This window comes from Heteronotia binoei, chromosome 6 (genome assembly GCF_032191835.1).
Source record: "Heteronotia binoei isolate CCM8104 ecotype False Entrance Well chromosome 6, APGP_CSIRO_Hbin_v1, whole genome shotgun sequence".
Lineage (NCBI taxonomy): Eukaryota > Metazoa > Chordata > Lepidosauria > Squamata > Gekkonidae > Heteronotia > Heteronotia binoei.
This window is the reverse complement of record NC_083228.1, coordinates 92,289,956-92,362,044: the sequence shown is the minus strand read 5'-3', so window position 1 is coordinate 92,362,044 and position 72,089 is coordinate 92,289,956.

Sequence of the window (72,089 nt, the reverse complement as noted above, 5' to 3'; positions counted from 1 at the left end):
AAACAGGAACCCGGGACAGTGGACTCAACTCTTTTAAAAAGCAAATGTCTAGTTTGGGTCCAAGTCTTTGGGAATTTGAAGATGATTATTTCCTTGATGCTTGCAATCCTAACTTGATCAGTGCGTTGCTTTTGTCAGTTTGACTTTAATTTTCATCTTTCAACCACAGGTGAATATTTATTTTTATGCATTTTATGCATATAATCCCCAAATTACTGAGAAAGAAGCATAATTTCTCATTTGTACTTATTCTGTCTCAGGCTAAAGAAGGGAGAGAACCAGACTGAGACTCAGCTTCAGCATTCTTACTATCACCCCCTTGAAATAAGACCTCTAGCCCACAACAAAGGATTGTCTTCTGTAGCTAAACTATACTCTAAAGCAGAATCTCCCAATCTCTTTTATTGACTCCCTGGGCATTTCTGGCATTTTAAGAACAGGAAATGGGTACCAAAGCAAAATGCCTGCCTTGAGATCTGAGACCAATCATAAAACTTTGGAAGGTTACACATAATTTTAGGAAGTCCCTCCCAAGTTCTATCTTCCTAGGATGGGTACAGCTGGTCCCCAACAGCTGCTCCCTGCAAACACAGAGGTAATGTTCCTGGAGTCTTCTGAAGCATCTCCTGCCCAGTGAAATTAAGAAAACCCAGGTTTGATTCTTTGCTTTGGCTAACAGATAATTTGGGAAAGAAGCATATGGGTGCCAGGAAGGAAGACAAAGGCAGACATCAGATTAAGGGACCGCTGTTTTATATAGCATTACCATTAGTCCTCTAGCTCAGTATTATCAACAACTGATGGCAATTCTCCAGAATCCGAGATGCCAGAACATCATACCAACACTTTTACTGGTAATCCTTTAACTGGGTATCTCAGTGATTGAACATGGGACTTCCTACATGTCACATATGTGCTCTGCCACTTGTTGCTTCCACTAATGTTCCCCTCTAGCTACTTGCCTTTTAAACCCTCCCACCCAGCAGTTTTTTTCTTTCTTTCTCTTGTCTGTGTGTGATTCGTTACTCTGCTTAGGAGAATAGCCATGTTCCTCAGTTTATTTTTATTTGAGCTGCTAGAGAGAGAACTTTCTGACATTTCCCTGACAATCACTGGACTCTTGGAGAGCCAGTTTGGTGTAGCGGTTAAGTATGCAGACTCTTATCTGGGAGAACCAGGTTTGATTCCCCACTCCTCCACTTGTACCTTCTAGCATGGCCTTGGGTCAGCCATAGCTCTGGCAGAGGTTGTCCTTGAAAGGGCAGCTGCTGTGAGAGCCCTCTCCAGCCCCACCCACCTCACAGGGTGTCTGTTGTGGGGGAGGAAGGTAAAGGAGATTGTTAGACGCTCTGAGACTCTTTGGAGTGGAGGGCGGGATATAAATCCAATATTTTCTTCTTCTTTTTAATGAGTAACTCACTATATCTATATCTCTATATATCAATATCTTTAGAAAACCAACACACCAATTAGATTTACAACTGTCAAAAATCCCAGATGGCACCTTAAAAGGTTTTGTTTACATTCTGGACTACCAGAGCGTCATACAAGGTGGAGGAGAAAAACAAAGCATCGAGGGGGGGGGGAGTAGAAAGGGGACATGCCAGCCAGTTACAAAGCATTGCTGTCCTCAACCAAAGGCCTGGCAAAACTTTTCCTTACAGACCCTGTGGAATTGCAAAAGATCTCACAGGGCCCTGATGACTTCTGGCAGAGTTCCACCAGGTTGCGTCCAGGACCAAAAAGGCCCTGGCCCTGGTTAAGGACAACCTGATTTCCTTAGGGCCAGGGATCACCAGAGATTTGTTAAAAAGTTGTAAGCCAAAATGCCCTCAAAATGAGGTTGGGGAATTGACAGATGGGCACCTGGCTTAAAAAGGATCTAGAATCTATGTATACAGGATACACATCCAGAAATTATTGCTTAAATTTACCAAGGACACTAATTAAGTAAAAACAATTAAATTTATTGTAGAAAAATATAGAACACACATACAAGGTAATGGATACATACAACACACATACAGTCCTAATAAAAATAGAAAGAAATGCAGAGACAACACAAGGATGAACAAACAGGGTGATAATAGGGTCTTCAAGGAAGGCTCCAATGTCGACGAATGAGGACTAGGGGGAGGTGACCCTCAACTGATCAGGAATCGGGGATATATCTAGACAGCTGAACTGGGGTACTGCTAGATGCACACCTGTGGGGAGCTGGACCACAGGTTATAAGGACTACCTTGAGCCTTAGGGGATGGAAGGTACAGGGGCAGATGACAGTGGTCAGCTGGTACATGACCTCAGAAAAAGGGGAGGCTCCACAATGACCATAAGGGCTGGACTTATGCGGTAGCCAATAGCCAGTTTATTGGAGACACCTGATTGGATGCCCTTACCTGGCCAATGAGCAGGCTTGGCCCTGGTTACCTGATTGGACTGCCAGGTAACAAAGCGCCAAGGGGGAGGCTCCAGGATGACCATTAAGGGAAAGAATGAGAGAAATGATTGGGGTGGGGGTGATTAAAACTATCAAACTTATCTAAAAAGGTGACAATAGATGGCCAAATTGCTACCTAAGGTAACACCCAATCTATACAAAGACACTTGGCTCTAGTTCTTCCTCTTCTTCATCCCTCCACTGGCACCAGTCTTTGGCTTGGGTTCCGTTGGACAAAGGCTTAGGCAGTCTGGCAGGATCCATGCCTAAGATAAGCTTGATGGCTTTATGCATAAGTGACATCTGTTGAGTACGTGAGCCTCCCACTTCGCTGTGATGGAGTCTGGCACTGCAGGAAGATAGCTGCTGGTGGTGTTAACCTCCCAAGATGGATTCTATGGTCAAGGCTGGAAACCGCTTGCCTGGACAGTTCCTGGCGATGCAACTTCTTCCGCTACAACGGCCAAGATGGGGATCGCACGGAGCGACTGGAAACCATCTGTTCTCCTGGTTAGCCCTCCTCAAGAAGCACAGAGTGCTGCTGCAACGTTGTGGCTGTTAGTACTCACAAGTCCCTTCCAGTCTGGTAGACAAAACCCACGTTCTCCTGGCAGATGTGTGTGAGTTGAGTCTCCAAGCACCTGGCAACCAAACGGGTGACTATGATGTTCTGGAATTAGGGGTCTTTTCCTCACAAAGTAGAGCACAATGCTCTTCCAGGGACATATCAAAGGAGACAGTCCTGCAAATTCATTGGTCCCAGACTGTTCAAGGTCTTAAAGGTCAAAATCAAAACCTTGAAGCTGATTCGGTACTGTACTGGGAAACAGTGTAGCTGGTGCAGCACTGCTTGAATATGTGCCATCTGTGATATTTCTGCCATGACTTGCACCACCACACTTTGGACCCGCTGGAGTATCCAGGCCTGCCTCAAGGGTAGGTCTGCGCAGAGCAAATTACAGTTACTTCAGAGATTTATATTTTGGCCAGCTCCACAGTGGGCCCAAAGCAGAGCATGATTTTTATTACTGAGAGTTACAATATCTTTATCCTAGCTTGAAGATTTTCGATAAGACTGATAGAAAACATCTCCCATTTATCTTAGCAGTCAGTAATGTATAACATGGTGTATATCTTACAGGCAAGGAGATATGCTGAGTCTTCTCAACAGAGTGAATTTTACATTTTACAATGAATTTGTATACTTTTCTCCTGTGTACTCCTCTGTAAGGAGTACATAGGAGATAAGCATACTCTTTACTTAAAGACCTACCAGTGTCTGAGCCTGAGCACTCTCCAGAACTTCTGCTGTGATAAAATGTATTTATTTAAACCAGCATAAATTACCTGGGTGAATCCCAGCAAATCTGAATGAATATAAAAAAAACCTAAAAGAAAAAAGATGCTGAAGAAATTGTCATAGGACAGTTCCATAAATTTATCCTTAGTATTAGACTACTTTATGTATTACAGTTTTAACCTATGGCTCAGGGGTTTGAAGTGTACAAATAAAAAGGTAAAGTGCAAATGCACCAAAAATATGTTTTCAAATACTGGGTCACAGATTTTCATTTATAGGAGAAAAATTATGACTCACACACAATGCACACTCTCAGATAGAATTCTCAATTTTAAATTGTTCTAAGATGCTTATGGAAATTTAAGCCTTTCACTATTCCTGTTAGGTGTACATAAAGAGAGTCTGTTTTAGGACTGTGGTTTTGATTTTGAGACAGAAAAAAGAGAAAGCAAGGTTCAAATCTCCACTCAGCCATGAACTTCAGTGAGCAAGTCAGCTCAGAGGTTTTGTTAGCCTAACGTCCCTTGCTGAGTAGTTGAGAAGATGAAAATGAAAACATGATCACACACACACACCAGCTTTGAAGAACAGTGAATACAAATAGATGTATAAGGAAAATTACTTTCTTTTCACTGCATTCTCCAGAGATGTTGTGCATATGCAAAAAGTGACAAGCATGTCCTGAATTATTACAACAAAAGAACAGAAATGATTGTCATTATGCATACCTACGGCTGAAGATGTTGTATCTTCCAATGAACATATCATTTCATTTCATTTATATCCCGCCCTACCCCACCGAGGCAGGCTCAAGGCGGCTCACTACACAGAGATTCTAACAATAGGGTCTAAAAATTAAAATACATAATAACTTACATAATTAAAACAACTAAAATCAATCGATCAATGTCAGCGTGCTATCTTCCAATCTTCCTTCAGAATATTTCAATGCCGGTCAGTTATAAGCCAACCGAAAGAGGACAGTCTTACAGGCCCTGCGGAACTGTCCAAAGTCCCGCAGGGCCCTGACCTCCGGTAACTGGTTCCACCAGCAAGGGGCTGAGATTGAGAAGGCCCTATCCCTAGTTGACTTCAGCCGGGCCTCTTTTGGCCCGGGGATTACAAACAGATTTCAAGAGCCGGATCGCAGCACTCTCTGGGGAGCATATGGAAAGAGACGGTCCCTAAGGACCTGTCTCATGGGCTGTGAACAATTGTTACCATCCTTGTAATTAAATGCTAAATTTGCATTGGAATGCAGATATTTCTTCACGTCTCATTCTGCTGGGTTTGGAAAAGAAGTCCTGGCTTGGTAGCATTGTCAGTGTCAAAAACAAAACATGACATTATGAAGTTCCACTATTTATTCTCCATGGAAGATTGTTTTGTATGATGCTTCTCACACTGTAAAATCCAAAAAGCTTAAAGGTTTTTCTTGACAGTTGAGCTTGTTTTAAATAACAGGGACGTATGGTTTCCAGAATTCCCTTTTCATGAGATTTTTTTAGTTCCTTTCAGAAACTTCTTGGTTTGTATTAATCTGCCTATCTACAGCAAACTCATATGGACCACTGTCATCCAGCAAAGTTGTAAGGAGTTATGAATAAATTCTCTATGGACTTCTCTCCCCCATTACATTTACTAAAACTCTTCTATAATGATTTCTTGTAAATAAGGCACTAATAATACAGTCACATATTAAAGATTTACTCCTGAAACATTTTAGGTGATACATATTTGCAGAACAATTGTATCCTTCCATTAATTATTGGAACCAAACATACAGTTCTCATGTTTGATAAGATCGTTTATAAATGTGATAGGTATTTACCCACTGTAAATTTTTGTCTCCAATGGAATATGGTAATTGTATAGACTATTTTTCTTGCATATTTCATCCTTTTAATATACTTTTGCATATCTTTCTTATATTTGTAAAATAAAATAAAATAAATATTAAAAAGGAAAAAAAATACTCCAGAACAATAACTGACTGGAGGTTTTTCCCCCTCCCAAAATCAAGACTTTCTTTGTAGCAGTAACTCCTTTGCATATTTGGCTACACCCCTATGATGCAGCCAATCCTCCAAGAGCTTACAGGGCTCTTCTTACATATGCAAAGGAGTTCCTACTACAAAAAAGCCCTTCCCAAAGCGCTACCTGTATTTTAGCAGGAACTGTGATCAGTTTTCTCTTCTTACAGCTTTTCCTTCTCTCAACATTTCCTTTTCTCATTTTTCACACGCATGCTTCAGTTGACAGTAGAAGGAGGCAATCATCAGCAGGTCATATCAGAAGTAAATTCCATTTTATTCAGTGAGTCTTACTCTCAGGAAAGTGGTTTTAGCATTGCAGCCTACCTGCCTGTAATTTATTAGGTGAGAGATCCCTACTAATTTATATTTGCTAAATTAGGATGGCCTAATTAATATACATTTATAAATATAATTTATATATATACACACGCAGAGGGGTCATTTCATAGAAAAAGATATGCTTGAGTTCATTAGTATAACTCATTTGCATATGCCACACACCCCTGACATCACCAGAAGGTGTCCTAAATTATATTAGCTCAGTATCTACTTTAAAATGCTTCTGGAATTATAATTGTCATAATAAAACCGTACTCCAATCCTACTTTTTAAAATTTCTTTCTCCTATGTGGTCACATTAGCATGATGAAGATTTTCATCTGTCTACTTTAAATGTTTTGGTTATTTTCCCTTTTTTTGGTGGGGAAAAATACTAGACAGTTTGTCAAAATTCTCACAGGGGTTTTCAACAATGGAGCCCAGAAGCAAGTATTGGGGGGAGGGGGGTAAGGTTCTGGAGCTCCATTCCTGTGAGTTCCTGCCCAAAATGAGCTCTCTCTCTCTCTCTCAACTACTAATTTATATACTACTAATTTATTTATAAAATTAACTACTAATTTATATTTGCTAAATTAGGATGACCATCTTTGTATATTGGGAAAGGATATAGTAAAGTAAATTAAGTAAAGTAAAATTTTATTTATATCCCGCCCTCCCCCGCCAAAGCAGGCTCAGGGCGGCTAACAACAAAGGGATAACAGTACATTAATAAAACATTACATTTAAAACCACTTAATACATTAGTTAAAACAATTACTAATTTAATAACATTACGCTAAGTCTAACAATTGGTATTGACAGCGAATGTTTCTTATTATGCACTTTAGTTCAGCTGTTCATGAATGCCAGTTTAAAGAGGGTGGTCTTGCAGGCCCTGCGGAACTGATCAAGGTTCCGCAGGGCCCGTACCTCCTCTGGGAGCTGATTCCAAAGATACGGGGCCGCGGAAGAAAAGGCCCGTGTGCGGGTATTCTGAAGTTTAATTTCTTTTGGCCCAGGGGTAGTCAATCTGTTTTTTCCTATCGACCTCAGTGCTCTCTGGGGCTCGTACGGGGAGAGACGGTCCCTCAGGTAGGTCGGTCCTCGGCCATATAGGGCTTTAAAGGTAATAACCTTTAAAGCCCTATATAGGCTTGACAATCCCCAGGTCCCAGCGGGGGTTTCTCCCACTTTCCCAGGCTCCTTCCTGCCCTCAGTCAGCTGGCCAGTGGGGGGAAGCCCCACCCCCACAGCCACCATGTGACTTTCCACCTCCGGAGGCTTCAGTCTCCAATTGGAAAGGCTTCCTCTTGGGATGGTGTGTCTGTGTTACTTTAAAGAAGTTGGCAGCAACTCGTGAGTAGAGATGCCAATCCCTCGCCAGAAATGGGGGGTGGAGGGAAATGTCTGCTGGGCACTTCATTATTCCCTATGTGGAAATCAATTCTCATAGGGTAAAAATGGGGAAATGATCTGGAGGTATCGGGGGCTTTGGGGGGGCTGTTTTTTGAGGTCGATGCACCAAATTTTCAATATCTAGTGCCTCTCAACAAAATACCCCCCAAGTTTCAAAACAATTGGACCAGGGGGTCAAATTCTATGAGCCCCAAAAGAAGGTGCCCCTATCCTTCATTATTTCCTATGGAAGGAAGGCATTTTAAAAGGTGTGCTGTCCCTTTAAATGTGATGGCCAGAACTCCCTTGGAGTTCAATTATGCTTGTCACACCCTTGCTCCTGGCTCCGCCCCCAATGTCTCCTGGCTCCACCCCCAAAGTCCCCAGATATTTCTTGAATTGAACTTGGCAACCTTAGAAAGGAACTGTCTTTCTGCTATGGGTAGCTGGACTATATAGTAAAGTCTGTGGCATCTTCTAGGGGAAGCTTCATTACTGCTGGATGTGAGGATGTCCTAGAAGATCCCTGAACCAAGCAGGGCATGTAGATTATTCTTGGGCCTTTGCACAACAATTAGAAACACAACAACACACAGTGATAAGGTATCCACATGTGCAACAGACTATTGCTCTTATTTTACTACTCTGCCACCAAACAAAAAATTCACATTGTATCATATGACAGTGCTGATCACACAGTGAGGGAAAGTGATTGCTTTAAATCATCTCAGAACTGGTAGCTGGCATTGCATTAACACACACACACCTGTTTGATGTGTGTTCATGATGCAAAAGGAGTGCAAATGCATGTTTCATTTCTGAAACTTTCTCCATCCAACACTCTTGTGCATGCAAACTGTGAGTCTCTATTTGCCCTACTAATCACAATTAATGTTCTCTCTGTGGAGTCTTGTGAACAAAAATTCAACTTCGTGAGTTACTGGCATTAAAGCTGTGAGCTAATGCATAAATGAGTTTGCTCTGGGACCATCCTTCCTGAGTTAAGACAAAAATGTGTGAGCCAGAGGCTAAAAAACTGTGAGCTAGCTCATATTAGCTTAGAGGGAACACTGATCACAACCATTCCTACTCCTAAGCAAGTGTGTGGATTGCACACACTGGATCTGATTCAAAGAGATGCCCATGCATCATTGGGCTGTTACGCCTAGCTCTCCAAAAGCTACTGCTTTAAATTATTTCTTTAAATGGATATAGAGATTGAATGCCACCATCACCCCAAAGATGTGGCATGGTACATGGTTCAGAGTTCCGTGGTGGGACCACACATGTTGGTCCATGTGTAAACCCCAAGAATCAAGCAGAACCCCAAGAATCAAGCAATTCATGGGGGAATTCCAAATCTAGTAGGGTGGAAGCATGCATAATTGTGCTTCCACATGTGCACACAAAATGTAACCATAATATTTTAAAGTAGAGTATTCTCCTGATATTGCAAAATCCTACTTCAGAGTTGTATTTTCAAATTGAAATGCCATTATTATTTACATTCTCACAATTGATGAGAGTAGAAGTTATTAATATATATATTTGTTGAGAACAGCAGGCCCTTTTCTTTCTTTTATTGCCTTCCACCAAAAGTCAACAACTTTCCTCGCAATCATTTCATGCTGCAGATTGAGTTTTCATCAGTGCTACATGCTTTCAAAGCAGTCTGTCAACTGTGATCAGACATGCTGTTTGCCAAAAAGCACAAAACTCAACCTGATGCCTTCAAACCTGGGTAGGCAGTAGGCAGGAAGTTCCAGCGGAGGTTCACAGTTCCAAAGTCTGCAACCTCCTAATGTTTTCAAGGTTTTATGTGCCTTGCACAGGTCACACACATGGTCTGTTTCTTTGAAAAGTTCACCATCAGTTTAGTAACATCTACTCCAAGGCAGAGAGATTATTTGGGATGATTATTTACCTTGCAATATCATTTTGTATAGTAGCTACAAATGGTACATTTTCTCCAGAATTAAGACTTTACCAAATAAATGTCCTATTTTCTTATAGCATGCGCTCTCTGTGTTTCAAAATCTGGATATATAGAGGTCAGAAAATTCTTTTTATTTTATATAAAACGTTTCCATCCAGCTTAGGGTCTCCAAAAACATTATAAACACATATAAATATATAAAAACTATTATAGAATCATAGAGTTGGAAGGGACCTCCAGGGTCATCTAGTCTAAGCCCCTGAAAAATGCAGGAAATTCACAAGGACTGCCCCACCCCCCAGTGGTCCCCTGCTCCAAGCTCAGAAGATGACCCAAAAAACCCCCCAACCTCTCCTGGCAAAACTGGCATGGAGAAGAATTGCTTCCTGACTCAAAAGTGGCAAACAGCATTTCTCTGGGTGTGTAAGAAGGTGCCATGAGAACAAAGCATTCCTTCTTTGAGAGCCAGTTTGGTGTAGAGGTTAAGTGTGTGGACTCTTATCTGGGAGAACCGGGTTTGATTCCCCACTCCTCCACTTGCACCTGCTGGAATGGCCTTGGGTCAGCCATAGCTCTGGCAGAGGTTGTCCTTGAAAGGGCAGCTGCTGTGAGAGCCCTCTCCAGCCCCACCCACCTCACAGGGTGTCTGTTGTGGGGGAGGAAGGTAAAGGAGATTGTGAGCCGCTCTGAGACTCTTCGGAGTGGAGGGCGGGATATAAATCCAATATCTTCTTCTTCTTCTTCTTCTCATGATCTGCCCAAGTTCACAGAATCAGCATTGCTTCAGATGGCCATCTAGCCTCTGTTTAAAAACCTCCAAAGAAGGAGAGCCCACCACCTCCTGAGGAAGCCTGTTCCACTGAGGAACTGCTCCAACCATCAGGAAATGCCTTATTAAAAACAAAAGAAACACATAAACATACTGGTTGTGATGAGATGGGCTTTTCTAGGTAAATAATATTAATAGATATGAACAGTATCTTGTACCCATATTTTAAATTTTAAAACCTTAGGAAAGTCCGGAAAATGATAGATATTGACAGTTAAAACACAGCAGAACCTCTATCTACCATTTAACTAACCTCTTAACTACTATTTGCATGCAACTTTTCCCATGCTCTAGCAATGGAAACTATGCTTGCCCCTTCAATTAGACAGCAGAATCCATTCCATATAGCTGATTAAACTCTATATGGTTTGGGAGAAATGATATGAACAAAAATATTTATATGCTGCCTCTCCAGAAAACCTGTTTATAACTTCAAACAGAAGGCACTACAGTAATGTGTCAAGTTCACATATATAAATATCTCTGGAAAAGTTCTAGAGAATCAAAGAGAATGTGACCTTCATTTTGTAACAGTGAAAAAGCTGGCAAATCCAACTTTAATTATTTTATAGTATGATTGTTTTTCAGTAGCAGAAGAAAAGGCAGAAAATGAGGTTGAAAGAGGCACAGTAATGGCGATACGTTGCAGGGGAGTGTGTATGTGCACGTATGTCTGTAAAGCATTCTCAAGTGAAGATTTCTGTTTGCACAACTAGATTGGCGGCTAAGGTAGTAACACATATTGGAATGTTAAACATTCAAAGACTTTAATGCAATGAAGACTACAAACAATAGGCTTGTAGGAAATGTTTATATATTACCATTGGTCTATTTTTTCAAAATTTAGTTTGAAGAGAAAGTTTTTGTTCTTGGTAATCAGTTTATAAAAGTTTTGTGACTAATCAAAATAATCTACCAAAGAGATGAATAATCTACCAAAAGAGCTGAACAATCTGTTAAGCAAATATTGCATATTCTGTTTATGGCAGCATGTTGGGACTATGAATTGGACGAGCAGTTTGTCATTGCTGAAGCTTCCTTCTTTACTTTTGCAGACACCCTACCTTTCCATCTTATCTCACTGATGACATTTATACATTAAAATGTTTTAATTAATCCTAGATGCCAGGAAATAAATATATCAGATCAATAATGTGTTTGAAAGAAATTTTAAAAAACGTAGGTTATAACCACAACTTCTCATACACAGACTACTCAATCCTACGCATGCTTTCTTCAAAGTCTCTCCCATTGTGCATAGTAGAAATTCTCTAATAAAAATGTATTTGACTGTAGTCATTAACCTTTAGCTAAAAGCATATATTTTATGACTGTCAGCAAAATAGATTCATTGCTGAACTGGGTCAAGCTTTCATTGACAATTTATTCAAAATTGTTGGAGCCACCACAGTAAAAGTTCTATCCAACCTCAGGGCCAAACTACACATTATGTTTTGGGGTAAATTGAGCTGGGGTTCTCCAGATTTAACTCACTTTTCCTGGTATGACACAGTAGCTGCAGGGAATACATTTTTAAAGTTCCCAGGAGCCCAGTTCTGCTTGGAACTGTGGAATGAGGGAAGAAGGAAATCCTGCCTTCCCTTCCACCGGATTTTGCCAAGCTGAAACAGCCCCTGAAAGGAACAATAACTATGAAGCTGCATGTAGAGTATTCCAAGCACATGCAGCTCCAAAGTTATACAAATAACTTCTGGGGAACCATATTGGTTCTGGAAAACAGCAAGGAGGGGAAGGCAGTTCCTTCCTGTTACAGTTCTGAACAGAATGATGTAATATGCAGGTAGTAAATTAAAACAAGCTTTTCAATGACTGAAACAGATTGTTCTTCTTTAAGCCCATCTATAGTATATGGGAAACTTCAAACGAAGACTCTTTGTTGGAGAGGCTCCTTTCAGCTGCATTCAGATTGGTCACCCTTGCTGAGCCAGCCAATCAGGTAACATTTGAATGAAGCCCATTGTTTGAGAGGCTCCTTGCAGCTACACTCAGAATGTGATTAGGTAATATCCATTTGAATGAAGCCCATGCAAATGAGGGTTCCAAGTGCCTGTTTTTCTATTGGGTTGTTTATTGCTGGAGGTGTTTTCAGTGGAGTTTCTGTGTATATAGTTGTGGCTAGCCATGTGGGTTTTCGCTAATAAAATTCCTATGCTGGAATCACTATAGTGTCTGACCCACTACTTTTCACCACCTACCTACCAGTTTTTAAAAGTCAGTAAAAACCCATCTAGTGTTATGTATTAACGAAACTTCTAAGTGGAAACCCAGTTTCAGCAAAAGATCTTGGAACAATGATGGCTATGAGATGGCTTAAGCATTCCCTAAACTCCAGCAGTCAGCAGTAGAGCAGATACCATCTTGGAAAATGAAAAATCGTTTCATTCAGTGGTCATTTGTCCCTTTTGATTTTTTGGTGCAGAGTGGTAAAGCAACAGTACTGTAGTACTGTGGTCTGCACTCTGCTCACGACCTGAGTTCGATTCCGGCGGAAGCTGGATTCAGGTAGCCGGCCCAAGGTTGACTCAGCCTTCCATCCTTCTGAAGTCGGTAAAATGAGTACCCAGATTGCTGGGGGGGGGGAGTGTAAAAGACTGGGGAAGGCAAAAATTCTGCCCGTAAAAAGTCTGCTGTGAAAACGTTGTGAAAGCAACGTCACCCCAGAGTCAGAAACGACTGGTGCTTGTACAGGGGACCTTTCCTTTCCTGTGTTGAGCTCCAGTGCACTGAAAGTGAAATGAAATGCTATGAAGACAGAGAGTGGGCAACTATGTATTTTCAAGGACAACACAGTGGCCCATGCTAGCATCTCCATATGGACCAGTATTTGTGCATGAAGGGGCAGGAAGAATTATTGATGAAGACAGAAGTTATGCCAGCCAGTGCCAGAAAATATATAGTTTTCTTGCTTGAACAGTTGAGAATTTTCACTGAATTTTATGAGCTGTGTGTTTGGGACTATTTTTTATGTATTTGGAAGTTAAAGTTTTATTTATTTATTTATTTATTTGATGGACTTATATCCCGCCCTTCTCACCGAAGTGTCTCAGGGCGGTTGAAGTTCCACATGCACTTACACTGGGAGGAATTTCTGGACTTGCATGTTAAGACTGGGCTGTGTATTATAATAAAAATGACATAATAGCAAAACAAAAAAGGTGGGCTGATCTGAAATCAGGCAGATGAGATATGGTCTGTAAGTGACATAAGAAGGAAGTAGCAATTTGCTTTCTATGATCAAATGCTGACACGCATTCCTTTCCCCTCCCCTGCAGTGTACCTTTTCTAAGCACTCAGCTGTCAGCATACAATGGCAACTTTTTTGGGAAGAAAAAAGAGTTACAAGAGCTTTGCAGTGCTCAAGTGCCATTCTTGATCCTTGCTGCTGAATTTTACTTCCCATCTGGCCTGGGTCCTGTTCAGCCTTTGGGGGCTTTGCCTATTGATAAGAGCCAGGTGGTCAGGTTTTGGGAGCTGTCTGTCATTTGCTTAGAAATGGGACATTTCTGTAGCTGAGAGAAAATAGGATCTAAGTGGGGCACAAAAGGTATTGGCAGCTGTGGGTAGACAGCAGAATTCCACTCATTCCAAGGCCATTTTCCTGCTCTAGCTCAGCAACACCTGGCTGTTTGGTTGGTAATGGGTCCTCTAGGGAGGTGTGTTAAGACCATATTGAGAGCAAGCAATAAGCAAATGATTGCAAAGTCTGACCAATAGGCTACACCAGATTTCTGTAGCTGAAGCTGTGTAATGAAGGGTTGCTGAAACTGAAGCACTGAAGGGCTTCCCAAACCAGTTGCTCAGACTCACCCATCACTGATCAGTGTGCATGCAACTGCCATTGAACACGATCAGACATAATGTTTTGCACTTGTGGGATAGTTTTTTTAAGTGTCCACGTGTACGAATTGGGGGTGGCAGTCTCACAGCTCAAAATTTCCTTTACATTTGCTTAATCTGTCTCTTTATCTAGTAGTCCCAGTTATGAATCCTACTGGAATAGTCATTGTGGGTGATATATATCTTAACCACTACACAGCTTCTTCCCAGATACCACCAGGAACCAGAGAGCCTAGCCTCTAAATTTTAACTCTTTCTTTACTGTATCCATTCTTACCTGCACTGGCTTCCTTCTTACTTCCAGGCTAATTCAAGTTTCTGGTTCTTACTTTTAATGTTGGTCATAGAAAGGATCTCATATACCTGAAAGATACCTCTGTTCTTATGAAGTCCATCTCTGCCCAACACAGTAATTTCTTCTCACATTGCCCTCATGGCAGTAAGCGATGATTGCCACCCATTCCAGATATTTTGTGTTATTTCCCCTGCCCTCTGGAATGGGCTCCCAGATAGCCCACAAAGGATTCCAATCCCACTAGTCTTTGGATAAGTGCCTAAACTCATATTATTTATAAAGATTCATGTTATACCAGCACAATTCAGTGTTCACACAATTCACATAACTTATGCTGGCCTTTATTAATACTAATTACTGTATCTGAATTTTTAACTGAAGTTGTTTTAACAGTTAATGTTTTATGGGAGTAATGTTGTAATATATATGGTATAAACTGCCCTGAACACACTCATTTAATTTCCAAATTGTTGGAAGCTAAATGGTAATGAGCTCACCAAACACAGGATAAACGTCTCAATAAGTAAGTAAATCTACTTATTCTGCCATAGGGTTAAGATATCATAGAGTTCACAGAATCATAGAGTTGGAAGGGTCCTCCAGGGTCACCTAGTCCAACCTTCTGCAAAATGCAAGAAATTAACAAGTACCTTCCCCCCCCCACACACACACACACAGTGACCCCTGCTCCAAGCCCAGAAGGTCGCAAAAAAAAAAAAAAACCCTCTCCAGGATCCCTAGCAAGACTGGTCTGGAGAAAAATTGCTGCCTTGATTAGAGGCTGAATTTAATTTGGAGCCTTAGAACATTATCTATCATGGCTATTGTGGTTGGATTCTAGGGTTGCCAAGTCCAATTTAAGAAATATCTGGGGACTTTGGGGGTGGAGCCAGGAGACTTTGGGGGTGGAGCCAGGAGCAAGGAAGTGACATCACTTCCAAGTCAAAGGTCAAGTGATGTCACTTCCTGAACTTCACTCCTCTATATCACTTCCAGCACACTGCATCAAACCCCACCTCTAAAACCCTTCATGGGGGTTTAGGAATCCTAATTTCTACATCACTTAAATTGAATGTGTCCATCTAAAAAATTCAAACCCATGGGCAATGGCTATCCTCCTACACTTCAAAATGGGGTCTCTTCTAATACTAAATGTATATATCCCTCCCCAGCAAAAATGATCAGATATAGCAAGGTGCTGTAATTAATCTGAATTTTTTATTGAAGAACTTTTATTAGATACTCCAGCACACCTGATTCTAAAGGGGGGGGGGAGAGACTTTAGTGCTAGACTCAATTCAAATGATAAGATTCTAATTGACAAATTTGGATGAAAGCTTGCTAAATAATGTCACTTAATTCAAAACAGATATGGGCTTCCCTCTTAAACAGTGGAGGCCATTCCCAACCTAGTAAGACTTAGTTACTGCTGTCTTCTCAGGTCAAACACAATTACAAGCCTAAGTAGCTCTATCATACCTCTGGTAATTCTGTTGTCAGGTATTTCTCAGTTGCATTCTCTTTGCCACAAAAAAGAATTTGTAGCTCTTTATGCTTGGCAATTTGGAAGCTTAAGATAATTCACACCAGAGAAAATTCTTATATGCACACTAGAGCATATTATGTCCTCCTCTATGTCTAGCAATTGGGAGTGGAGGTTTGCATATATCACCCCTACCAAAAATCCTAATAAGCAGCTCTGGTTACCATCATGTAATAGAATAGCTCTAGGGTTGCCAGGACCTGTCACTGACCAGAGGCAGGAGTAGGGTTGCCAGCTCCAGGTTGGGGTATTCCTGGAGACTTGGAGGTGGAGCCTGGGGAGGACACGGAACTCAGTGGATTACAATGCTCCCAAAGTCCACCCTCCAAAGCATCCATTTTCTCCAGCAGAAATTGACTTTGTAATCTGGAGATATGCCATAATTCCAGGAAATACTTTCAAGTATCAGTTATTCATCTTTTCATTTAGTGGGATTAGAAAAGAACACAATATCAAAACAATATCTGCAGTACTGCATTTAGAACACCTGAGACTCAGAAGCAATGTTCCCTCTAAACTGTGGGGTCATGTGAGCAAAAAATCTACTTTGTGAGCTATTGGCATTGAAGTCATGAGCTCCTGCATAAATTAGTTTCATGTGGGGCCATTTTTCCTGAGCTAAGACCAAAATGTGTGAGCTGGAGACTAAAAACTGAACTAGCTCACACTAACTCAGCTTAGAGGAAACATTGCTCAAAAATATGTTTAAAAGTCATCTAGAACCAACATATTCATAATGCAATAAACTATATTGCTTCCTTTTCACAAAAAATACAATTCCTGTCAAACTATCTGATCTTTACCTGGAAAATCCCTCCCCCCAGTCGTTATAGGATTGGTTTGTTTGGTGTGTTTGTTGTGATAAAAAACCTGCTATATCTTAAGGGGGGGGAAGGAGAGCAGGATAATTAACTCAGCAAAACAATGCTAGCAAATAAAAATAGGTTAGTTTTAACACCCATTTTCTCAAGTGAAAATGACTTCTGTAAACTGCAAATCAGTTGAATAAATATGCTTGCATATGAAAAAATATACCTTGAATTAAACTTTGTTGGTCTTAAAGGTGCCACTTGGTTCAAAGTTTTAGCAAGGTTTTAAAAATTAAGACAAATTTCTTCAGAATGTTCCAGACACCCGGGCCAGCATATACCAAAGTTAAGCTGAACATGGGGTAGCCAAAGGCAATAAAAGCAGAGGAGGCAATAAATCAGATAAGACAATGAAAAAATAAACAGTCTCCACAAGAACACAAGGCTGGGACTGCGCTTAGCCCAGCCCGGCTGAGAAGCACATAAAACGAAAACTTAAGCACTCTAAACGGATACCTTAAATCATTTAAAATCAAGCTTTAGAAAGCACCTTAGTCGCAGAGCAAAACAGCATCAGAAGACTACTCCTTGCCTGCACTTCCTGTTCTGGAAGAGAGGCTTTTCTTCTTAAAGGCAAAACAACCCCAAAAGTTCTCAATAAGTATTCTAATGCAAAGTTCTGCAGAAGTTGCTGCTGACAGGTTGAGGGCAAGGCAGTTTATCAGTTCATGCATCATTCAAAATCTCATCAAGAGCACCTCATGCCTTTCTGTTCTGCAGTGAAGGCACAGAGCAGGTTTGTGTGACGAGAAAATGTTTGCTAGATCTCCCTCTCTCTGTGCCTGGAAGGAATGTTTATTTACACACCAACCACCTCTACAAATCTTCTTTACTAACAGGACAGGACACACACACACACACCCTCCCTTCCCTTCTTTTTCGGCTCTTGCTTAGCATGCCTGGGTGAGGACTGGACTCCAGTGCTGAGCCTTCGGTGGGTGCAGGGAATCAGGCAGGCTCTCTCCGGAGAGTGACATGAAGTTCCCCCCCTCCCCCCCCCCCCCCCCGCTTCTGGACTTTTGGAGACCGGGGGAGGAGGCTATAAATTCTGGAGTCCCCCGCCAGGGCGGGGGGGTTGGCAAGCCTATTGGATTCTTTGGAGATCAATATTGTATGCCAGTTTTGTTGGTCTTTGTATGTGTGGTTATTTGCTACACCAATTGGATTTATTGTGTCTGTTTTATTGTTTATTGCTGTTAACCTTTCTGAGCTTTAAAAGTCCCCCGTTCAAAATGGGGGGGGAACCCCAGCTCCCAGTCTGGATTAAATAGATGGTATGGAAATGACTCTAGGTTGTATACCTGTTAAATATCAGAGAAACACTCACTCTTCCTTCAGACAAGGAGTCCAACAAGATAAATATTTTGTAAATATCCTGCATTTCTCATTGCCAGTTTCATTTCTTCCTGATGATGCTATTCATTTATTGAAGCTATTCATTTATTAAACACCTCTCCACTAAAATGTCCAAGAGAGTGCTAAAATAAAAACATCAGTAATAAATATTCTAAACTTGGTTTGCAGTAGCTTGTCTCAGGATAATTGACAGTGCAGGTATTTGTACTCATTTGCTGCTTTCTTCTGTCATATAGTCTAGTTTGTTTTGTCTTCTGCTAGATGGTCTTTAGGTAACCGAGATAATGGTGGAGGGGAAAAACTGTTGGAAGCTAAATGGTAGTGAGCTCACCAAACACTAGGATATTTTAGTTGAGACTGAATACCAAAGAGAGCCAAGTGCTACATGCCCTTGCCAAATAATGACAAAGGGCAATTTAAGCTTTACTAAATAAATTAGACAATCTTACTTTACTAACTTTTGTCTGGATATTATTATACAATTACTGTGGCATCAAGTCTAAATTCATTTTTCATCTGTAGATTGAAAAGGAGGAATTTTCACAAGATGGAGTGTCTGGAAATCAGCATGTTTGCAACTGCACCACAAATCACATGCAGCCTCTGAAATTGATTTTTTCGAAATAATTACAGGGGTAATCTTATTTGTTTTTTAAATAGCGTCTGGCTATTGTTATACAATTATTTTGTAATAAAGTTTAAATTCTGTTTTCCTTTACAGTAAAATGAAATTAAATACATACACAGCATAAAAGGACATGACTGTGCTGTATATTTGGTGTTGCGCTATGAAATGTGAAACATGATGTCAAGTGAAGGTATTGTTATGTTTTGACTTTAAAAAAAAAAAGTGTGCTTCTAACCCGCATGCCTAAAAAGAAATGTTGAAAATTTATGAAAATACATTGCAGCAAATTATAAATACTTACTGAAAATTTCAAAATAATATTTTTCTCCACGTATATGATTTTACAATGAGCTTCCCACCTAAAAAATATGCAAACAAGGTGGCATGATAAAAGATATACAAACTTCTGAGCAGAATAAAAGGTTTCAGGTAGATCCTGTTCATAGATCATTTTTGAAAACTCATGAGAATAAGACATGATGACAAACAGCCAAACCTAGTGAGATAGGGGAATGATGCAATTAAGCTTGTTAAAATGCTAGAAGCAGCCATGGTGAGGGGGATTCAAAATTTCATTCTCTATCAATGCTTTTATGGCCCTTTCTATTACAGACTATCATGCCCTCTTAACCTTCATTTATAGAAAAGAGGGACTTTGTCCAAGCTTCTGCATCAAAGAATATCTTTAATAATATTATGTTCAGCATATTTTGTGTTTCTTGGAATAATGCCAAAATTTAAGAACAGGCTATGAGCTGAAAGGTGGGCTTTTCCATGATCTTAAAGATGATCTTTTTCCCAAATAGAGAAAATTTTAGACTATTACAATAAAAGGATTTGAAACAATGGAGAAAGGAAATTTTTGTTTTGCAAGAGCACAGATAAACATGACATTAATATAAAAATCCTGGGGTTCTCTCTCTCTCTCTCTCTCTCTCTCTTTCTCTCTGCTTGGCTAAAGGATGACCTGCAGTTTTTGGAATTACAGTATGTACAAAGATATGTCACTGGAATAATGTAATGCCACAGACATTAGGCCATAATGACCTTTAAAAGTATGTGTTTAGTAGCTTGCAGCTGTAGTCAGGGAAGGAGAAAAACCACTTGAAGTGAGTCAGACCCACACATTCTGAAAACCATTATTATACTAGGAATGGGGATGAGAGCCAGGAAGGGGGTAAATGGGTTTAGCTAAATCTTTTTACTTTTGGTGCACTTTGACATGTGATTAGTGGTTATTGGGGAAGGATTGATTTATTTGTTGATGTATCAGATAGAATGCTGAGAAAAACCACTTGAAACGGTTTTAAATTGTGTGTTAAAAGAAAAAGAGGTATCCATCCTTCATACAGCAGTTTCAGTTTGGAGATTTGAACCTGGTTCTTCTAGGCCCTAGTCCAACACTCTAATCACTACACTATGTTGGTCCTCTTCCCACCTGCCCCCCTTCCACGCTGGGCACTAGTAGCCAAAAAGTCCAGCAGAAGTGTGAGTAATTTTTCATGTGTGTATGCTTCTATGCTGTGTTCAGGGTCTGTTGCTGGATGGAAAGATGGGATGTAAAAGCTTGGATTAGGGTTTCAAATCTCCAGTGGGGGCAGGAGATCCTCTGGTTTGGAGGCCCTCTCCCTGCTTCAGGGTTACCAGAAAGTGGGGGAGGGGTTGAATGTCTGCTGGGCACTCCACTATACCCTATGGAGACTGGTTCCCATAGGGCAGGGGTGTCGAACTCATTTGTTACGAGGGCCGGATTTGACATAAATGAGATCTTGCTGGGCCAGGCCATGTGTATCATAAAATGTAATGCCAGATAGCAGACATATGAACTTTATAAAGGGCACAGACACACAATTAAATAATTTTTAAACTTAAAATAAAACATGCTTAAAATACTAGCATGCTAGCAATATTTTGTTTTACAGTCTGATAAATGTCACCTCTTGCTATGAATTATTGCATCAAAAACTGCAGACAATGTCTGTACTGTACCAGTCTTGAATATGTGCTGTTCAGGTGTGAACATCTGTAAATCGCAAACCTACTTTTGAGTCATTGAAATTCATTACAGACATCTCATGGTCAATGCTTTGAGCCTAAGACCCAGAGGAACATGAAGCAGCTGGGCATTGTAAGCTTTTGTACACGTTGCTTCATGTGCTGGTCAAGAACATGTGAAGGCACCATGGCACAGACTGAGGGCTATGTGCTTGTCTACAAAACTATAATGACTACAGCTAAAAAAAAAAAAAAACAACTTCCCCCCCCCCCAAAAAAAAAACTACAAGAACAGAGAGACAGCCATGTCAGTGTCAGCCTACTATCTGGGAAGTCTATATCCCAGACCCCCAATCAAAGGAAAATGTGAAAGAAAAAAATGAGAATTTGCTGAGTAAACCTGGGGTGGAACACACTCTCAGCCTAATGCTGATATTTCTTTTCTAAATATTTCACATGCTTTCCTATTGAGAAAGACTGGAGGGCATGAGTACAGTGAAAAAGAGGAGGGGAACCCAGTTACAAGCCCAACAAAACTCTCTCTCTCTGTGTAGCAAGGCAAAAAGCTCATACCTTCACTAAAACATTGCTAGTCTTAAAAACATTCTTTGTTGCTCACCTGATGGTAGGGACTGGGCAAAGGAAGCTCTGGCTCTTTCTTTCCTTCTGCAGGGCAGAAGGAGGGGGAGGAGCCTCAGCCATTCATTAGAAGGAAGAGAGGCTTGTCTTAGTAGCTCTGCAGGGTGATTAATCGAGCCTGGCAAACTTAATCACCCGGCAGACCCATAGAGCCAAGCTCCCTCATTGGCTGAGGCTGCTCCTGCCTCCTCCTCCTTTTGGGAAAAGGGGGTGGGGGGAGAGGGAAAGGCTGCTTTGGTGCTCTGGCTTATCAGGGGAGAAACACAAAATGGCCACTGAAAAAAGCAGGCAAGAGAAAATGAAGCAGATAACAGCCAGTTGCTGCCTGATTGGAGCCCTCTGTGGGCCTGCTATAGGGTATAATGGAGAATTGATCCATGACTATCTGGGGCTTCGGGAAGGGCTGTTTTTTTGAGGTAGAGACACCAAATTTTCAGTGTAACATCCGATGCCTCTTCTTTAAAAAGCCTTCCAAGTTTAAAAAAAATGGACTAGGGGGTCCAATTCTAGGAGCCCCAAATGAGGGTGCCTCCATCCTCCCTTATTTCCAAAGAAGGAAAGGCATTTAAAAGGAGTATGGTCCCTTTAAATGTGATTACCAGAACACCCTCCAGTTCAGTTGTGCTTTTCATAACTTGGCTCCTGGCTCCATCCTCAAAGTCCCCAGATATTTCCTGAGCTGGACGTGACAACCCTAGGTATAATATATAAATAATAGATGTCCCCTGAGAAGTATACTGATTGTGAGTCATTGGATTAACATATAGTATTTTTAAAGCAAGATGTTCTAGGATCTGGCACTGAAAAGAGAGCTCCATTAACCAAGGGTGTTTCCCCAGTTCTATGTTGTCTGTGAATCTTGGAAATTTATATTGTTATTTATGAGCATTCTGTCTTGAAATGTATGAGATGACCTTTCTCATGGTAAATAGAATGCTGCCTAAACTAAGATTCTGCATAGAACAGAATTAGAGTCCAGTGGCACCTTTTAAGACCAACAAAGTTTTATTCAGGGTGTGAGATTCTGTGGCATATGCTAATTATTTAAATTGTCTGCCTTTATGGTTAAAGAGACATAAAGCTCAGGGCCAGACAAGATGTGATGTAGATCTCCTAACATCTTTAGTTCTATTTAAAAACAGACATATTAGAACCTGAATTGAATCACAGCAGCCCCATTCCCTCTAGTTACTTACCCCCTAGGGTAGGGTTGCTTGGTTCTACCTGGCTGCTGGTGGGGAAGAGATCTCATGCATGCTTTTCATGCAGTGCAATGATGTCACCCCGATGTGATGTCATCACACTGGGCACATCACGCATCTAGCATCCCCTGCACAATGTGTCCGGTGTGATGACTTCACTTCCAGGTGACATCATAACACCAGGCACATTGGACACTGATGGATTTTTTTGGGAGTGGGGATCCCCCTGCTGGCCTCCCCCTAGGTATTATCCACTCTGTGGGTGAAATACAGTTACAATAAAAGTATTTATAATTTTTTCTAGTCAGCTTTTGAGGGGCAAGCAATTTAGATCACTGGTAGACCTCCTGATGGCACCTGGGGATTTTGGCCACTGTGTTGGCCACCAGAGTGTTGAACCAGATGGACCATTGGCCTGATCGGCTTCTCTTATGTTCTTAAACAGCATAGAGAAACAGTAAGACTCCCTTTCCTCAGTACCACAACCCTGCTCCAATTTGAGACACTGGGACATCCAGTCATGGGCTTCATCACTTCTGGTTTGGCCCTCACCAAGGTCATGCCCTTTAGTCTGGGCCAGGGCCTATCATTGGGGGGGGGGGGGAGATCCATTTGGCTGAAGTCTCACATTCATGGAGGGCCTCAAAATGGTGGTGGGAGGTTGTAACTATTCTGGCATTTCTTCAATTTTATATATATACCAGGAGCCTCAAAAAATGGAAGTGGCCCAGGCTTCTCTCAACCTCTAAGAGACCCTGGTCTGGGCTTCTTTTACTGGTACTTACACTAACAATATGGGCTCACATGATGATTTTTCCATACCCACCCACCCCAATCCCTGCACATAGGCAACTAAATGTTAAGGGAAAGGGTTCTAGAATATCATAGCACTATACATTCAGAATTCTCTCTTGGGTGGTATGGGGAAATGTTTCACTATATCAACCCACACCTGAGCTCTAAAAAATTGGAGATTTATGACTGGAACTCTTATTTGTTTAAACTTCTGTAAATCAGAAATGCAAAGGGGCATAATGAGAGTAAACCCTTTCCCCATGCATTTAGCCCCATGCAGTGTTATGAAGTGAAATAAGAAAATAATAGACGTTTTCCCTACACAGCTGTTCCAGGGAGCAGGTACACTTTATAGTAACAGTGCACTTCATAGTAAACATAAGAACATAAGAGAAGCCATGTTGGATCAGGCCAACGGCCCATCAATTCCAACACTCTGTGTCACACAGTGGCAAAAAATTTTATATACACACATACACTGTGGCTAATAGCCACTGATGGACCTGTGCTCCATATTTTTATCTAAACCCCTCTTGAAGGTGGCTATACTTGTGGCCGCCACTACCTCCTGTGGCCGCACCCTGAGACTTCTTTTGTGGTCTCAGTTCAATTTGCACTGTAACACACTCAGGTATTATTCAAAGAAACTGAAGATCTATCATAGATCTTCATCTACTTGTGTCTTTAATGATGCAGATAAAAAACAGATCTAGTATCTTAGTGAAGGCCAACACAGATAAAATTGAGATCATGGATCCCCATCAATTTGTTCAAGATAAGTAGAGCAAACAAATCTGTGATCCAGTTTGAGGCTGTATGGAAAGGAACTTTTAACCCTGTAACTTCCACCAATCTCCCTAGTCAAACCTGGGGCCCCTGGTGTATTGCTAGCGGTTTTAAAGAAAAGTTATCTTTTCCTCTTTAAAATGGCTAATAATAATAGTACTTGAAGCCAATTTTTTATTTGTGAAATTGAGAAGGGTTGAATGGCTAATTCCTTTCCCCCCTTCCATATGGTCCTGAGCTCACCTAAATTGTGATTGCATGTAATTTGTAGGGTTATCAGGTCCCTCCTGGCAACTGGCAGGGCATGAGGGGGAAGTTATCAAGAGTTGCAGAAAGCCCCAGGCTATGTCACCAGCAACACACTGTGATACTGTGGCAACGCTTTGGTATTTGGGCAAAAACTCTGTAGTAAAAATGGCTTCAACCATAGAGTTTTTGCCTAAATTCCAGAGCAACTCACTGTTATCTGCTTCCTTCTCTCTCTCTCTCTCTCTTGCTTCCTTCTGCATCACAGCTTGCTTTGCCAAGCTTGCTCAATCACACAGGAGCTACAGAGCATAGCCTCTATTTTCTCCATTGGCTGACCAGCATATGAAGCAACTTACATATAAAAGCTCACAATACCCAGCCATTTCATGTTTTCCTGTGGGTCTTAGTTTCAAAGCATTGGCCATCAGATTTCTGTAATGAATGTTAATAAATCAAACGTAGGTTTACAACTTACAGACACATACCTGAACACCACCTGAACAGCATACTCAAGATTGCTAAACCACAGACATTGTCTCCAGATTTTGATGCAATGATTCAGAGCAAGAGGTGTCAGTTATCAGAAACTGTTAAATAAACAAAACATTGCAAGAGTGCTAATCTTATAAGCATTTCATGTCAGATCTGGCCCTCATAACAAATGAGTTCAAAACCCCTGATCAATATCTTTTCTTCTGAGCTGCAACTTGCATAAATAATACTAAAATAGGAACGGTGATCATTTCACTAGATAAAACAAAAATTCAGTGGGACTTTAAAGACTAACAGTATTTATTTCATAACAAAGTTTGAGCCCAGTGGCACCTTTAAGACCACCTTTAAGATTCACGCACACTTTTTCAGATCCATTGAAACAGAAATTACCATTTGCTGATTTGCTGCTATTCACAGGTCTTATCAACTGCTGTCATCCAGTCTTAGCTATATTTATTGTTCCATTACTTATGTATCTTGGCTCTAATTTGCCCTTCCTGGCAACACTCTCCCTACCTTCTACCTATATGTAATGATTAGTGACCAGATTTGGCAGATTCCAATCCATCACACCAGCCAGCTGGCCAGTGCAGGTAAGCCCCTCCCCTACCACCCAGTGCAATGGCCCCAGTGTGATGATGTCACACAGTAGTGGTATTATCATGCTGGGGATTATTATTTTATTCAAAAGCTCTATGGTAACCATAGAATTTTGTCCAAAATACCAGAGCATCACTGTGTGGCATCACTTCCATGTGACATCATCATGTCAGGGATATAGCACATAGTGACACTGCCCTGCTCCTGAACTCCTGGAGAGCTCCCTCCTACCCCCCACAGGAAGCGAAGAGGACCTGGTTGATGCCAGATGGGCCCCCCTAAGTGGTGGGATAGCCATCAGATGATTGCCTGATGACCATAGTTGATGCACAGGGATATTTGGAAGGAGACAGTCCTTTAAATTGCTGGAACAAAGTTTGAGTCCAATGGCACTTAATTCTGGATATTAAATTGTTAGTATTTTAAGGTGCCACTGAAGTTTTGTTTTATATTGCTTGGACAGACTGATCATTGCTGATCACTTTTATTAAGGTAATTTAGTGGATGAGACAGTACCAGCATCAGTCATCAGCCAACTCTCTCAGTCATTTCAGAGTCTAAGTGTTCCCAGGCTAAGCAGGATGGACAACAGAGAAATGCTATATATATTGCACAGTCAGTGCAGGGTGGATTGGAATTTCTATTAAATTTACTCAGTAAAATGTTAGATTAGTTCTTCCCTGTTTGTGAAGTCATTTATTTTAGTAATAGTGACCTTTAGTGTCTGGAATTTTTTAGCTCTGTATTGACTCACAGAAATACCACTGCACATACACATGACAGTAGGGCGCATCAGTGGTAGGAAATTTCTATAAACACTAGACAACTTATCACCAACACCAGTTTTTTTTTTCCTATTGATTGGGATTTGCTTCTAACTGTGACAATAAGATGATGCTTAAATGAAACTGAAGTTCCAAAAAAAGCACTCCTACTTGGATCATCTAGAGTCCTTGCCATATTGATCTTCTTTCTACTAAAATAAACGTTCCCATTCACTTAAAAAAGGCCCCAACAACTGCATTTGGACTTGTATAAGAAAGTTATCCTTTAAGCGTGGCAATCCTCCTCTCTTGGTTTAGAATATGGTTTAGCATAAAGGTAGACAACATGCTTCTGTTTAAAGGCTTATTATTTAGGATGTGTCCCCCACCTGCTTTTGGGATGAAGGCAATAGGTTTTAGTTTGAATGGCCGGAGAAACAAACAGCTTTATTGAGCAAGCTAACAGGAAGCAACAGTGGGGGAGTTGCAAGGAAGTCTTATTGCTTTTGAGGAATGAATGCTGTACTGAGGCTAACCATGCCTGGATGTGTGCCTACCTGCATTAATCTCCCCCTCACTTAATTAACATTTATAAATACATACACTTAGATTTACATAGAAAATGGATATGTCTTGAAGTGATGTCAAGGCTGATCCTGCCTTGGTGCAGTAACATAACCAAACTTAGGCCTAAGGAGGTTCAGGTCACTCCCCAGTAATTCACACAAAATGAAACAAAATAAAACAAAAAGCTTTACTGGAGAAATTCAAGAAAACTACTTAAAACCAAAGCATATAGTGGAGAAGAAGAAAATTCCAGCTATATTCTCTCAGCTATATTCTCATCTTCTAGTACTCTGACTGTTTTTCAGGTGTCAGCACTGGTAGTGATAGTAGCATCAGCAGCAGAACATATACAGAGTATCTTCAGGCAGCAAAGATGGTAGATGGAGGAAAGAGGAAGGCGTGTTCTTTTTATGATTATATGCTATATAGAGGTCTCTGACCATAACCTCCTGACCTTCCCAGTGCTGTCTCCATGGTACTTTCTGAGGTACAAGCAAGTTCCCCCTCCCATACCATACACAGCTGAACTTTTGGACATGACCTTGATAAGTAACCACCAGGCTGAGGAGATGTTGGCTGACCCCTGAAAAACAGAGTACCAGAAGGTGAAAGTATAGCTGTAAGTTTCCTCTAAGATGGTTTCTTCCTTGACAGGCAGCTCACCAAGAAAAGACTACAATATAATAAAATCATCAAACAAACAACATAAGAATTAGCCATAATAAATAAGTCATAAAATAAGTTGGACATAAGAACATCATAAAACACTGTGCAACATAAATTATTATCCTCGGGCTAGAAACAGACCTTAACAGCAGTTTTTAAAAGATGGAGCCCCTCAGTCAATTATCTTGATGTTTTGGCCTGGCACCAATATTACAGTAAGGTAGGTGCCAGGTGAGTAGGAGGATGTGCCTCCACTGAAAACACCCTCTCTCAATTTGCCACCCACTTCATCTCTACAGGTAAAAGCACAGACAGCATGGCTTGGGAAGAAATTCTAACTGGTGGGCTGACCAGTATGGGAGAAGGCAGTCTTCCAAGTACACTGGCTGTACTCCATTTGGAGCCTTAAAGGTAAGAGCTAGCACTTTGAATTGTGCCAGAAGATAGATGAGGAGCCAGCATCACAAACCTCCAGTACCATCTCCTGGCAAGAACATTGACCTATCACTTGAAACAGTAGGGAGCAAGGAAAAAAATGTACTGATGGTATGATCACTGTTATATTTTGCTTCTTTTTCTGAGACCCCTATAACAGCACCTCTCCATAATGTTCTGATGTGATATGTGTTATGCTGCTTTCTTGCCTTAGACTTCTTGGTTGAACCCAAATAACAGGATGACTTTAATATATTTGTTAGAATGACAAAATAGTTAGTACATGGCTCCGAAGTAAAAGAGGATCCTTTACTCTAAATAAAATAGCTGCTTTTCACTAAAACGTAGAGTTTATTTAGAAGTTCAACACTGTAATAGGTTCAGTATGGTTCATAAGTGTGATGGTTTCAAATAGGTACAGTTCTTCTCCTTTTTCTAAAGTTCCTGAAATAAACCTAGCCACAGAGGCCAATTTATCTTCACTTAGGCTAATATCTTCCACAAAAGCTTAATTTCCTCACTTGGCACTTAGGCTAATAACTTCCACAAAGAACACATTTCTCTCACTTTCCACAGCTCCTCATTCAGTCTCTTCACCCACTCAGCTCTCCTCTCTCACACACCAATCCTCTGCACAAACTAGTCAACTCTACCCCCTTGGGTACATGTACCATCCAATTATCACACACTTCAAAATCCCATCCAGCCCCATCTTTCTTACTCTAAACACATGCATTTTAAACTACATCGACATACATTTAAAACCCTGCTTTACATCACAGAAATAAAAAACACACAAAATATTTTCATAATCACTGATACCCTCTCTACTGAAAAATGAAGTTAAAGGAAATTGGGTTAAACTAGGAGTCTCTCATAGGTTTGCCAAGTCCAATTCAAGAAATATCTGGGGACTTTGGGGGTGGAGCCAGGAGACACTAGAGTGTTGGCGTATTCGCTGGTATACTCTGGATACGTGAGGCTTAAGAATAGACAGCACACTGACTTGTGCTAACTATTTACATTTATTTACAGATATACAAGTTATAGTTGGTCTGGTATACACTCAACAAAGTGCTTCGCCAGACACCACGTTTGAGAGCAGAGAATACACTGTACAGACTCTTCCCAGTTATATACATATAGCTATATACAAGCACCAATTAGCACACAGTGCTGAGTCATTCTGCATAGGCACAAGTACTCTGGACAGAACCGGTTTGCACCTGCTAAGAGAAGCTGTCAGGAACTGTCACAGATCATGATCTGTCATTTGCATTAGACTCCAGCCTGAAGTCTTACTAGCAAGCATATGCTGACACAGAGTAGAGCCAGCAGCAAGGGTGTGACAAGCATAATTGAACTACAAAGGGAGTTCTGACCATCACATTTAAAAGGACCACACACCTTTTAAATGCCTTCCCTCCATTGGAAATAATGGATAGGGGCATCTTATGAACATATGAAGCTGCCTTATACTGAATCAGACCCTCAGTCCATCAAAGTCAGTATTGTCTTCTCAGACTGGCAGCAGCTCTCCAGGGTCTCAAGCTGAGGTTTTTCACACCTATTTTCTTGGATCCTTTTTTGGAGATGCCAGGGATTGAACCTGGGACCTTCTGCTTCCCAAGCAGATGCTCTACCACTGAGCCACCGTCCCTCCCCAAAATCTATGAGCCCCAAAAGAAGATGTATAGAATTTGACCCACTGGTCCAATCATTTTGAAACTTGGAGTGTATTTTGGGGAGAGGAACTGGATGCTATGCTGAAAATGTGGGTGCTCTACCTCAAAAAGCAGGGCCCCCAGCGCCCCAGATACCCACAATTCTTCATTATATCCTATGGGAATCGGAGATGTACTATGTGAATTCAGGTTTAATTATCAATGTTCTCAGAAGAATAAGAGAAGAGGCTGAGTCTTGGTATAATAAACAGCAGGGGAAAAACTAGACATTGGTTAGACAATGAGGCATGGAAGGACTTGTTCATGATCTAGGAAAAGAAGACTAATATCATTTGGATGGATGACCTCTTGGTAATAAGCCTCTGTGCTTTCTCCAAACAGAAACATCTCTTTATCTTAACCCAGCAATAAGAATTGATGCCAGAACATCTTTGATTAATAAGACACTGAAAAATAAGCCAAGTGATAATTAATACATTATTAGCACTCACTTATTTATCAGATAAAGCAATTAATAGCTCTGGTTTCCTTAAACGCTGCTGTACTAAGCTGTGTCATTGGGAGGGAGCTCTTGGATGACGAATTCTGTTTTGACATGGAAGAATGTTAGACATTATATCCTCTCCGTGCTTGCCTTTCACTTTCTTTTGTAAACTACTGCCACCCTCCGCAAGCTCTAATCTCATGCTTATTTGCATTCCTGACCATTCTTATCTCTTTAGCATGATCTGTACTGGCAGCTTCTTTGCTTCTGGTTTTAATTGGAGGAAGATTTCTTTGATATGTTGTGATATCACAACATATTTTTGAAAGTCTCATCTATTTCAACACCTAATTTTAACTTCCATTGCAATTGGTTAAGGGGTGGATTGAAAGGTGTCCTTCCACATGTGAAGACATCTTCACCCACTACAACCTCATGCAAGAAAAGTGAGACAAAATTTAAATATACACTTGTATAAGTAGATGGATATGAACTACTATAAAGCCTGCCTGATGTAATAGTTAAATTCTGCCTCAAGCTCTTCTCTTTGTGGGTTTTTGAATCCAGCCCTTACTTTGTGGTTCTACAGCTGCCATTACCCCCTCTTTTTACAACAGAGCCATCCTTGATGTTTTAAGGGAACCATGCAGCAAGAAGTACACAAGAAGACACACAACTAAGTGCTGAAGATTGAAGCACTTCTTCACTGTACTCAACCCTGTTTGTCTCCCCCCCATAGGAAATGAGAAAATGCAAGTGTCTACATGTGCATTTGTATTTGTTTTTACATTTAATGTGGGCCACTGTTGAAACCCAATGGAGTTGGGTCTGAGTCCAGAGCTGTCCCACTCTCCAGGGTTGCTTTTTGTTCATCAAGCACTCCAGGATAGTGCCTCAGAAATGAGCAAGAGGTGGTGGTTTCCTTTCACCTAATTTCTCCACACTGGTCTGCCATATACCTATTTCCATCTGCCAGGAATGAGTCTACCTCTTCTTCCTAGGCTGCTCCTGAACACACCTTTTAAATGCTTCCTCAAGGGAGGGCCAACCTTGAGCTCAGTAAATCCTCTTTCCCCCCCAATCCAATCCTGGGAAATGACAGGCCCCTGGGCCAATGGATACTTGCCTTGGATTAGTGAACTCCCTGGTCCTTCCACCTGAACTTCTTTAAAGAGCTGGCTGTCCCACCTGACCTCCTCTAAGAAGGTCAGTGCTGCCTACTATACCTGCCCCCCTGGAAGTCAGTTTCAGGATTTTCTCTGGTAGAAACTAGGTTGGGTTGGTTTCTGCTGCTGAGAGCTGGCTGGGCTCCTTCAACCTGGCTGACTTCTAAGTAGACTTGGTCAAGGCCACACCTGGCAGACAATTTCCTCAACTTCAAGCCTTGCTGATGCAGCATGCCTTTAGTGGGGCTTGCAGTCTTCTGGGGTAAGGGGGGCCCCAACTCCAGACAGCCACTTTGAGTGCTCTTGCTTAGGAGACGTGGAATGTAAATATTTTTTTAAAATAAATAAATAGCAACAACAAGGCCAGACGAAATGAGTTGCCAGCATTTGTTTTGTAATTTTCGTCGAATTATAATATATATTTGCCAATGCTTTTTCAAAGCTTGGTCCTCATTACTGGATCTAAATTTTTAGAAAGAAGAAATCTTGATATAGCAATTATTGTCATGATGGCCATATAAGTTCATTTGGATGATGGACCACTAGTAGGCCTATAATTCTACTTACAGTAATTGCTAATGATTTTTGGCATTGTAGTTACCTAAACATACATAAACGGATGCAGAAGATGAATTGACACAATTTAGAATAAATAACAGTTTTGTTATTAAGCAGCTGAATGAACAGAAACATCTTTAAAATATTTTTACTCTCTTTCCACCTAATTCAGGGACCCTAAGGCAGCAAATGTATTAACATTACAATAGTCTTTAAGATATAAATATATATAATTTTATACATTATAAATATAAATGTAAAACAAAGATAAAATGTAAACATATAGGGACATAAAGAAGGAAGATTAATATACATCAAGTATTCCTTGGCATATAAACACACAGCCTTCTCTGGGTTATCTTCCTGTTGCTCTGCATTCTGAACACTGTATCACATCTAAAGTCTAATGGAGAGATGCGACAAGCAACCATTCCTTTGGGCGGATATTTTGGGCTTACAGAAGCTTTTAATGATTTGATTAATAGTTTTTATACAGCCCACTACCATTCCTCTTTCAGCATTGGCTGGTTTACAGTTTAGAAGTTGTTCCTCTAAAATCATATCAGATTGAGCAATTTATTTATTAAGAATAGGCAACTGTGCAATTCATTTCCATTTTCTTCCCCCTGTAATTTAAATATATATATATATATATATATATATATATATATATATATATATATATATATATATATATATATATATATATATATATATATATATTCTCCTTTTTTCCATGCTGCTCACAGCAATGTTGAGATCCCTGTCCTAATTCCATCTCTGATCCAATCTCAGTGACAGCTGATTGTTTGTATGAGCATCAGTGTCACTGTGCGTAATCCGGGCTGTAAAGTGGCAGAAAGGTAGTAGGCAAGGACTCAAGTCAACTTCAAAAGGCCTCCATTTGATGAGGAAAACTGCCTCACAATCCCTATAGCAATTAGTATCGATGAAGGTGTACACCTGCATCAACGGATTTTAGTTATTTGAAGAAGCTGATCTGCAAAACATTAAGCATAGAAGGTTCTCAGACTTTGGTATAAAAAGCTGACAGGATTGACCTATTGACACCTCTGAACCAGTGACCTACAGGTGGGAAGAACCATTGTTAACAGCAAGTCAGCAGATCGTAAGTGAGGGTTGTTTTGATGTTTAAGATATCCATTTCATCTTGGTGCATAGAGATGAGCCGATTGATGAAAACTAAAACTGCACGTGTATGAGCTAAACTACAGAAGACAGCTTTTGCAAATACTGATACAAGTGTCACAGTAAAGGTAAGGCTGTTCTTTTTATATTAGTAGACTTGCTTGCATGTTATATTTCACTACATTTCTGCATGTTCTCTCTTAAATACATGGATACCCTTTGTACTTAATAGGATAATGTACATTTGCTCAGTATTTCTTAGGATCTTTTCATGGAAGCCCATTAGGAATCTTACCATTGCTTTCTAGAAGGCCCCTTTCTCTGATCTCATATGTGTGTGTGTTTGTGTGTTCATGCGCTGGGCAGTGGGTTAAAACATGTATTCATTGATTGAACTGCTAGCCTGGAAAGTAGTGTATTTCCTTCAATCTAAAGGAGTGCCTCCATAACATAATTCAGGACTGAGAGAATTATCTTCAGTGGAAATTTGCCAAAGTAAGAGTATATTAAGTATCATACTGTGACATATGTGATTCATATAAGACCTATGCAGGTGCCCACACTTTTCTGTCCCCCCACCTTTCAGATTTAATAGCAGCACAAAATGAGGCCAGTTTTGACTGCTGAAACCATGAAAGGGTTACATTTCTTCTGTGCCCTAGCCCCAGTGCCTATCAGTGCCCTGTACAGCTATTTGACTTTATAAGATGTTGGAAAGATGCAATCACAGATATCCCAGAGCCTCATCATGTTCAGCCCCAAATGTCAGGTTACCAACCGCAGGTGGTGGCTGGAGTTCTCTTGGGATTACAATTAATCTCCAGGTGACATAGATCAATTCCCCTGGATGAAATGACTTCTTTGAAAGGTGGACTTTACCCCATTGAAGTCCATCTTATGCCTCCAGATCCCATCTTCCTCCAGCTCCACTCCCAAAATCTCCAGGTATTTCCCAATCTGGAGCTGACAACCCTAACCAAAAGCCTTGCATAGACACCTGAGCATTTCTGTGGATAGAAGGATTTCTACCCACATTTCACCTTCCCCTCCCAAAGCAGCCTCCAATCTCCCAATAGTGTTCATGGGGGCTCTCTTGTCTTTAGGGAGCAGCAGGCAGGGTATTAGGGGCTGCAGTAGAAGGAAGGATTTGAGCACATCACACTCTGTAGGTGGAAATAAGGAGCCGCCATCTACTATACGACTATGGAACCATCTAAACTGGCAGAACCAGCGCCAAACAAGTTCATTGCTGCCAGATTTATTCTATGTAATGAATCATGTATTTTAATTATTTTAACTTAATTAACTGGTTTTTATGTTTAATTTCTTTAATTGTTAAATTTTAAAGTTTTATCTTTGTTAAAATGTGAAATGTTGTTAGCCGCCCTGAGCCGCCTAGGCGGGGAGGGCGGGATATAAATGTAAATATAAATAAATAAATAAATAAATAAATAAATAAATAAATAAATGTGGTGAAACAATCTGGTTTCAGAGCTTGTTATAGTTCAACTGAGTTTCAGAGCTTATTATAGTTCAACATTTTAAAGATACATTTCATTTGCCATATATATATTTCCTGTCATCAGCCATTAATATGGGGTACAATTAAAATTGTGTTTCTATATAAAAATTTGTTCTGCAATTTATTAGTCCCATTCATATGAGCATTCATATAAACAGTTCCCTGGTGTATATCTGTCACACACAGGTACATATTGGGTAGCACAAATATAAAAACAGAGATGATCTCATTACACAAGGCATTCTTCTCTGTATAAGAAACAGTGCAGGAGCTCAGAAGTATTTAGCCAAATATGTTTTAAAAGCCACACACTCAGAGTACAGATATTGTTGCCAAATAGGGTCCCAAGGCTCAGTCAAACAAGAAAGGAGGCATTTGTTTACCCTCTCCAGTTCCAAACCAGATGGTATCTGGTGCAACTCAGCACACATATGTCTCTCAATTTCTCCATGCCAATGTCTTAAAGTAATTTGCAGTAACATAGCAATGATATTGCTGATGCAGGGAACAACTACAGATGGACAGCCTCCATGTAATCTGCTTTTCAATGTGACTTGCTGGCTTGAGACTTGACTCAGATGTGCAAAAACTTCCCCCAGTGAGATCCATGACTGACAACTTGAATCCCATGTTTTTATGATCCAAACTGGAAGTTCTGCACACTGCTATTTATTACATCCTTCCTCAAGGAGCTCAGGTACATGGTTTTACAACCATTTTATCTTCACAAAAACGCTGTGAGGTAGGCTAAGAGACAGTGATTTATCCAGCGAGCTTCATAACTGAGCTAGAGAGGCCATGGACATAGTAGTGAACATGACTGACAGTCAAACATACCTTATTTAACACTTGTGATCACCTGTGGGTTGAACGTCCAAGTTGTTCACCTGTCCATTCACCACCCCGGATAGATGTCAAACAGATTGAAAACTGTGTAGTAACTGTAATGGTGAGATTTCATTTCTTTACAATTGTGGAACTTCATTTCCTTGCTGTGTGGTGGCTTTTGCATCTGTGAAGTATGTAAGATCAGTTCTACCCAGGTTCATGGATTGTCAGGTCAGGTCATTTAATGAGGTATGGGGATAACTATTTCTCCCTTTAGATGCATATGTGTAAAATATCGCTGCTATAATAAAAATTTAATGTATACCAAAAATAGAGACCAATTCCCAACTAGGCTTGTTCCGTCATTGGAGCTCTTCCCCCCGCCCCCAACGCTTCCATCTGATTTAGCACAAACTGCCCCAGGGCTGCAACTTGCCTCGCCTCTTTCCTGTGGCAAGTAAGATCCTCTGAAAACCAGTTTCTGCTTGCCGAGGGAAAGATGAAAACCAGAAAGGTTCGTGGTTGTAAATTACTGGCAACATATTCAAACTATTAAAGTGTATAATTCAAAAAGTCTTAAAAATACATTTAGCACAAAGCTGATAACATCAGTTTACACAAGTGAATTCCTATGACATCAAATTGACACGGCAAAAACCCAGAAAACCAGGAGAACTCGAATCATCAGTCCAAGATATATCAAATTCCACCACAATCACAGTACATCACCCGTTGAGTGCGGCAATTGCTGAAATGGTTCAGGGTGACGTTCACCCCGTTGGGATTCCAAAATTCCTTCCCCTGCCAAGATTGATGGCAAACCAAGCCGCCAAGGCATTTAAACTGCCCAATAGCACTATTAGCTCTGGCCTCCTCCATTTCCACCCTAGCCTTAACTAAATGATCCCACAGGCTACTTGTTCGTCTAAAGCTCACAAGGGGCTTATTCTCACATCCTGGCACATCGGATAATGTGCCAATGTTTGTATATGGCCCTCCGAATGGATTCAGATAACGGTGTATAATCAAAAGCACATGTGAGCCAACTCTGGTTATTGTCCCTGTTATGTTTGGATCTGAGTAATGTGGCCCTATCGGAAATCTCCGTCTTTCTGACAGCCTCCTTGATAGTATCTATGGGATACCCTCTCCTCACCAAATCCTGTGAGAGCCGATCACTTCCTTTCTTGAACTCCTTAACCTCGGTCTCATTGCGTTTTAACCATAGTAACTGGCCATACAGTAAATTTTTTCTCAAGTGTTTGGGGTGGAAAGAAGAATATTTCAAATAAGAATTCTTATCTGTTGGTTTACGGAATGGTTTCACTGCTAAACAGTCATGGCTGTCCCGATAATTGTAACATCCAAAAAATTAACACTTCCAAAATCTCCATACCCGGAGTACTGAATATTGACATGAATGCTATTTAACCAATTAATAAAAAGATCCAGAATCTCACCATCCCTCAAAACTGCAAAGATATCATCAATGTATCTAAAGTACAAGATGATTTCCTTATGAAAAGGGTTGTTGGTCTCATCATAAATAGATTTATCTTCCAGGGAGGCCATGAATAAGTTCACCACACTCGGAGCGAACGTAGACCCTATGGCTACCACTTTGACTTGCCAATAGTATTCGTTTCAACACTATGTCCACCAATTCTAAAAGAAAAAAGGTGGGAGGTGAAGGTTCTGATCTTTTACACAAGATACTTTCCACAGTTCTCTGAGCTTCCTCAAATGGAATACTCATGTACAGAGATGCTACGTCAAGTGTAAGTGGTTTTCCTCCCCCTGGGAGACCCATTGTATCCAGGAACGATTCAGTTCTCAAACCTTTGTCTCAGTATATTGACTCATTTTTAAAAAATCATGTGAATCAGATGAGATCTTATATACAGGATACTAGGGACTTCATTGCAAAAGTAGAGGGGTTTCAGATGCAAGCAGGATCCCTGTTACTTACACTTGACATAGTGTCTCTGTACACGATTATTCCGTTAGAGGAAGTTTGGAGAACTGTGGAAAATATCTTGTGTAAAAGATCAGAACCTGATATATCTTGGATTGATGATTCGAGTTCTCCCGGTTTCCTGGGTTTTTGCCATGTCAATTTGATGCCATAGGAATTCACTTGTGTAAATTGGTGTTATCAGCTTTGTACTAAATGTATTTTTAAGACTTTTTGAATTATACACTTTAATAGTTTGAATACGTTGCCAGTAATTTACAACCACGAACCTTTCTGGTTTTCATATTTGCATTTATTTGCAGTTTCCTCTTATTGTTTTTGCCGAGGGAAAGAGGCAAGGTGAATCACAGCCTCACAGCAGCTTGTGCAAAATCAAACAGAAGCGTTGAGGGGGGGAAAGAGAGCGCTTCGACGATGGAACAAGCCTAGTGGGGAGTTGTCAGAGTGCTTAAAAACTCCCAGAATGCTTATCATCTCTGACTATTTTCTCGCTGTTTATTTTTACCATTGGCTGTTGAGCAGCATACGCTGACAGCAGGCCGGGGGAGGAGGCGGTAAGACTACCATTAGCCTCTAAAAATATATCTGGTGTGAAATACTGCCCATTGCACTGTACAGTACTGTAGTGTCTGAGAACTTAAAAGGTAACCAAAAAGAGGCTCAAATGGTTCGCAAAGCAAACTGATACAGACGAACAAAGGATGAGCTGATTTGGCAGGTGTTCAAACATCCTTAAACAGAACCTGGGTCTCATCAGACTTAAACTAGACTTAACAACATCCCCCAGTCCACCTCAGGGATATTTCTGCTACTTTTACAAATGATGTGGGGACCAATCCTGTAGAGTAGGGGGAGGAACACCTGTTTTTGTGCAACATTTTTAAGACTCCAGATGCCAGAGGCTTGGGCTTTAGGAAACAGCCTGAGCAGGGAAAATGGGTGCCCTCCCTCCCCCCCGCACTCTGAAGTATTGTTCAGGATCAGGCCTCCATGACTTTTGTAAACAAAATGAATTTTAGCCCTAAAATAGCACCACCACCCTCCTTAGTAGACTCAAGGATGTGGTCACATCTAGTCAGATTCTAAGTCCTAAAGTTTATTTGCTTTTCCACATAGGCTTGCTGTTATATGCTTGTCCTCAAGCCTATACGTTAATACCTAAAATCCTCAAGATTTTTATGCTGAAAGATGGTTCACAGCAGATACACTTTATGTGTAAAAGACAAAAGCTCAGTTGGTAAACAGGGTTGTATTTAGCTTTTATTAAATCTATTATTTACTCATATATACTGTTATTTTGTATAACCTTACTAAGCACAACTAATTGCCAATTAACTTTTTTGTGTTTTCATCTCTTCAGCACTGAATCATTGCCTAAACTTTTCGTCCTGTTCCACTTGTTTGAGCAAGTATCTATCAATTAGTCTATTAAGCTGAATGACAGAGTATGTAGAGAGGTGGCAACATGACCTGAGTAGGAGAGGCCCTTCAGAGGTGAAGTTTAAGAATTACAAACAATAATTCAAGCTGAGCTCATGATATTCTTTGGTGGGGGGAGGGCAAAACACTCAACCAGTTTGGTGTGTCCAGCAGAGCAGTCTCCCAACAACACACAGGCTTGCAACTATTAAAGAATTTCCATGGACAGAAGTTCAAATCTCTATCCTCCCCCTCCCACTGCAGCCCAACATGACATCAAATGCTTTTCCTTGGAGCAGAAGACCCCCCCCCCCAAGAACACTGAGGAAGGGGGTTGGGCTGCAGCAGGAGGGAGAAAAACTCATAGTTCATGAACAGAAATGGTTCCATCAATGGATATGTTCCAGTGGATAATATTCTTTCCCTGATAATGGTAGATACATTTAGCAGTACACTACAGCATTTCAGGTTAATAGGGATATGAGAGTAGAATCTGTTGTAATTATGCCTGTTTTCTAATAATGATTATAAAATGAATTCCACAAAAAATGAAAGAAAAGGACACACAAGTTAGTAAAGTATTTAAAGACCAATCAAATCTAGTGTTCCTGATGAAGCATTAATGGGAAATTAAATCCCAAACTGAATTATACTAGCCAGGATCTACAACACCTGCCTCATCATACTCTTCGGCTTATAGGATATGTACAAAAAAAGTCAGATGAAACTGGAGCACTTCAGCTCAAAATCATTTTAATAATGACTGATCCATTTAAATTTAAGCAGATGAAGATAAGCAGAGGCAGGGATAAATGAAAAAGGCCATGTTAATTACCTGTGTAACAAGAAACAATGCACGATTACTCTTCATCCTCTGCTGAACCTCCCTGTTATCTTCTCCTTTAATTTTCCTAAATGGCTGGCCTGCTGCTTTGGAGATAAGGCATTTAATATTGGAAAACGTTCAGATGTTCCTACAAGGACTGCCTGAGCTATGGGAGAGATTCCCTCCCCCTTCTAAATGTCATCTTGATTTGTGCTTTTCTTTTTCACTAAGTAATAGACATTAGGATTACAAAGCGAATCTGGAAACTAAATTTCACTAATGAAATTATTACAGACACCAAAAATGTAAGTAACTATTGGCTCTTAATGCCATGAATCTGGAAGAAGGCACTATGAAAAGAAGCAGAAAGGCCTCCATTTAATTTGTTTATACGTAACAAGAAAAAAACCCTGTCAAATCCATATCGAGTAGGTTGAATCTAACATTTCTGTGTAATTATTTATAAGGACAGTTACATAAACAGCAATTTCTTTGCATATTTCAGTGGACTGAAAAATGTAAGGAATCTATGCATTCTACAAATGGCATTACCTAATTTTCTATCATATATTGCAAGATGTGATTTCAATTTTATATATTTATTGTATACACCTTGTATAGTATAGTTTGTATAGTATAGGTTTCTATAGGTTAGTTTAGTTTGTTAGTATAGGTACTAGGGATAGGCACATACTGTGTTTTTTGGCTCAATTCATGGTTCGTGAAACCACGAACTGATAGAAACCAGGAAACTTGTTTGTGAACCAAACCAGTTTGTATCAGTTCATGATCCCTGTTTTCTGTTCCCTACCACTTTTTGCAGGAAGCAGAAAGCACAGTTTAAATGGCTTGTCACTTGCTCAGCTGTTTTTGTGAAGAGCAGAAAGCAGGGATTCAAATGGCTCAGAGCCATTTAAACCCCTGTTCTTAGTGAACCACCACAAACCACATTAATTGCCTTAAGATTTATGAAATTTTGTAGCAGCACTTCAGTTCATAAACATTGCTTCATGAACCATGAACTGGCCAAAATTCATCATGAACTTTTGTTCATGAGCTGATTTGTGCCTATCCGTAATAGATACTACTCATATCCAGGAACAGATGTAATTTCTATGGAAATATTGTAACAAATACCCTTTAAAAGGAATCCTGTTGAAATCATTGGGGCCTTCTTCACTCGATTTCCTAGGATCAGATGGCCATACCAAAAAGTAATGGTGTAATTGTATCCATTCCAGTTGAATTTAGGCTTCCCAACCCCCCCCCCCCGCCCTGCCGGGGGACCCCTGAATTTGCAGCCTCCTTCCCTGCTCTCCAAAAATCTAGAAGCGGGGGGGAGGGGGGAAACAGCGAGTCCAAGTCTTTCTCCAAGCCCATCTTGGTGCAGCAGCTACAGTGTGAAGCGGACAAGAGGCGGCAGTGCAGCAGCCTCCTGGCTCCACCCCCAAAGTCCCCAGATATTTTCTGAGTTGGACTTGGCAACCTTAGTTGAATTCCAACCATATACACCTTTATATGTAACTGGAAAAGTATATAGAAAAAAGTTAATACAGATGACCATTTCACAAAATATTTGCATTTGATCTGCACTTGGTGAGATGGTCTGGCGGTGGTAGATGTAAGCCAGAAAATTTTGGGTGGTGGGACATTGGAAAATCCTGTAGGACAGGGGACCCTGGGAAAGAGAGAGAGAAAAAAAATAAGAGGAGTTGGAAGCTGCTGACATAATGGCGCCTCTTCCCACAACCAGCAGATGAGGAAGAAGACTTGGCTTCAAGGAGGCAGAAAGCTGCTGTCTGCTCCTTCCCCTGCCACCCTCATAACTCTACTGGCTTCCTCATCTACATGAGTCAGGGAGAGAGGAATCTCCAACTTTCTCTCTTTTGCATTTTGCATTTTGCAATTTTATTTTATTTTATTTTGCATTTTTAAAAACCTATTTACTTCCTGCCCGAAAAAAAAGAAAATGAGATTGAAACTTCCGTGACTGTGCCTGGTGTCATCTTGAAAAATCCCACATGCACATTAACATTTTTTTAAAAAAAAATCAGTTTTTAAAATATTTTTAATTTTTTCTGTGGGAATGGCGCTCATCTGGGGGGCATAGCCTCCAAACGCCCCCATTGCTGTGAACCTGGAGAGAACATACTGAGATTCTTCAGTAAACTATGTGTTCACTTGGGAGTCTGTCCCAGAGTCCTTTGTGCATTCTGTTGCACATGTTTATAGCTGCAATGTGTTAACTTTTTCAAAAATAATACAATAGTTAATTATGATCAAACTTGTCATTAGGATACAGTGAACTTTAACTGAAATCACAGAGATTAAAGCAAGACTAGAGTCATGCACCATCTGAGTTTACAGTACTAAACTGAAAGCTTTGTTTGAGTCCAGTAGCACTACAGACCAACATGGCTACTCTCTAAAATTGAAAGGTGATGTTGTAATGGATACAATTAAGTGTGATCTATACTTGTAGCTCTGTGGTGACAGTCATTACACCCATGGCATTTTCAGTTAGAGTGGCAACCAGTTCTGTTTAATTCCAGAAGTGCCAATAAATTCTGCATTAGTAGTAGGACGCTTCAGCTGTTATCAAGTTATCTGGTAGTAGACATTAAATAATAAAACTGTCTCCTCAATCATGTTGCCATGACCGTTCTGGCTCCATTTTGTGACTCTGTCTTTGGTCCATGACCAACCTACCTGTCCTGACATCTTAGAAAAAAACTTGCCTGTTCTTCTCTAAAGAGCTTTTGTATTTAAGCATCAGATGGAGTGTATGCATGAGACACAATGAGGTTAGACTGGCTAGATGAGAGGTGGCTGCATTTGCTTGGAATGCAATGACAGAAAATATGAAACCCTGAGACAAAAGAACAAGCCTAGAGAGATAAATCAGGCATGGTCAGCTCCATCGCTATCATTCTAAGAGGTTTTGATCAGATCTATATTCTGATCTGTTGCTCACTAAGAAAAGATCTCCATGGATCTCAGGCTGTAACTAAAGAGGGCCATCTCCCATAATGTCCTATCGCTTTCTTATTTTGGCTTTTCTTATTTCTGCTTCTTCCAGCTCCATGAAAATTAAACTGCTGTCTATATTATATTCCTGGCCCTCAACTCTCCAACTCATGCCTCCTTCAGCTTGCTTCCCCTGAGTCAGTCCTGATCCATTTGTTTTAATATATGTACCTCCTTTGGATTAATTACTTGAATTGCTGCTTGGATTCTTGACTGGTATCCTTGCCAAATAGTCTCTCCTGGAACCCCTAAACTCCATAGTATGAACATAAGAAAAATCAGGCCAGTGGTTCATCTTGTCCAGCATCCCGTTTCACACACTGACCAACAAGTAACCTTGGAAAGCAACTAAATAGTATGGAAACCAAGTCCTTCCTCTAATCTTGCCTTATAGCACTGGTTTTCTTGCCTTATAGCACAGAAATCCAGAGGTTTACTGTGTTTTTGTTTCTGTATAGCTAGGTTCACTTTAAAATGCACATGAAGAGATTGCTGATGGCTTAAGAGAACATCCCAGTTGGACACTTGAAATTCAATACAGTATCTGTTTACTACTGTAATATAGTGAAAGCTGTTCCTTAATGGGGACACTGCAGCTTTATGCACAGTTTTGATGTTAGCTTTCAACTAAACGAAGTTAGGTTTGCCAGTATTCTCTAAAGCATACTCCATATATCCAATATATCTCTTGGCTGAAGCTAGCATCCTGAAAACACACAGGAGATACATTTCTTGTTGTGCACACAAGATAAATTGAATCTGAATTAAAGAACAGACTGTTAACCAGGGATTGGATAACTCAGAGAATTAGTAATAGAATATAGGGTTATATAGAATTAGTAACAGAATATAAAGCCTTTGATTTGGCTCACAAGAAGAGATTTGGCTCTTTTCAGTCCCTAGCAATAATAATTAACATCTGATGGCCATGCAAATTTCCTAAATGAAATAAAACATTGATCCTGTCCAGAGCCCAGTGTCCATATCACAGAAGCTGCCATCATACATTTGGCAACTTTGTTAAAGGTTGCCTTGATAAGGGCCTTAGATTAAATTAATCAATTTAACATTTCCAAAGCATTGGAATGGAAGTCTAGATCATCTGATTCAGTCTTTTTGCCAGTAATATAATCACAGTACCTATATTACCATGATGTGACTTTCTTCCCAAGAAAACTGAAAATAGTTTAGTTCTACATTAATTATTCTCTGAATAAAAATCATTTTTTCCTTTGATGCTGCTTCTTATGATCAAATGATTTATACAGCTCATGTACTGCTGGTGCAAAAGGTCTGTTGATAATGCTGTAGCATAGAACCTCAACATAGAACCTTAGGACCCTGCCTTATCAAGATATATTGATTACAGCTTCTTCTTCTTAGCATAACTTATACAGTATAACTTAGCAAGGTTACATGTTTCTAGGCCCGTTAACTTTATTCAACTTAGAAGGGTATAATTCTGCTTGGAATTATAGTGTTAATAGGATTGCCAGGTCTTTGGCTCTCACCAGCAGCGGGTGAGAGGGAGCTTTCCAGGAGTGCAGGAGCAGGGTAACGTCACCATGCACAGTTTCCCCAAGTGTGATGTCCCCAACATGATGATGTCATACAGGTGATGTCATCACACCTGGGACATCATGTGGCAATGCTCTGGAGTTTTGGGCAAAACTCTACTGCTACCATAGATTTTTGCCCAAAATATCAGAGTGTTGCACACAACATCCCTGGCATGTTTATGTCACTTCTGTAGGACATCATCATATTGGGAATGTTGCACTGGGTCATAGCTGTTGGGCTGCAGAAGGCAGGAGCCCATGAAATTGAGAGATCCCCTGCTCCCACCTGCAGACTGGCTACTAACTGTTAATGTCTTTCTTTTATTTATTTAGTAACAATAGCCCACTAATCAGTGTGGACGCTGGGCATTTTTTCTGCATGAGTCTGAAAAGCAGAAAGTGATTTAGTCAGCATGGTTTCAATAGTCAGAATGCTGGTATGAGCTTAATTTTGAAAAATGGGGGGCTTTGCCTTCTAAACAAAGACATGTGTATAGAAAGATATTTTAATCTGTATTGTTATTTTGCATACCTGTTGATCCCTTGGCCTAAGGGTGATAACTGCTGAAATACGGCATGGGATATCTAGGGTACTCATTCCCTGATAGTAGTTCTCAGGTATTAAGGGTAAAGGGGATTTGTTTATTAAAGTTGAATTGGCCTTTTATGTTGTGCTTTTTGTCTTTCTATTGCCATTATTTTCCCTTGGCAAAATTTTTCCATCTACAATCATCGGATCTGCAAGAACCAAAACCATTAGGGTTTCAATAATAATAATCTCTGTGTGAAAAACTTTGTCCTGGTAAGGACAAACTTTAAAAGAAAAACTACCTATAAAAGAACAATTTAGGGTTCATCCTGCATGGTGCCAAACATATCTGGGAATGGCTGAGCCTGAACAAATGGGCTTCAGTAGGGCTTGAATTATCTGAGATTCTAAAAAGAATATACCAGTCCTAAAACCTCCTCCAGTCTCCTTGCATTTGGTCCTTCCTTTGTCTCAGTGGCTCTTCTTGCAGAAAAGCAATGTGTATTCATCACATCTGTATGACATGATAAGAAGACTGTTTCTCATAGAGGTGGGGGGGGGGGGGAGGAAAGCAATATTTTTTAGAACAGAAATTCCAAAGTGAAGTGGAGTGCATATTATTCTCCATGCCACAAATGGTGCGTAACAGTTTTGTAGACCTTGAGGCTATATGAGAGCACTCTTATCCAGAACTGAGGGGAAAGGGAGCATTCAAAATGTTTAGCAATAATGCAGTTTTCTACAATACAAAAAATTCCATGCAAAAATTCTCATGAAAGCATGACCAAACAGCCACCCATGCACTTAAGTATTGGTTTTCCTCTTCCATAAATTATAAGAGGATCGTTTGCATTGAATGCCAAATGCTTTGTGTTTTTAAAACAGGGATACAGCATGTTTGAGTTTGGCCTTGGTGTTGTCATCATTTTATGTGGAAAAATAGGGGGAAAGGCAGAACAAATTAGTTCCTACATGAAACTCTTTTCTCCAGGCCAGACCATCTTCTGCCCGCTTGAAATGATGCATGACTGTCATGATTCATGTCATGTCATGAGTGACTTCCTCAGACTGAAAAAGATGCCTTTCATTAGGCCACAGTAGAATGGCAGGCCTTTCTGAGGCCAGTTGACAGAGAAGACAGAGGGAAGCATCAGAGATATATGTCTCCCTGTTTTGATGGTTTGTTCAACATTCCTGGGTCTGCAGTAGGCGGGGGCAGGGGAGACAACCGATGGGGGCAGCCAGAGATGGTGACAGACAGCTCATTAGCCAGTTGATACCCCACATCCAACAAATGAGGGAACTGGGATTTGCCACTATGTCATGGGTTTTATTACTAAAAGATGCCCTGCCTTTCTTCTATTATGTTCAATATAGTATACATATTGTATTTAGTGTGTGTGTGTGCGCGCACACCTGGAAGTCATGTCAACCTCTGGTAACTAAGCCCTACTGGGGCCTGGAGGATATTCAAGGAAGGGGGGCTGGATCAGCCTCTGCCCCTTTTTGCCTTCTAACTGGGTATTTCAGGGACAGTCTCCCATCCAAATACTAACCACAGTTAACCCTGCTTAGTTTCCAAGATCTGACAAGATCAGGTTTGCCTGAGCTATCCAGGTCAGGGCCTAGTATACATATTATAATATATATAGTACACATTATATATATAGTACATTATATATAGAGTACACATTATAATATATAATGTACAATATAGTACACATAGAAGGTCTCAATCTAGGAGCTTAGCTCCAGCAACTTTTAGTGTGTCACATACCCTCCAACTATGCTCTGGTTATCACACTGCATAGTTCTTGATACAGGAAATGTTTCCAAAGGAAGTCATAAGCTCAGAGCTAGGTGTGACTGCACCTCCCTATATTTTTGACCTTCTGTTAATAAGGTTGCCAGGTGTCCAGTACTGACTTGGACAGTTCAGTATTTTAACTCACTGTCCAGGAAAGAATTGAAAAATACCAGACATTAAAATGCCTGACATTTTCCAAGGAGGTCTGGGCTGGGCAGCACTGGGTGTCACCTGGTGGTCTGGTGAGAAGTCAGTCAAGCTGAGGGAAGCCCTGGGATGCCACTCTGGCTGCCCTTTCTCCCAAAAATGATGGCCAGAGGATGGAGAATGGTAGAAGATGGCATCAGGACAGAAGCACACGCTTGGCACTGCCTCCTCCAAGTCCAAACAGCATGAAGCTTGCTGCTTGCGCTTGGAGGAGGAGGCACCAATGTCAACCCCAAGGCAGCATTGGCTGCTGTTTCACAGTTGGGCTCAGAATTTTTCTTGAAACCATTTGGCAGCCCTAGCCACTAAGGAGAAGGAATTTGTCTCTTATTTGGTTTATAGCATTTATTATCACACATTTAAGAAAATAAGAAGAGCTCACCTAGGTGAAGCCAAAAGAACCCATCTATCCTAGCATCTTACTTTCCACAGAGGTCAATTAGATGCTTCCAGGAAACCAACAAACAGAGTGTGAAGACCAAAGTCATAATTGCTCCCCAACAAGTAGAATAGGAGGTACACTGGCTTGGAACATGAAGGTTTAACTATTTTGTTTAATGACCATTGCTAGTTCTCTCTTTAATAAATTTGTCTAATCATCCTTTAAAGTAATTTAAGCCAGTGTTTCCCAACCTGTGGGAAAGGACCAAAAGTGGGTCCCAAATACAGTTGTAAATCCCCAGTTGGGGTCAGGGGATCCCCTGGTTTGAAATCCCTCCCCCCACTTTAGGATTACCAGAAAGTGGGGGTGTGGGTTGAATGTCCACTGGGCACTCCATTATAACCTATGGAGACTGGTCCCCATAGCGTATTATGGATAATTGATCTGTGCATATCTGGGGCTCTGAGGGTAAAGGCACCAAATGTTCACCATAGCATCTGGTGCCTCTCCTCAACCTCCCCCCCACCAAAGTTTCAAAAAGATTAGACCAGGGGGTCCAGTTCTATGAGCCCCAAAAGTAGGTGCTCCCATCCTCCATTATTTCCAATAAAGGGAAGGCATTTAAAAGGAGTGTCATCCCTTTAAATATGATGGCCAGAACTCCCTTCATAGTTCAGTCATGCTTGTCACAACCTTGCTCCTAGTTCTACCCCCAAAGTCCCCAGATATTTCCTAAGTGAGACCTAGCAACCCTATCATGAGGTCTTTGAAAGCAGGTCATGAGTCAGCCCCCTCTGATAACTGCCCTTGCTCTTTCTATTGCTCCCTTTTGTATTTTGGAAATCAAGATTGGACACTGGAAACAGTATCTTCTATGCCAGTGTTTCTCATTTGCAGGGTCATGAGCTGGTACCGGGCCACGGAAGACTCACTACCAGGTCACAAGAAAAGCCAATGCTAATCCCGCCCCCAGCAAAGCATTACCTCTGCTCTGCTTCCTTCCGTCCTCCATCTCTCTGTTGTGCAAAGAAAAGCTAGCCTAGAAGACTGACATAGGCTGCAAAGCCTGAGCTCTGTTTGGCTTCCTTCCTTCCCCCGTCTCTGCGTTGTGCAGAGAGGAGCTAGGCTGCCTCTCCTTCCTTCTCCCCCCTCCCAGTGTTTAAGAGAAAAGCTGGAGTCCACTGGCACTTTAGAACCATTAAGTGTTCTTCAGAGTATGAGCTTTCATGTGCCTTGCAGTATGCTCTTTTGGGGAGATTTCCCTGGGAGGCCTGGGCGGCAAAGAAGGGTGTGTGTGTTTTTTTCAGCCGGAAGGGGCGGGAAGTGGGCATTCCAGTAGCTATTTTTTTTACCAAACGACCCCTGGGCAGAATTGTTGCTGGCTGGGGTCATCTGATGATGAGAAAGGGGGGGGGTTCCTTCCTTCCTTCCTTCCTTCCTTCCTTCCTTCCTTCCTTCCTTCCTTCCTTCCTTCCTTCCTTCCTTCCTTCCTTCCTTCCCCTGCAAGTGATGCTCTGTCTGTATTCTTGGTGCTGGGAGGGGGGAAGCTACAGTTGGAGGACTTCTAGTGCCCTGGTCCCATTGGTGGACATTCTGGTGCTTTTGGGGCATTATATGAGAGAATTTTGGACTGGATAGTCCACTGGCCTGATCCAACATAGCTCCTCTTATGGTCTTTCTTTCCATGTCTTCTTTTCCTCTCCTTCCATTTCATTCTTTCCCTTTCTTTCTTTCCTTCCATTTTTACTGGATGAAACTTTTCTGTTCATCATACGGTTGTTGCAAACAAAGGAGCTCTGCCAATGAAAACTTGGCACTCCTAGTTGTGGCCAGCTGGTCTTTCTATTAGATTTCTGTGTGAGAGAGTGAGAGTGAGAGATGTGGGGCAGAAAGAGATTATTGGAGATTACTGCTGTATATCTCAACAGCACTGGAAGTGATGGTACTATGAACTTGGCACCATTTTACTGGTCCTGCTTTTAACAGCTGTCTGACACCAAAATTAAACTCCTCCTGTAGATATTAAAAAGGATGAAAGAAGTTCACTGGCTAAATAGCTGCAAAACAGGTTGCTTTTAAAGGCATGGGAAACACAGCCAGTAAAAAGCTGCAGGCCTCTCATAAATATCCTTTTTGGGATAACTGCAGAAAAGCTTGTATTAACCATATAACTGGAAATTAATTATGAACATATGAAGCTGCCTTATACTGAATCAGACCCTTGGTCCATCAAAGTCAGTATTGTCTTCTCAGACTGGCAGCGGCTCTCCAGGGTCTCCAGCTGAGGTTTTCCACACCTATTTGCCTGGACCCTTTTTGGAGATGCCAGGGATTGAACCTGGGACCTTCTGCTTACCAAGCAGATGCTCTACCACTGAGCCACCGTCCCTCCCCCAATTCATTAATTGCAGTACAATTCTCTGCTACCTTTCACAGCAATTTCCCACTGTTTCAGCCAAAGAAAAGTATGAAAAATAGCTGTCAAAAGATTTTCTTGAAACCAAGCAAGCTTGGTTATAGCTTGAGTCAAGGTTCCAGTAGTAGCAGCTGAAGGAAGGGCCCACTAAATGTTTCAGCATATTTTGAGGTAGAGCAGCTGCCAGGGCCCAGTGTGGGTGATCACAGTGCTGTCATTCCTGATGGCAATGGCAACAGCACTTCCAACTGCATACACTTGCCAGTGCTGTTGAGGAAGAGGTGTGTAAGTGGTGCAGGCAATTGAACTTGGGCATTAGGAGTGCTTGAAAGCTGTAGAAGAACACACAAACAGATAGGTACATGCAGGTGTGGGAGTGGAAAGAGAGGACCACCCACTTTCCACCCCCATTTTGGCTCAGTATAAATGTCAGAGAGATTTTTCTGAAAACGAAGTTACTTCAGAAGAATAGGCAGGTTTGGGGGAGTATTCTGGAAGTGACATCACAGGAGAAGGTGGAGTTTTGGTTCAGTGTGCCCCAGAAGTGACATCACTTGGCCCTTGACACCACAGGAAATGACATAATTCCTTTCTTCCAGCTCCACCCCCAAATTTTAGTGAGCCACAAAGGAGAAGTGTAAAAATAACCGGACCACAGGAAGAAAAGTTTGGGAAACCCTATTCTATGCCATACTTTAGTTAGTATTTTTTCTTCATGGCAGATACAAGTTAATCAAGTAAAATATGTCCTAGCATGTCCTAGAGCAAGTTTCTTAGGATTAGAGGGAGTAATGGAAGAAGAGGGTCATCAAATGCTGGAATGTAACTTCCATATGCAAAGGCTGTTTGGAGTTCATAGTGGGGGCAACTGCACCCTTTGTGTAATGTTTGTTGGTTTCTCAGAATTATCTTGTTAGACACTATAGAAAATGGGATGCTGAATTAGATAGGTGCCAAGGTCATATTTTGCCTAGGGTGCCAAAAAACCTTGTTGTTCAGTTGAGTCCAACTCTTTGTGACCTCATGGACAAAGTCACACCAGGCCCTCCTGTCTTCCATCATCCTCTACTCAAATTCGTGTTTGTTATATCAGTAATCAGGGACCATTTTGTAGAAAAATAGGTGGCGGAGCTCATCCAGGGATTGTTATGCAGCTGCACATACTATTCAATTGACGAGGTGGAACTCTCAGAAAGTTCCCACTGAATCTGAGGTCTGTCAGTAATGCTGTCCAGCCATCTCATCTTTTGCCGTCCCCTTCTTCTTTTGCCTTCTGTCTTTTCCAGCATCAGGACCTCATTTGGTGGTCAAAGTATTTGAGCTTCAGCTTCAGCATCTGACCTACCAGGGAACAGTCAGGGTTGATTTCCCTTAGGACTGATTTGATCTTCTTGCAGTCCAAGGGACTCTCAAGATTCTTCTCCAGAACCACATTGGAGAAAGTAATTTTAAAAGTATGGTGAGAGTAAGATTTTATTATGACAACTATAATTCAAGAAGCATTTTAAGGTAGATGCTGAGCTGATATAATTTAGTACACCTTCTGGTGATGTCAGGGTTAGGCTTAGGGTGTGTGGCATATGCAAATGAGTCATATTAATGAACTCTGGCACCTCTTTTTCTGTGAAATGACCCCTGGTTCAGACAACTATTTGTAATATAAATGGATCACATTTGCCATTGCAGTTTTTATATTTATATGATAACTCTTGAATCAAGAGTCACTTTCAGGGTTGACTTTGTTTTCTCCACAAATGTATACTTTATGAAAGAAGATACATTTTCTCCCAATATGTGATTATTAGACCCAATTGGGTGCAACAAAATTTTGCTCATTAGAGTCTTCAGATCAATTACTACTGACCCATGAATGAATGTGACTGCCATTCATTGTCCTGAAGGAAGCAAGACTTCCATCCTATATACATTTCTCAGCCTGACCTGAACCAGTTTATTATCCTCACTCATGGCTTGATGGCAAGGAAATAAGGCTGCAAGGTTACAATTTGCTGAATGGCTTCTAGTGAGGTGGATATTCTACTTGTCAAAACCCTTGAATTTTCCTTTTAGGGCTTAATGCCTCTAATAGCCTCAAGCCAAGTCCAACATGAGCTCTGTACAGCATGTATTGATCCCCCTCCCCCGATCATACCTTCAGCTGGATACAAAATTCAGGGCATGCATAGTTATGTTCAACATGCCATGTTTTGTTTTGCTGTTGTTTCCTGTGCCTCTGACTGTGATAAAGCTCCTAACCCATGAAGGCACATCCTACGAGTTTCCTAGCACAGCACATCCTAGGAGCCTCTTAGCACAGCATAGATTCCTATCATTGTCCATCTGTAGAAGACAGGAAGAAGGAAGTAAAATGCAGTAGAGTGATAGTAGTGTGATCATTTTCATTCTTCTTACCATAATGCAACACAACATATTGTGAAAGGGGGAAGATGAGGTATTCGTGTGTTTTTTAACTTTCTCTAATATTAGTATACCATGGTTTGGCAAAAGAAGGAATCCACACAATTATAGGAGAAAAATCAGGAGAAAATGTGTGTGCAGTGAAGGCTTAAAGATGAATCCTAAGCAGATCTACTCAAAATCCTACTCAGGTCTATTCAGTGAGGCTTACTCCCAAGGTAGTGATCTTTAGATAGCACCATTAAGAATGTCCACTGCATTCCTCACTGCAGAAGAGACAAGCCATTTTTGAAATTGAACAGTGGCTTGTCTCTTCAACTGAGGGAATCATTGTAATGAATTAGGAAGCAATTTTAATGTGTATGTTAATGCAATTTTCTAATACATACAGTTCATGTAATTTTGTTTTGGGAGATCATATTCTTTCTTTTGGTTCAAGCTTGTTATCTTTATTTCTCTTTTACAGTTGTTGATGTATATATGTGAAGTGACATTATTCTATCAGTGTACTATTTATGTGGTTGAAATTATAAATATTTATGATTTCCTTTCTGCAGTAAACAGCTTCTGCAAACAAGTGACTCAGATTTCCGAGGCCTCTCAATAAAGCTTACAGATTGGTGGAGACAGAGAGGCAACAAAGAAAATAACATTTCTTGGAAGTACATACAAACACTGTCAATACAAATTTTGCATATTAAAAGTATTTGAACACTTGGCATCTCCCTACATTAAAAGGTTTGGTTGTTCCCAACAGAACATATGCAAATGAGCTGATGAAATGTTATTTCTTTATTGCATCAAAAGGAAAAAAAACCTCTTACAGTATCAAGAGGTAAGCTGAGGTCATCTATGATTATGATATTAACTGCTTTGTGTTTTCATTTCCATGAAATCGTAAGCAATCATTCATCTCCTTGGCTTTGTGATAAGAATGTTTTGCAGCAAGTCTCCAGGGTTATCTCTGTTGGTAAATGTGCTTCTATATGTCTCATATGTACCTGCCTAAGAACAAGAGCCCTACTGCACCCAACCAAGGGTTCATCCAGTCTATCATCCTGTTTCCAAGAGCAGCCACTCAGAATGCTTTCAAGAATCACAGAAGTAAAGCTGTAAAGGACATGCATTTTAACCATGAGTCTAGAAATGCAAATAATAAAGCCAGATGGCAGCTGGAGTCAGCAGATATAAAATGCCAGGTGACTGGGAGTGGCAAAAACAGAAAATCTACAACAGAGGAACTCAAAAGCCTGTAAGAAAGGACCTTTACAAGGATTTGCTGGAGAAACTGAGTGCTGTACAGATTACAGAATTATTTCCCATCATATAGAGCACTGGTCAGTTCTATAGAGTGGAACCCCAGGAATCTGCTCACTTTGATTTCTTGCATATTGCTTTATCCCAAGGTTGTGCATCTTTGTATGGCACACTCACCTGCTGTAGTTTAAGCACTTGAATACTCTTGGTATTGGAGATGACAGAATGCTGTTATTCTCCATGGAAATGTCAGCTGTTTTTGTACTTTGCCTACCAATGGAATTATTCAGGAAAACCAGAGAGTAAGATGTCATGAAGACCAGTCATCTGCACTAATATGTGAAGAAAGTGTAAGTATGTTTTAATTGTTTTTATTATAGTTGGAAATACACAGAATTCACAAAGAAAGAAAGAAAATATTTTAATATGTACAATCTGTAGATCCCAGTGAGTTTTCCATCTTCTCAATTGAGAATGACTTTGTTTTTTAAATTCATATTTAATTTATGGCTAGATTTTTACACTAGATGCTGAGACTATCAGTTGGTTTAGTCCTTTCAACTGACAAAAGCAAATAGGCTGCTGGCCAGTTTAAAGAGGACAAGGTTTTTTTTAAAAAAAATGAATACAGTGACATGAAATATTTTCAAAGGTGCTTTTTTCGTGCAATGGTACTGGGCATTTAAAAGTGGGATCCTAAGCAGAATTTCATCCTTCTTAGTACACTAACTGAGATTAAAGAATTCTGTTATGTTAGGATGATATCAGACAGTGTTAGGATAATATCAGACAATGAACGGAGAAGGCTGAAACTCTGCTTAGGATTCCTCTGCTAATGAATTGTACAGTTTTAGCTGCCTAGCCAAGATGAATTAAGAATAAAATAATATCACTAAATGCAATGGCTAAGATTTAAATCAGTAAGGGGAAATTGAAAACCTAGCCTAACTGTAGCAGGTTCTTTAAAATCTTTTTTTTAATCATATTGCTCAGGTTTGTTGTGCAGTCCAAGAGGTACAATCCAATATTTAGTCAACTTCAAATAACATTGATATTAATGGATTATTTTCAGCATGTCTCTCAGTATCCTGAAACAATATGTGGGCATTATTGTCCTAGAGTTTTGTGAAAGCTACAGTGCTAGTTAATCAGGGACTTTCACTGTTAGCAGGCACTAGTGCTATTATCTTTCCAAAATGAATGCTCTTCCATCCATACAAGCAAAACAGAGATCCTATATAGGGGAAATGCGAGCTCCTTTCCCTTTCCACTCTCTTCATTTGTTCTGTTCCCTTTTTTTCTTTTTTGCATTACAATGTATGACTAATGAACTGGCCATAATGCCTCAAATACTGTATATGTCTTTTCAATATCTAAATTAAATGCAAAGTATTGGGTGGGGGGAAATACCTAGCCAAATACTGGCTGCATCTCTAGTTGCTGGAAATCCATCAGACTAGAAAAGTTTTATCACACACTTTCTCCAAGATGCTCAGAACTATATTGTTCTCTCTTTCCCATTTGTTCCTCACAAATGCTCTGTAAGATTATGGCTGGCCCAAGGTCATCCAGCAGGTTTTATGTGAGATTGTGAATTTAGTGTATGTGAAAGCACCCATCTCTCCATAAACACACACACTCATAATTTCTATCAAATATCTAAACAACTGCTTCACTTTCACCTCCGCTTTTAATAGTAGCAAGCAAGTTATCATGAGTGAAATAATATTGTGATATTATATTGTGATATAACCATTTTAAACAGCTGTTTTAAAAATAAAACCTCTAGTGGAAACTCTTGTTTGTCATATCAAAACTAAACTGAGGGGAGGGCTGAGAAAGGGTGTGGGGAGAGAGAGAAAGAGAGATGAGAAAACAGATCCAGGCGGGTAGCCATGTTGATCTGAAGCTATACAGCAAAGTTAGAATCTAATGGCACCTTTAAGACCAGCTATGTTTTATTAAGAGTAAACTTTTGTATGCAGACACACTTCATTAGACAAACAGTTTTATTCTTAACTCTTCATTGTCAAGTATGATATATGCTTTTCCTTGGTTAGTCAGTCTTGTGTTCTTTGTATAATATATTTGCATATCTTTTTTTCTATAGAGGGGCATGGAAAGAATTGAATGACTAGTTGTCTGACCACTTGTAGTTTGGAAACAAGGGCTATGGCTAACAGATTTTACACCATGTTGTAAGCATGTTAAAGCTTGATTGTGCTAGTACTATCAGCAGAGTTCTTCCATGAATCCGTTGTGCAATTTAAGTGACATGCAAGTGTTAGCATGCCAGTCACTGGTGGCATGCTGCATTTATGACATATGTGAACATCAAGGTTTTCTAGAATTGTGAATCCCCAGTTGAGGGCAGGAGATTCCCCCATTTGGAACCCCTCCCCCCAGTTTCAGGCTATCAGAAAGTAGGGGGAATGGCCACTGAACACTCCGTTATAGCTTATAGAGGCCAGTCCCTATAGGGTATAATGGAGAATTGATCTGTGAGTATCTGCGGCTCGGGAGGGGGGGGCTGTTATTTGAGGTAGATGCACCAAATTTTCAGCATAGCTGCTGGTGCCTCTCCAAACCCCCCTCCCCAAAGTTTCAAAAAGATTGGACCATGAGGACCAATTCTTGGCAGCCCAGGCTGTCATAGCATTTGGTTGGAAAGATGCCATGAAATGGACTTTGGATAAATGGAACGGTTATTTATACGAATTGATTCAGTCAGATATCTTATCAATACTAAAACAAGGAAAGCAAGGAGAGGATAAGATTGAAGAAATTAAGGAAAGATGGTATAAATATATAGGATGGGTAAAAACAGGAGGGGCCAATAATGAAATAAGGCTCAGGCTCCAAAGGGTGTGCATGTGGTTGCAAATATAAATGAGTTCTATAATGATCAATTTGGGAGAGGTGGGAGGAGGGAGGGGGGAGGGAGGGAGGTAACTGATGGATCTGTAATAGGAATGTAAGATATTGTAGGAATGTAGGATGGAGAAATAATGAGTTATAATACAAAATTAAAAAAATTAAAAAAATGAAGACCAATTCTATGAGGCCCAAAAGAAGATGCCTTCATCCTTCATTATTTCTAATGGAAGGAAGACTTTTAAAAGGAATGCAGTCCCTTTAAATGTGATAGCCAAAACTCACTTTGGAGTTCAATCATGCTTCTTCCCACCCCTCCCCTCTTCCAGAGCCTCCTGGTAAGTCCCTAGCCAGCTTGTTGGCCTCACCTGGCAACCCTAGAGTTTCCTCTCACATCACATAAACATGGCCTTAGATTCAGACTCTTGGCACAGAGCAGGAAGTGGAGGGAGGTAATTGTTAGTTTTCTGCACTGAACAGGAAGGGTGGACTAGATGACCCTTGAGAGCTCTTCATTTCTCTTTGTAATTTCTTCTTATAGAAAAGAAAATACAGTCACTTAAGTATCCAGTAATGCAATCCTAAGAACCAGTTCCTGGTAGTAAGATCCCACGGAGTAGACCGATAGGATTCGGAGCAGACTAGTTTAGCATGACATTATAAAGGAGTGATTTTAAGCAGTTCCACTCAAAGCTAAATACTATGTTATCCATATGGGAATACTCCAAGAAAGGTATCCTTAGAACTGCAAGCCCAATAAGCCAGGAATAAACTGACAATTAATGAACAGACTGCATAATGAGAATGATATGCAAACAGAAGCCAATGAATGTCCTTCACTTTCTCCCATGCTGCTAGCCCTTGTGGCAATGCTGGTGTTTTGGGAGCTCTCTTCAGCAGCTTGGGCAGAGAACCAGCCCAACAGACCAAGGAAAATGGCTTAACATGCTGCTGTATGGCACACATGCCATGGAGTGCCTACCTCTATCCTAGGACATATTTTCAAAGCCATTCATTATCTGCTTTTACGATACCAGGGATGTTACTAAACAAGTATTTGTTTTACTGTGATTTTTTTTAAAGGAAAATGATTTTTTTAATGACCCAAGAGTGACAGTAAGCTGCTTTGGGGCTTTGCTGGAAGAAATGTGCTACAAATTTCAAGTAATCAAACAGCAGCCTGCCACATGTGAAGCAAGCCAATAAAAGGACTGCCTCTTCTGTGCCAGGCAGTGACATGGAAGCAACTGCTGGCTTCATCACACCTGCATACCCTCAAGCTATGTGAAGAACTACCACATGAAGTCAGTCAAGTGGACTTATATTACCTCTTGTTTCCTGTCAGGTCTTCAAGCTGTAATCCCTTTCCATAGCCTTGACAGAATTTGATTGCTCCTTGCAAAAGAAAATAAATATAATTATAACCTGCCACATTTGGTAAGCTTTCATAGTAGACTCATTGGTGTTTCAAAACATTTGTCCTTGGTCACAGTTTGTGTGATACGATTACTGAAGCAACATGACTGTTTCAGGCTGCAGCGGGGTGTTATCTGAGATGTATCCACAATTTGACACTAAAAGCAATATAGTAACAATGAGACTTGAACTTGTATGTACATGCTTCAGCGCAGATCATATTATTGTAGTCCAAAATGCAGGAGTGTGTGTTTGTTTCTGTAAAAACAAGTATATATATTGCTGTTCAAAAGTCTGAAAGAAGCGGAATCATATTTACAGAGAGCCCCTCACAATGGTGCAGAAGATACTTAGAAATGAATGCAGACCCCACATGTGCCGACTGTCAGATACTGGATGAAGGATGAATCAGGCCTTAATTTTTGTATGGGTTCTTCTCAAAGCCATTGTCAGAGACTGTAATGACCTTGCCAGTAACTAAATGGGAGGGTCTGAAGTTTCTGGATGCCAGTGAGGGCTATCTGGAATCTGACGAGTTCATGTTTCTCTTTCTAGTTAGTTTTAAGAGGAATTGTATATGCTGGCAATAGGATAAGGGAAGAATTAATATGGAGACAATAATGACCCTTCCTTGAGAGGGATAGGTTTCTATTGATTTTAACTGAATGAGGAATGATAGGCTTTGGAAGCAAAGATAACATGGAAGGGATAAGTTTCAAATAAGATAAGCTTCCACATAAGATAAGAGTGAATATTGCTTGGGCAATAGCCTTGATTGTATGAAAGGGAATGGGAGTGTATGGGGATACATATGGATCATATCGTCATATGCTCTAGTCCCACTGAGCTTCTGAGGCTGTTGCCTTTCCAGCTTGAGAATTTTCCATTGTGATGTAAGGATAGAGGGACAAGAGCTTCAACACAAAGCTGAAGCTGATATAAGCAAGATATCATTTGCATGGTGGACCTGTGATGACGTTAACATCCCATTTACTACAACAACCTCCTCTCTTCTTGTCACACAAACTAGTCAGCTGGGTAGGCAATACTTATTATACTCTTTATCATGAAATATTCTCCCAGGACAACCGAACTGCTATATACTCACAGTTTTCTCTGTCGAGTCACTGAATTTTGCAAATTACAGCAGTATACAGTGAACCCCTTTTGATTTAGAGATATCCTACTGACAACAAGTCCCTGTAATCCTGTGATTCAGTGTTGTTGAAAAGTGATCACTGGTTGTGTATCTCATGTTGTGTGCCCCAGCTACAGGTCACAAAAGTCATACCAACAGTATTTGGCTTCAGTTTAGAGTCTAGTATTGTTGACATGACTATTGTCAAATGTTTTAGATTAAGACAATGACCCTTTTTCATATGACTTTGTTCTAGGGTTGCCAATCCCCAGTTGGGGGCAGGAGATCCTCTGATTTGGAGGCCCTTCCTCCAGTTTAGGGTTAGCAGAAAGTGGGGGTGGGGGTGGAAATGTCTGCTGGGCACTCTATTATACCCTATTGAGACCAGTCCCCATAGGGTAGAATGGAGAATCAATCTGTGGGTATCTGGGGCATGGAGAGGGGCTGTGTTTTAAGGTAAAGGCACCAAATTTTCAGCATAGCACCTCTCATCAAAAAGTCCCCCAAGTTTCAAATAACTGGACAGAGAGTCCAATTCTATGAGCCCCAAAAGAAGGTGCCGCCATCCTCCATTATTTCCGATGGCAGGAAGGCATTTAAAATGTGATCCCTTTAAATGTGATGGGCAGAACTCCCTTCAGAGTTCAGTTGTGCTTGTCACAACCTTGCTTCTGGCTCCACCCCCAAAGTCCCCAGTTATTTCCTGAGTCGGACCTGGCAACCCTACTTTGTTCTGAGCTGACTATTAAATAGCACACTGTTTTCTGTATACAAATTAATTTTATTTTGGTTTACTACAAATTCAGTTTCACAGGTGTTAAAGCAAAAAAACTCATTCTTTTTAAAGCCACTTATGTTCCAAGCAATGTTCCCTCTGAGCTGTGGAGTCTTATGAGCAAAACCTCTATTTTGTGAGCTACTGGCATTAAAGTTGTGAGCTACAGTATAAATTAGTTTGCTCTGGGGCCATCCTTCCTGAGCTAAGACAAGAATGTGTGAGCCAGAGGCTAAAAAACTGTGAGCTAGCTCACACTAACTGTGTTCCTATAGGGTATCCAGGTAAGAATTGCTTTACTTTATTTTTTTCTCTTGAACTAAAAGTTCCACTACTATGGATTCACCAGATAAAACAGTTTTTCCCACTACCTGAATTTAATTCAAACCATTCTGCAATGTTCTAATAGTAACCCTTTCATTTTGGTTTTAAGTTACTGCATATATCGTACAATGGAAATATTTTTTCTAAGGTAAATTAGAAACATACCTTGAGAAAGTAAACCCATTCTCTTCAGTGTGGAATGGGACTGTTTCAAGTAACTTTGCAGCTAAAATGGAATGGTATCATTTCATTTGGGGGAAAATGAGATTGGTAGAGAAAGAAGAGTTGAAATGTGATCTAACCAGATCCCAGTATATGACTTTGTATGTGTTATCTTTGGTATTCGTATAGCATTGGATGGATAGAATCCATCAGGAATATCTCATATATTATAATAAGGCTTGAATAGGGCAGAGGCCTAGTCATAAGTTAACCACTCTGTCATGGTGGTTCTTCCTTACTACTCTATCTTTCATCTTCTGGTACAGCATAAATAGAAAGAAAAGAGGTTGCAGCTGTCTTTTGTTACTGTAAACTGCTCGTTTCTTTGTTTAGGAAACTACATGAACAATGCAATCCTAAATATCCTTCCCTGGGAGAAAGCCCCACTAACCTTAGCAGAATTCTGAGTAGATCTGTTTAGGATTCTTCTTGAAGGGTCTAAGGAACTCCAGGACATTTTATTGTATTCTTATACTTTTCCTCCATACATAGTTTCCTCTCATCCATTTAATCTTCAGGATTTTAAAATATATATATATCATTTGTAACCCACATTTCTCCACAATGAGGACTCAAAGCAGTTCTCTTTCTCTCCATTTTATCCTCACAATAACTCTGTGAGGTAGAATGTATAATTGGCCCAACAAGTTTCCATATCAGAGTGGAATTTAAACCTGGGTCTCCCAGACTCTACTGCAACCCTCTAACTGCTACAATATGCTTGCTTATCAGATAGAATAAGATGAGAGAGTATGACTGGCCCACTATGAAGTAAATGACAGAATGGGGATTTAAACCTAGGCTTCACCACTCCTTACTCTAGGTACTGCACCACACTAGATGTAGCAAGGTTATGCTGCACAGATTCTATGGCATGAATTAGATGGTAAATTCAACCTTGGAAATATGATGCTAAAACTGGAAGAGGTAACACTTTGAGTTTTAAGTGAAGATTTAGGATATTAACCTTTTGTGACAAACTACTAGCATTACTTTATTAGTAAGTATCTCACTAAAAACAGAGATTTAGTTTTTCCCATCTCAATCAGATGAACAGAGATTTGACAATGTATAGAAGATTCTTGTGCTCAGAGAAATAATGTAACATGTAAGTGTTAAGTGCTGCAACATATTACAACCATTTGTCTCATTCAGGCTGGCTCCTTCATGTTGACAGAATGCAGAGAGTTGCTGTTGATGATATGCAATTATCTATGTGAGAATTGTCCTTTAGGGACTGTGTTTTTTATTCTTTATGTACAGCCATTATGAGAAATTCTTTATAGCACTGGGATGAAGTTTCATCTAACAGTATCAGTAAAGAAGCACTTCCCTTATTGTAACCAGAGAGAGATCATCCACAAGAGCTACTAAGGTGGTCTTAATCCCATAACCAGGTCTGAAGCTAGACTGAAAAGGGTCAAGGGCAGAAATGTTATTTAGGAATTTCTAATATTGCGCTGGTACTACATTCTCAAGTATCTTATCCAAAAAGGGAATTTGTGACAGGTCCTCTTTATTCAGTTAAAGTTAAAACTGGGCTAAAATAAATAAAATGAATTTTAACGGGGATAAATGTAAAGTTCTGCATTTATGTAGGAAAAATCCAATGCATGGTTATAGGATGGGGGAGACTTGTCTTAGCAGTAGTATGTGCAAAAAGGATCTAGGGGTCTTAGTGGATCATACACTGAAGATGAATCAACAGTGTGATGCGGTGGCTAAAAAGGCAAATGCAATTTTGGGCTGTATCAACAGAAGTATAGTGTCCAGATCTCGTGATGTGATGGTATCGCTTTACTCTGCTCTGGAGAGCCAGTTTGGTGTAATGGTTAAGTGTGCAGACTCTTATCTGGGAGAACCGGGTTTGATTCCCCACTCCTCCACTTGCACCTGCTAGCATGGCCTTGGGTCAGCCATAGCTCTGGCAGAGGTTGTCCTTGAAAGGGCAGCTGCTGTGAGAGCCCTCTCCAGCCCCACCCACCTCACAGGGTGTCTGTTGTGGGGGAGGAAGGTAAAGGAGATTGTGAGCCGCTCTGAGACTCTTCGGAGTGGAGGGCGGGATAGAAATCCAATATCTTCTTCTTCTTCTTCTGGTAAGACCTCACCTGGAGTATTGTGTTCAGTTTTGGGCACCACATTTTAAGATGTATATAGATAAGCTAGAACGAGTCCAGAGGAGGGCAACGAAGATGATGAGGGGTCTGGAGACCAAGTCATATGAGGAAAGGTTGAAGGAGCTGGGGATGTTTAGCCTGGAGAGGAGAAGGCTGAGAGGTGATATGATCATCATCTTCAAGTACTTGATGGACTGTCATATTCTCTGTGGCCCCGAAAGGTAGGACCAAAACCAGTGGGTTGAAATTAAATCAAAAGAGTTTCCAATTCAACATCAGGAAGAACTTCCTGACTGTTAGAGCGATTCCTCATTGGAACAGGCTTCCTCGGGAGGTGGTGGGGTCTCCTTCCTTGGAGATTTAAACAGAGGCTAGATTGCCATCTGACAGCAATGAAGATCCTGTGAATTTAGGGGGGAGGTGTTTGTGGTTTTCCTGCATTGTGCAGGGGGTTGGACTAGATGACCCTAGAGGTCCCTTCCAACTCTATGATTCTTTATCAAATAAACACTTCTTTGTAGGGTTGCCAATCCCTAGGTGGGGCAGCGGATGCCTCGGTTTGGAGGCCCTCCCCCTACTTCAGGATCATCAGAAAGCGGGGGGATGTCTGCTGGGCACTCCATTACTCCCTATGGAGACCAATTCCCATAGGGTGTAATGGAGAATTGATCTGTGGGTATCTGGGGCTCTGGGGGGAGGTTTTTTTTTTTAGTTAGAGGCACCACTTTTTCAGCATAGCATTCAATGCCTCTCCTCAAAACACTCTCTAAGTTTCAAAAAGATTGGACTAGGGGGTCCAATTCTAAGAGCCCCAAAAGAAAGTGCCCCTATCCTTCATTATTTCCAATGGAGGGGAGGCATTTAAAAGGTGTGTGGTCCCTTTAAATGTGATGGCCAGAACTCCCTTTGGAGTTCAATTATGCTTGTCACAACCTTGCTCCAGGCTCCACCCCAATGTCTCCTGGCTCCACCCCCAAAGTCCCCAGATATTTCTTGACTTGGACTTGGCAACCCTACTTCTTTGTGAGCTTTGGAAAATACTCCTTGCAACAATAGCTAACAATTTTTGCTTCACCTTCAGCTGGCATAACTTTAAGAATTTTATATTGTAAGCCACCTTGAATTCCACAAGGGAGAAAGTCAGCTAATAAATATTTTAAATAAATAAATAGATGGGTGGGTGAGCTGTGACCTGAACAGCCATCAATATGCTAGCAGCATTCTTCAGGGAAACCAGACCAAAATTATTCCTAAAAGCACCAAATAGCACACTAGGCACCTCCACTATCTGATCCATCTGTTCTATAAATTGAGACAAAGTTGGACCAGATCCAAGCTATTTTATCACCAGATTCCCTCTATTTTTAAACTCTATTTTGGAGTAAATAAGTGCTGAAATAGTCTAAATAACTTGTTGGATCTGAGTTACCTATACAACAGTTGCCGATGGGTAGCTATGTTGGTCTGCTGTCTAAGAGCAAGATTCTAGTTCAGTAGTACCTTAAAGACCAACAAAATTTCTAGGGTATAAGCTTTCAAGAGACAGAATTTCCTGCCTGTTTCTGATGAAGGCTTTGACTCCCCAGAGCTTATACCCTGGAAATATTTGTTGGTCTTTAAGGTGTTACTGGGCTCGACTCTTGCTTTTCACAACAATAACAGATATATGTTTTTTCTTTGTAACTTTCCCCCACTTCACAGACTTTCAAATGAATTCTTTATCATGGTCTATCAGATTTTGCCTGAATTTCTCTCAGTTGTCACTGTAGCCATGTTTTGGATTCCCAGATTTCCTCACCATCACAGTGAGGAGATTTGGGGGGCATTCTAGGAGTGGGCAGCCTGATGCAATGATGTCACCTGGAAGTGATGTCATCATGTTGACAACATCATGAGAAACACGGTTTGGGGGCAAAACTTTATGGGTTTTTTGGCTTCAAAACCATACAGCTTGCCCCCAAACCAGAGCATTACTGCACAACATCCTGAGCATGATAATATCACCCAGAAGTAATGTCACCATTTCAGGGATATAGCAAAATGACATCCCTATTTAGGGGAGAGGTTTCCTCCATCAGCCAGCTGGCCAGTGGCGGATCAAAGCCACCAAAAGTGGGGAACCCCTGCTGGGACCTGGAGGCTGGCAACCCCGTGTTCCAACCTGTTTCAGATCACCTAGATTGGAGATGAACCATGGAGCTGGGTCTTTCCAATGATAGGAAGACCTTGTCTGTTGCCTCCAGAGGCCTTCTATTCCAAGCCTCAATCAAGGTAGCAACAAGCAAAATTTTAATAGCAAAATCCTCTACAGCTAGGGTTGCTGACCTCCAGGTAGTAACTGGAGATCTCCTGCTATTACAACTGATCTCCAAGCAGCAGATACTGGTTCACCTGGAGAAAATGGCTGCTTTGGAAGATGGACTATATGGCATTATACCCCACTAAAGTCCCTCCCCTTCTCAAACCCCACCCTTCTAAGGCTCCACCCCCAAGTCTCCAGGTATTCCCCAACACAGAACTGACAACTTTATCCGCAATATTCTGGGAAAGCAAAATTCTCCACAGCATTCTGGAATCCAATTGGATCAGTTTCAGGTGTGAACCATTTTAACTGACCAGTCACGCTTCTGGGATAAGGGCCGTAGCAACTAGGCTTTTGTGTTTTATTTACTTCCTTCCTTCACTGAGTGCCTTTCTCACTGATGTTCAATGTACATTATAAAATTAAAAATAATTAAAAAGAGTAATATACATATAGTCAACAATACACTAATGTGGGATTATATATTAAACAGTGCAACAGTATGATGTATATAATGAACAAAGCAATGAAAACTACCTAAAATTTCACCTATATTAACTATGACCTTTATTATTTATTTGTATATTTAATTATTGTGCATTATATAGTCTACATATTTGTTGACTTTTCCAAGGAATTTGCTCATTTTTATCAGACTTGGAGAATAATTAAACATAAACCAATCACAGCTGAAGACTTACAGTTCAAATAAGAGAACATTTTTTTTCAGAATGCATTGAACTGTCATGTGCAACAATGATTTTATAGACCAGTAGACTAAATCCAATGGGAAATGCAATAATAACAAAAACAAGGAGGAGGAGGATTATCAGACAAACCATGATTTTGTTGAACAAATATATTCTGATGTGTAGAATCACTAGGGCAATAATCAGCCAATGTTCATTTTTAGTCCCATCTTAAGCAAAGTTAAGCCCACTTCTAAGCCCACTGATTTCAGTGGACTTCAATAGTAACCTTTTCTTAGGATAGCACTGTTAGTTCAGTAATTCTAAATATGAGATAGGAATGTACAGTGAGTTTAATCTAACTCTTCTGTGAATAAAATGAATTAATGGAAGGAATCTGTGGCACGTTTCCCTTCCAAGAGAAGGGCACTATACATCCTGAAATGATACTCTTAAGGGTTGACGTACCCTTAAGTACAGCATGCAATGTGGTTAGAGCAAGAAGGGCTACTCACCAGAAATTATTCCCCACTTTCATGTGGCATGAGTGTCTGCACTAGAAAAGAAAGAGCAACAAAGATTCCTTTTTTGAACTTTCTCTGTTCATGAAAGGGTTGGATCCAACCCAATGTTAGCAAGTTGTTACATAGATATATGGTTATTAAGTAATGTTCCCCAGAGTTGTGACTTCACCAACAGCGCAAAGCAGTTGGAGGCTTCCAGAGATATTAACATTCTGCTTTTAAGAACACGACTTGGAATCAAATTTCATGAACTGCAAAAGATTTGATTGTGCATTTAGGGTTGTGCTGAAAGTCAGAACAACTTTCTTGTGGCCACAATGAAATGCAACATGAAGTGCACTTAAATCTATTGATTTTAATGGGGTTAACCACACTTTATTCTGTGGGATTATTTTGTGCTTTTTCTTTTGACATACCTTCCTTGAGTTGTTTAAAACATTTAAACATTGTACTCTGAAAAATACACTGTGAGGCAATGGTCTTTCCTTTGCTACATTCTGCCACTAAAACTGCTATATCTCCTTTCTACACCCATCAGTATCACATGTAGTGCCCAATAACAGGTGCACATTGTAAAAAGCAAACTGGATCACAAGGGAGTAATTGAGCTGGGTTTTGTATCTATTCTCACCTCCTTCCTTGCATTCAATACCTTGAGCTGAAAATGGGATGCTTGATCTCAGCTTGTTTCAAATTTTGACATGACTTCTAAGAAAAGTTTGTCTTATTGAAAATGTTGATGTTGCAGGAGAGCAGAGTTGTGGACAGCTTCAGGTGATGTATAGTAAATTGTTTTGCATTTATTTTTCCAATGCATGTATTTAAAAATAGGATATTCTCAGGCTGAAATAATTTACAGTTTTATCGAAAGCTGGTAGGTAAACTTTCAATATGCTGATGGTGTCTGACTCTGTGTATCTAAGTCTTCTCAGTCTTCAGACAATGCAGTCTGTGTCTTGAGTCAATATTTGATAACTGATGTTAATTAACTGACAGTTAACAAGCTGAAGCTAAATCCAGACAAGATCAAAATGTATGTGTTGTTGACTGGAAAAGCAGAGAAAGGGCTTTTTTTGTAGCAGGAACTCCTTTGCATATCAGGCCACACACCCCTGATATAGCCAATCCTCCAAGATCTTACAGGGCTCTTATTACAGGGCCTAGTGTAAGCTCTTAGAGGATTATACAAAAGAGTTCCTGCTACAAAAATGCCCTGAGAGGATTGATGGGGTGTATTTCCTGAGCTTGATGGGTGCAACTAGCCAATTTGGCAAAGAATTTAAGAGTTATTCCCAAGTCAAGGCCATGTCAGAGAGCTTTATGAAAAATAAAAAGAGCTACTGATCATATCATTTGGGAGTATTTTCAGGCCCAGGCCTACTGCTGGATAACCTACTGGTTACCCAGCTGTGGCCATTTCTTGAGCAGAAAAGATCTGGCCGCTCTACTGCATGTCCTGGTATATCTAGATTAGATTACTGTAATGCATTCTATGTGAAGCTGCCACTGAGAAATGTACAGAAACTTCAATTGGTGCAGAATGTTGTAGCCTTTTTATTATTTTTATCACCTTTTAAAATAAAATTTCTTATTTATATGGATTTCTTTGTGGAAAGTGTGCTTACCCTTTTAGGGATGTGGAGAGATTAGTGCCCTGGCTTCCTCGCCTTGTTGCTGAACTCACATGTCTGCTAAACTTGCCTGTTTATTCCCTTGTTCCAGGTACTTTGTCACTGGAGCTGAGACACTTGTTCACAGGAGCAGGGCCTGCTCCCTTGGAGAGCTGGGCCCATACAATGCCAAATTCAGCACCCATGACTGATTGAAATATGTAGGTTTTATTTGTGTAATCCTGTTTAGACTTTCATAAAGAAGCCTCCTTCTGTGTAGGGAGAGATGGTATGTCCTTGTGGGAGAAAGACACACATAGTACATTATATTTTCAACCTTTTCCATTTTCCAAGAATGGGCATTATGGTGATTTATGAAGAAAGGGGATTGTCTCCTACAGAGCATACAACTATAACTTTGTTTGGGTTCTCTCTCTCTCTTGTCTTGACTTCGCGAACGAAGATTTCAGAAGGGTGCAGTAGTCCACATCTGCTGCAGGCTTGCTGGTGGCTGACAAGACCAAAGCGGGACAGGCAGATCCAGCCACGGTGGCTGCAGGGAAAAGTCTGATTTGGGGTTGGTGCTGTAGCAGTGCGATTCTTCCTCAATCTCCTTTTGTCCTCAAGACCAGCTATGCATGCGTTCTCAAAGGAAGAGACAGCCTGGTGGATGGTGTGCCTCCATGCTTTGCGATCTGAGGCTAGGTCAGACCACTGGTGATGGTTGATGCGACAGGTGCCAAGGGATTTCTTCAAGGAATCCTTGTACCTCTTTTTTGGTGCCCCTCTATTTCGATGGCCGGTGGAAAGTTCGCCATACAGAGCAATCTTGGGAAGGCGGTGGTTTTCCATCCTAGAAATATGCCCTGCCCAGCACAGCTGCATCTTCAACAGCAGTGCCTCGATGCTTGTAACCTCCGCCCTCTAGAGCACTTCAGTGTTCATCACAAAGTCACTCCAGTGGATGTTGAGGATGGTGCGAAGGCAGCGCTGATGAAAGTGCTCAAGGAGTCGCAGGTGATGACGGTATAAAACCCACGATTCGGAGCCGTAGATGAGGGTTGTCATCACAACCGCTTTATAAACATTGATCTTTGTGCTTTTTTTCAGATGCTTGTTGCTCCACACTCTTTTGTGCAGTCGGCCAAATGCACAGTTTGCCTTTCCAGCCTGTTGTCAATCTCCTTGTCGATCTTGGCATCTGAGGAGATGATGCACCCCAGGTAGCTGAACTGCTGGACTGTCTTCAGAACTGATTCACCCACAGTGATGCAGGGAAGGTGATAATCTTCCTGGGGTGCAGGCTGGTGGAGAACTTCTGTCTTCTTCAGACTAACTTCTAGGCCGAATAGCTTGGCAGCCTCTGCAAAGCAGGACGTCATATGCTGCAGAGCTGATACCGAGTGGGAGACGAGTGCAGCATCATCAGCAAACAGTAGCTCTCGGATAAGTTTTTCCATTGTCTTGGAGTGAGCCTTTAGTCGCCTCAGGTTGAACAGGCTGCCATCAGTGCGATAGCGGATGTAGACACCATCATCATCATCTAGATCTACTGCGGCTCTTTGAAGCATCATGCTAAAGAAGATCGTAAAGAGAGTTGGCGCGAGAACGCAGCCTTGCTTTACACCTGTGCCTATTGGGAAGGGCTCCGAGAGGTCGTTGCAGTGTCTGATTTGGCCTCGCTGGTCTTCATGTAGCTGGATGATCATGCTGAGGAACCTTGGGGGACATCCTAAACGTTCCAAGATTTGCCACAGGCCTTTCCTGCTAACGGTATTGAAAGCTTTGGTAAGGTCAACAAAAGTCACACATAGACCCTTGTTCTCTTCCCTGCATTTCTCTTGGAGCTGCCTGAGAACAAATACCATGTCGGTGGTGCTCCTGTTAGCTCTGAAGCCGCACTGGCTCTCTGGGAGGAGTTCTTCTGCGATGGTGGGCACCAGTCTGTTCAGGAGCATTCTGGCAAGGATTTTGCCTGCGATGGAGAGCAGGGTTATCCCTCGGTAGTTGGAGCAGTCTGACTTTTCCCCTTTGTTCTTGAGTAGAGTGATGATGATTGCATCGCGAAAGTCCTGTGGTAGTTTGCCTTGTTCCCAGCAGCTGACAAGTACTTTGTGAAGTGTACTATGTAGTACTGCGCCCCCATGCTTCCAGATCTCTGGTGGGATTCCATCAACTCCCGCTGCCTTGCCACTTTTCAGTTGCTTGATGGCTTTAACAGTCTCTTCTAGGGTGGGGATCTCATCCAACTCTGTTTTCACTGGTTGAAGTGGGGTGAGGTGGATTGCTGAATCTTGAACTACGCGGTTGGCACTGAAGAGAACCTGAAAATACTCCGACCCCTTGTTCAGTATGGATGCCTTGTCTGTGAGGAGCACTTGGCCGTCTGCACTACGCAAGGGACTCTGAGCCTGATATGATGGGCCATATACTGCCTTCAGGGCTTCGTAGAACCCTCTTAAATCACCAGTGTCTGCACACAGCTGGGTTCTCTCTGCAAGCTTCGTCCACCACTCATTCTGAATGTCTCGAAGCTTGCGCTGGAGGTTGCTACATGCAGCGCGAAAGATTGCTTTTTTCCCGGGACAGGAGGGTTGAGCAAGATGTGTTTGGTAGGCAGATCTCTTTTTCGCTAGTAATTCTTGGATCTCTTGATTGTTCTTGTCAAACCAGTCCTTGTTCTTCCTTGTGGAGAACCCAAGGACTTCTTCATAGATCAACAGGATGGTAGTTTTAGGTGTTCCCAGAGTGCTTCTGGAGAAGGGTCTGTGGGGCAACTGGGGTCCTCAATTCTTGACTGGAGTTTTGCCTGGAAGGCAGCTTTAACTTCGGCTGACTGAAGGCTGCCAACCTGAAGCTTCCTCCGAGGGATACCTCCTCTCCTGGGTGTGGGTTTAAAGTGAAGGCGGAGATTGCAGTGTACAAGACGATGATCCGTATGACATTCTGCACTGGGCATTACTCGGGTGTGTAAGACATCTCGAAGGTCTCTCTGGCGCACCAGAATGTAGTCGATAAGGTGCCAGTGCTTGGACCGTGGGTGCATCCAGGTTGTCTTCGGGCTGTTCTTCTGCTGAAAGATAGTGTTGGTGATGGTGAGCTGGTGCTCCATGCAGAATTCTAGCAGGAGGCGCCCGTTATCATTGCAGTTGCCAATGCCGTGTTTGCCAAGTACTCCTTTCCAGGCTTCCGAGTCTTTACCTACTCTGGCATTGAAGTCACCAAGGATGATCACCTTGTCCTCTGTAGGGGTCTTCCGTACGAGGTTGCGTAGATCAGCATAGAACTTGTTCTTTTCTGCAGGATCTGCTTGAAGGGTTGGGGCATACACACTGAAGAGTGTTGCATGCTGCTTGTTTTGAAGTGGGAGGCGCATGGACATGATGCTATCTGAGTGACCTATTGGCAGGTTTTCGAGTTTGGAGGCAATGGAGTTCCTGACCATGAAGCCAACGCCAGAAAGGCGGCTCTCAGCCTTTGACTTACCCGACCAGTAGAGGGTATAGCCAGCACCATGTTCTTGAAGACTACCTTCCTCGGGGAAACGGACCTCACTGAGAGCTGCTATGTCAATATTCAACCTGAGAAGTTCGTGGGCAACTAGAACAGAGCGTCGTTCAGGGTGACCACTGTCTACTGTGTCAAGCATGGTTCTGATGTTCCAACACGCAAGCTTTAGTCTTTGCACACTTTGTGAGGCAGGTGCATGCCTTTTCTTTGTTGTTATTTTTTGACCGCAAGTAAGGATGCCCGTTGACCACGGCTAGCCAACTGGGGTGGGGGAGACGAGCTTTGTCACGACCCGGACCTTCAGGTATAGACGGGCGGCTGCTGTTGCCCTGGCAATCGGCCAGGACGCTGGCAGCCGGCTACGGTGCTTTCAAGGAGCAGCACAAGCGTTATCTAGCAGTCCTAATTAGTCCCTACCATAAATCAGTCCAGCCGAAGGGAGAAGCAGGGCGCGTCGTCACAGGAATGCAGTGGGTCAAAAGCCAGAGGAAGCAAGCCTAATATATTCAAAGTACCTAAGCCAGTCCACAGAGCAAAAGCAGAGTCCAGTTCCAAGTCCAAGATTCAAGCCGGGTCAGAAGCAAACGGGTTCTCTCAGCAGGCAAGAGGGTGCAGGGCGTGGTCACGTCCGAGGAGGATCGTTCGTTGCCAGCACAGTTTGCCCTAAGGCCAGGACTACAGATATACTGTGCTGGCTTGTTAACTCGTTAGTACTCCGGGCTTAGATCGCTCCTCCCACGCATGCGTGCTTCTTTCCATCTGTCTTTGAACTCCTGCCGTCTCCTTTCATGGAACCGGCTCACAGGTGGCGGGGATTCAGGAGGTGATGCACTAGGGCCCGGTGTGGCCTGATCAGTTTCAGGAGGGGATGAGCTAGGGCCTGGTGTGGCCTGATCAGTTTCAGGTGGCTCCTGCTCTGGGTTAGCAAGGGCTGGGTCTGGTGCAGGCATGACAAGCTTTGTTTAGGCCAGCTCTTCTAGGCCCCTCTCCGTGTGGAGCAAGCAGTGCTTTCCCTAGATAAGGCTGCTTGTTCGTTTAGGGTGCTGCCGAAAAATGCTTTCGTCTCCGGGTCAGCATCAGGCGACCAATACCCTGAACCGCCTACATGCAGGGTTGGGACTGCGGCTTCCAGTGGCATCTTCCACCTGCTGTTTCGCCCCTTGCCCATCGCTGCAGGACTTGGTGTGTTGTGGGTTGTGGATGTGGATATGCCCTTCAGGCCTGCGCAGAGGAATTTTTAGGTGAAGCACAGTGTGCGCGGTACTGGCTCCACCCTTTCACCTTGGGGTCATCTGCCATGGCCCAGTAAGCCGGGACGCCGGCAGCGAGTCCTCCAGGTGGTAGGTGTTACATTAACGAGCTCTATCTGCCCGGGTTT